The 71,805-nt window shown below is 44.7% G+C and overlaps 3 protein-coding genes across 4 annotated transcripts; 2 read left to right on the top strand and 1 right to left on the bottom strand.

Annotated features, from left to right (window-relative positions):
- The first annotated feature begins 251 nt into the window (after positions 1 to 251).
- LOC145360252 (C-X-C chemokine receptor type 3-like) lies at positions 252 to 13,725 on the top strand. 2 transcript variants are annotated; one of them, XM_080215334.1, is made up of 2 exons: positions 252 to 551; positions 8,174 to 13,725. In XM_080215334.1, exons 1-2 carry the CDS (start codon positions 525 to 527, stop codon positions 9,278 to 9,280), a joined length of 1,134 nt encoding a protein of 377 aa, XP_080071460.1. In that variant the 5' UTR covers positions 252 to 524; the 3' UTR covers positions 9,281 to 13,725. The 2 variants fall into 2 exon arrangements, with proteins under 2 accessions (XP_080071460.1, XP_080071461.1); XM_080215335.1 differs by lacking the exon at positions 252 to 551 and adding an exon at positions 1,918 to 2,855.
- Positions 13,726 to 22,722: 8,997 nt separating this feature from the next.
- Positions 22,723 to 32,910, top strand: LOC145360132 (leucine-rich repeat-containing protein 38-like). The gene is made up of 2 exons (XM_080215105.1): positions 22,723 to 23,473; positions 32,547 to 32,910. Exons 1-2 carry the CDS (start codon positions 22,783 to 22,785, stop codon positions 32,804 to 32,806), a joined length of 951 nt encoding a protein of 316 aa, XP_080071231.1. The 5' UTR covers positions 22,723 to 22,782; the 3' UTR covers positions 32,807 to 32,910.
- A 26,913-nt stretch (positions 32,911 to 59,823) lies between these two features.
- Positions 59,824 to 66,233, bottom strand: cfap107 (cilia and flagella associated protein 107). The gene is made up of 4 exons (XM_080215419.1): positions 66,093 to 66,233; positions 63,064 to 63,174; positions 61,035 to 61,209; positions 59,824 to 60,010 (listed from the first exon to the last, which is right to left on the bottom strand). The coding sequence occupies exons 1-4, from the start codon at positions 66,231 to 66,233 to the stop codon at positions 59,859 to 59,861; spliced, it is 579 nt and encodes a 192-aa protein (XP_080071545.1). The 3' UTR covers positions 59,824 to 59,858.
- Between the last annotated feature and the right edge of the window lie 5,572 nt (positions 66,234 to 71,805).

The raw sequence follows: 71,805 nt of genomic DNA on the forward strand, positions 1-71,805 counted from the left end.
GGGTAATGTTGTGGACAGCTTCCAAGAAGTCACCTCACTCCAGTGGCATCTTACAGACGGGGGTGCAAATGAGATTGCTGCACATGGACCCTGTTAGATTGTTTTAAGAAATTCTCCAATTGATTAATTTCAATAAGCCAGTCTAAAAATAAATTTTCCACCAAATTATCCAAAGCATTATATTACATACATGAAATACATATCTATATAAACAAAAATATCGCTCAGATAGTTTAACATTGTGACGACAATCTTTGAAAGGAAATGTATCAGGAAGATGGACTGAGTTACCGCAGTGATAGACAGCTGATCAGCTAAATGTGCACCTCAACCACATCCTACTTGCAGGAACGATTCATTCATCAGGTTTTTGTTATGCAAGTTTGGGCCACATTCGTTTCCTGTTTCCTTGGATGAGCAGTTTGTCGAACCTCTGCTGCTGGGGTGCAGAAAGAACAAGAATTTAGAAATAAAACCTAGTGTATACGTCAGCTAGTCATCGAAAAGCCAGTAGCTCACCAGCCATGGACCAAACTGAGTGGTTGTACACAGTAAGTTTTTCTGCTTGTCCTACCCAACTCTGTTGTTGAATTTGTTTAATTATTACTAGGTGATCTTATCTGCCTTCACCTACAGGCAATAGTGAGAAACGCTACTGCCAGTCTCTTCTGTTACCCATTAAGTCATTGCCCAACTGACATGGGAAGTACAAGGCTTGGATCAGTCAGGAATACAGTAAGAAGTCTCACAACACCAGGTTAAAGTCCAAAAGGTTTATTTGGTAGTAAACACCACTAGCTTTCGGAACGCTGTTCCTTCGTCAGGTGAGTGGAGAGTTCTGATCACAAACAGGGCATATAAAGGCACATACAGAATACTGATTAGAATGCGAGTCTCCTACTGTAAGGACTCGCATTCAGGCGTTTACTATCAAATAAACCTGTTGGACTTTAACTTGGTGTTGTGAGACTTCTGACAGCATTTACCCCAGTCCAATGCCGGCATCTCCACATCAGTCAGGAATGCCAGTCAAGATAGGAGCACAGAACTCAGATAAAGTTTGGGAGGCTGTGGGGGAGTGGTAGTTATTGGGGGGCTAATGGGATGGGGTAGATATTGGGCTATCATTATTGTTTCAGAACATGGTCAAGATTTATTCTGTGGGTGGGGAGGATTGGTGATAAAGTCTCCTGAATACTTCAGTTTTCTAATTTACAGGATGAGCATTGCTCCAGTTTAGTTTTTACTCTCTGGGGAAAGCTGATCAATGGCAGTCACTTTGACTTTTAGAGATGGTTTAAAATGAAGATCAGTTACCTGTGATGCAGCTCCCCTGATTCCCAGTTCCAATGATGAATTGAGGGGAATTTCACATCACATAACTTCATTGCAGTGTTAATGTAACTAATAAATACTAATAATTACTTGTGACTAATAAATAAACTTTAAACTTGAAAGGGTGAATAATTCAATGGCACAAATTATCCACAGTTTTCAATTTTATAATCTGTGGAGAATTCAGTGATAAATTTAGTTCACCTGGAATTGCAAACTGGTGACCAACTTGAGTTATTTGAATCAACAGGAATTAATACTAATGGTGTTTTCAGCTAAGGGTTCTTGACTGTCTACGCACACTTGGAACCTGAATACAGTCAAAGATGTGCGGATTAGGTGGAGTGGCCATGCTAAATTGCCCCTTACTGTCCCAAGAGATGCAGGTTAGAGGGATTGGCCATGGGAAATGGGGTTATGGGGATAGGGCAGGGGAGAAGGCCTGGGTAAGGTACTCTGTCAGAGAATCAGTGCAGACTTGAAGAGCCGAATGACCTCTTCCACACAGGAGGGATTCCATGGTTCTGTAATTCTATGAACCTCTCCACAACCCAGTTCCCTACTCTGATGGATTACCTCTTACGAAACCAGCTTTTGTTCCCCAAGTCTCTCTATCGTGTTACTTTCCATGATCTCACACTTCCTAGTCTTTCTGCTTTTTTTCAACGTAGCATCTACTCTTCTCTGCCCTGCAGATTTCCAGACCTCCCTATGGTGACCTAATCTATTCTCCTAGTGTGGAGCTTGTTGTACTCTTATCTTTCAGAACAATGCAGGGATGACACAAGTTTCTCAGTGTGCAAGCCTTCTGGGATTCGCTATTGTTCATCTGCAAGAGTTTTAAAATATCTCTGTGGTCACAAAATGTCTGCACCATTGCTCCAGCTTCTAGTAGCTTCTGTGTTTTTTTAAATTCATTTATGGGATGGAGGTCCCTGAGGGCATTTAAGAGTCAACTACATTGCTGTGGCTCTGGAGTCACACATAGGCCAGATCAGGTAAGAAAAATTTATTTCCCTCCCTAAAGGGCAGTGGTGAGCCAGATGTGTTTTTATGACAATCAACAGTTTCGTTGTCATCATTAGACTTTCAATTCTGCATTTTTATTGGATTCAAATTCCACCATCTGCCACGGTGGGATTTAAACGTGGGATTACCTAGGGTCACTGGATTACTAGCCCAGTAACAAGACCACCTTCATTGTTTTTGCGCTGAGCCCACACCCAGGTTTAACCAATTAAGCAATGAGAGCATCAATTGTGAACAATCTAATATAATTGAATACAGAACAATGGGAAGAATTTAACACCCCTGAGTTCAGAGCTGCTCCTTCTTGGATATCCCACTCCCTCAGTGATTTGCCATTGCTTTGGAAATTTGCCAACCATGCCACTTGACTTGTCACAGGCTCAAGGAAGAACTGCTTAGGTCCATCTGAGCGAATCGGGGATCAGAGACAACAAGAGGACAAAAGTCTTCTCTTTGCTAATTTTAGTCAAAAAATAAACGAAAATAGAATGGTAAAAATACCAAGATTGCAGACCATTTATCAGTGTAGAGTGCTGCTTTGCAAGGGCTTAGAGGATTAAATTATGAGAACATTATAAACAGAAAAAAATGGTTAGTATTCTCTTCACTACAAATGTTTTAAATGTGTAAAGGATTTGATAGGGTAGCTTCAGGGAAATTATTTGTTCTGTTGGAGGAATCTCAGAACAATGGGGAAAATCTTCAAACTAGAATTGAAGCCAATCAGGATCCAAATCAGGAAACATTTTGTCACATATTGAATAGTAAAAATCTTGAATGCTGCCTCATACCTCATGGGAGCAATTACAGAAGTCAAGCCTAAGACTGATAGATGAGGGTATGAGAAGGATATGGAGCAAAGATGCGTAAATGGAGTTGAGATACTGATCAAGCATGATCTAATTCTGTGGCTCTCAAACCATCTCACACATGGACCTGTTGAGTGGGTGAAGAAGGCCCCACAGAACACCTACAAATCCTTTTGTTGTGCATTCTTGTCTTTTGGCTCCCAGATGTTTGTAATAATCACACTTGCAGCTTGGAAGGTCCACCTGAATAGCTTTGAGAGCTATCAAATTGGGTCATGTCTAATCTGCATCTCATCTCCAACTTTTAGCATAAACAAAGCACTTTTAAGGGAAGAGTGAAACAGAGGGAGATCTGGGACATTGGGCAAGAGCAACACCAGTAGAGAACTGGCACAGTCATAATGGGCAGAAACTTCTGTTCTGCAAACATCTATGGTTTTATGGCTCCATAGAGGGAGAGGAATTGGCTTGTGTCATAACCATTTATTGATTGAGAATGAGTGTTGAGAATGGTGCATTTTGAGCATTGAAGCCTTTTGTCAAATCTTGCCATCTGTCTGTTTAATTTCCAAATGTCTTGGGCCCCTTGAAAATACAACTGAGAAGCTAATACCTGTTTTGGGATCCCACTGACAAACTTGGCTGCACTATACAGAAATAATTCCTCCAAAGCTCGTGTCCCTTCACCAAAACTGGATTTGTTTACATAATCAGCAACACTCAGAAAGGCACTTCCTTGTACAGAGTGTAAACCCAGAGTACCAGTAACCTTGACACTCCACATTATGTGCACATGCTGATCTTCCTGATGGGACAAGCCATTACTGCCTTAATCAGGGAGATGATATCCTAAGAGGTCCACATCGCGGGCTTTACACATACCAACTCCACTCAGTTTATCCAGTCTGTAGCGATTCTTGGAAGGACTGCTGGAGGGTGATGAGGAAAAAGTCAATAAGAACATACTATATATACACTGTTGAAGAGAGGGTGTGCAGAATGTGGAGCAAAATAGAAGGTCAAGGATAGGTGTGAGTCAGGAGAGGTTTGGCAGCAAAATCCTGGACTTCTGCTATCTGACCTTTATGCCACTATTAGAACCTACTTTAGTCTTTACAAACTATCCTTACCATGCCCTTTGTCTTCTGTCATCTTCATCTTTGTCAAATCTCTCCTGTGTCTTTCCACAGATGCTGCCAGACCTGCAATGTGTTTTGCAATATTTTTAATGTCAGATTTCCAGCGTGCACAGTATTGAAACACACAAAGTTTAGTTGTGCAGGGACAGGAGCGGCTCCAGCAACACTTCATTGTCAGGTAGCTGCCCATAGAATGAAAGAGCACAAAAGATATTTTGATAGATCCAATTCAGGTGGGAGCTATAAACTAAATGGCAGAACAATCAGGAGCATAGACACACAGAGAGATCTGGGAGTACAGGTCCACAGATCCTTAAAAGTGGCAGCACAGGTGGAGAAGGTGGTGAAGAAAGCATATGGCATGCTTGTCTTCATCGGATGAGACATCGAGTATAAAAGTTGGCAAATTATGTTACAGTTGTATAGAATGTTGGTTAGGCCACAATTGAATGCTGTGTCCAATTCTGGTCACCACACTACCAGAAAAACAAGGAGGCTTTGGAGAGAGCACAGAAAAGATTCAACTGGATGTTGCCTGGTTTAGAGGGTATTACCTATGAGGGGAGATGGAATAAACTGAGATTGTTTTCCCTGGAAAGGTGGAGGCTGAGGGGTGAACTGATAGAAGTTTATAAAATTATGAAAGATATAGATAGGGTGAACAGTTGGAAGACTTTTCCCAGGGCAGAAATTCAATCACAAGGGGGCACAAGTTCAGGATCGGGGGGAAAGGTGCAGGGGAAGTTTTTTACACAGAGGGTGGTGGGGGCCTGGAATGCACTGCTAAGTGAGGTGGTTGAGGCAGTTATGTTAGCCATATTTAAGACTTATCTTGATATACATATGAACAAATGGAGAATAGAGGGATAAAAGCTGTTGGCTAGATAGGTAAATGCGACCAGCACAGGTTTGGAGGGCTGAAGGGCCTTTCCTGTGCTGTACTGTTCTTTGTTCTTTGTAGATCCCTTGGCCCATTGTGCCTGTGTCAAGTAGATCAATTACAGTGGAAAAATAAATGGAACCAACCCTTAACCACTGACCATTAAATGGAAGAGTATGTTGTATACATTTGTGTAAAAAACATGATGATTAGCCAATTTTTAAATTCTGTGCTTACACCTGTATATATTTATCACTGAAACTCTCTGTCCCCTTTTACCACAACGAAGAGGTTGAGTCAATTTTGATGCTTTCTTCCCTTTTCGGTTTCTGAGTTTGCGTGAGGCCCAGAAGGTTTTATTTTTATTTTCTGTAGAAATCTGAGCGACAAACCAATTGTCTGGTAACCTTTTTCCTTTTTTTATTGAGCAACTTGGATTGAAGGATCTTGGGACGGTGTACCACCTCAGCAGTGAAGTAAGGGCAATCGCTGCTGACCCTGAAGAAAGCTGCACTGAGAGGTCTAGCAATCCCTGCAGCAAGAACTGTAACCTCACTTAACACTCCACAACACTAGGGAGGCGATAGCCAAGTGGTATTATCACCATAGTGTTAATCTAGAAAGTCAGTTAATGTCCTGGGGACCCAGGTTCAAATCCTACTATGGCAGATGGTGGAATTTGAATTCAATAAAAAATACCTGGAATCAAGAATCTACTGATGACTATGAAACCATTGTTAGAAAAACCTTTCTGGTTCACTAATGTCTTTAAGGGAGGAAATTTGCCATCTTTACCTGGCCTGGCCTACATGTGACTCCAGAGCCACAGCAATGTGGTTGATTCTCAAGTGCTCTCCAAAGGCAACCAGGGATGGGTAATAAATGCTGGCCAGCCAGTGATGCCCACGTCCCATGAATGAATTTTAAAAAATTTCATTGATTGTGTTACAGGGTTGTCACGATACTTTTTCTTGTTGCAGTTAAAACTATCAGTCCCCTGAAGTAGCCAGACAAAGTCACAGAATGGCTTAAGATGATTTATTAAAGATTATAGCAATAGGACTCCGATTTAAATCACCAAGGCCAGTCGGAGGACAGAATTCTGAAATGCACAAGCAAAGTTTCAAATTTGATTACAGATAATTAGCATATACCAATCAGGACATAGGAGTTATCTCTATCCACTCACAGTTATTGATTAAGGTTACATCATTTATAAAGTACAGATATTAAAATCAATCACAATCACTTTACACTTGCTTAATTATAATATTCCATCAGTGTGAGGTTTTTAATTGTATCAATAGGGTAGAACACAAATCAACTTCCCCTTTCCAACTGTATGGTTTAATGGTCTGTCCCAGCCTAAGACATGAACAATCCCACACTATGGTATCTTTCTCCCTTTCTTATCTGAAGGTCAGGTGTCTGGGACTACCTATTTACTACCCTGCAGTTAAACATTGCATGGGCCTATGTGGTTTGTCTTTTTTAACTCTTTCACTGGACACAGTTGTTAATATGGCCACTGTTCTCCTCTATAATTATGAGTATGGCTATTATGGATGGCACAGTGGCACAGTGGTTAACACTGTTGCCTCACGGCACCAGGAACCCAGGTTCGATTCCTGGCTTCGGTCACTGTGCGGAATCTGTACGTTTTCCCTGTGCCTGTGTGGGTTTCCTCCAGGTGCTCCAGTTTCCTTCCACAGTCCAAAAGACATGCTGGTTCGATGTATTGGCCATGCTAAATTCTCCCTCAGTGTACCCAAACAGGCGCCAGACCGTGGCAACTAGGGGATTTTCACAGTAACTTCATTGCAGTGTTAATGTAAGCCTATTTGTGATACTAATAAATAAACTTAAACTTAAAACTACTCCCCCTCAGATTGTAACATTCTTTAGTGGGGAGTTGCGGTGATTGCATCAAGCTGTCCACAAGCAGCCAATCACATTAAAGAACGCACACAGACAGACAGCCAGAAAATAAAAAACACTGTTAAAAAAAAATCACTTTTAACAAATGGCAAAGACCAAAATAAAGATTGGGACATATGCATGAAATTAAGCTACAGGAATATCATGAACAGACATTTTTAAAAGTTAAACATCTAGCTGAAAAAATCTAGTAATTAATCATAATGAAAACTTTTAACAACATTCCACAAATTTCAAATTACTCTTTCACTGCCAACTCAGTCATTCAGTCAATTTTCATTAAGAACCCACTAAACAAGGGTGACCTTTTAATGGGGTTTGTAAAAGTGATATCAGAATGGGAAAGGAAAGTTCTAGTCAATCAATTGATTTTGCTGATTGCTGGCTCTGGAGAGAATGGTGCACGCAGTGGGGAGGTACAAACATCCACAAGTGCAGCCTGTAGCAGAGCAGTGAGTGACAGAGAGCACAACTTCATGAATTCTGCATTCATCTGCACTTGTGCTAAATGCTGAAATGTGGTCAGAGTCAGAGAGGGAATGGCCTCAAACAGCCTGCAAACTCCCATCCCATGTGTGGGGATTTCAGGAGTGATTATTGATTGGACAGTAAACGCTATCAAATTGTAACAAAATGGAAAGATTCATTAAACATAAAATAAGATAGTAAACCAGGCATCAATTAACACTGCGTAACAGTTGAGATTTCTCATGCTGGTCATGGACAATGGAATGTAGAAAAATATGGACTGGATTCATCTTGTAATCTTTCACACTCTGACCTCTTCCTCAACACTTGTAGTCTCTTTTGACTTCTGTTCAGACACTTTGTCCTTCTAGGATCCTGTTTCCTGGAAATTGTTGAAAAGCAGAGTGAACATTTTATTGTGCAATTTAGTTTTCATTAAGTGTTAAATGTGTAACACTTCAAAAAAAAACTGATGTCACTATTTGCAAGCCAGTTTTGTATTCTTATTTTAGATTTCCAGCAATCAAAGGTCTTCCTTTAATTGTGATAAATAAACATTGTTTATTTCCTTTCAGGGATTCACCTTGGATGGCTCTGACCTTCAGGACATCTTTAATGCAAGCTTGAGTTGGGATTATTTCCCAAACGTCAGTTACAATTCCATCCATCTTGGCAATTCCTACGCTGACTGTAACACCCTCAAGGTTGAATCATTTAACAAGGCCTTCCTCCCCGTTTTCTACCTTGCCATCTTCTTTGTGGGATTGTTGGGAAATGGAATGGCTGTGATCGTTCTCTTGAGGAATAGGCTGACGTTGGCTGTTACTGACACCTATATCCTCTACTTGGCATTCACTGATATTCTCCTGGTGGTCAGCCTGCCCTTCTGGGCTGTGGAGACAGTCAAGGGCTGGGTCTTCGGCCCAATTGCTTGCAAAATGATTGGGGCAATGTTCAATATCAATTTTAACAGTGGCATCTACCTTCTGGGCTGCATCAGCTTTCAGCGTTACCTTTCCATTGTACACGCAGTCCAGATGCACAACAAACGCAGGTCTTTGTCTGTGCATATCAACTGCCTTGTTGTTTGGCTCTTCTGTTATCTTTTAGCCATCCCTGATTTCATATATTTGAGTGAGACATATTCCAATGGCTCTTGGCAATGCCACTATGGTTTTGATGCCAAGACTGCCAAGGCTTGGTCGGTGGGCTTTAGGTTTTTCTACCATGTCACCAGCTTCCTAGCACCGATGACTATAATGTTCTATTGTTACATCATGATCATAAAGACACTACACAGATCCCACAACATGCAAAGAAATAAGGAGCGGAGGGCCATGAAGGTCATTGTCATGATCGTCGCTGCCTTCTTCATCTGCTGGGTCCCTTACAACGTGGTCCTCTTCATTGACACTCTGCAGAGGTTGGGGGCCATAGCTAGGAACTGCTTCACCGAATCTCAGCTGGACATTGCCATCTCCATCACGTCCAATTTGGGCTATTTTCACTGCTGCCTCAACCCCTTCCTGTATGCTTTTGCTGGTGTGAAGTTTCGGAGAAACTTGCTGCAGCTCTTCAATGATATTGGCTGCATCAGTAGGAAGACAGTGAAGAAATACACCAAGTCTGGCAGCAGACCATCTATGGCAACAACATCAGAGTCAGGAGATACATTTCAGTAAACCTGGGTCCACTCTTCATAGTGAAGTATCAGCCATGGCTGGGTGGGTAGCACTATCACATTTGACTCAGAATTGAAGAGCAGGACCACTTAATCCAGATTCATATTCCAGGGCAATGCTTTAGTGTACTTTTACCAATCAGGTGAAGTCTTTATTTTGACCCCTTATTCTTAATCCACACTTCAAATGTGCCCTAAGCAGCCCAGGAATAGACTTGTGAGCAATTTTCCAGACCCGCCTGTCACAGGAAGCAGCACGGGGTGGATGGAAACTTTTTTTTATTCATTAATAATGCATGGACATCCCTCACTGACCAGCATTTATTGCTCATCCCTAGTTGACCTTGAGCTGAGTGGCTTGCTGGGCCATTTCAGAAGGCAGTTGAGAGTCAATCACATTGCTGTGGCTCTGGAGTTACATGTAAACCACATCAGGTAAGGACGGCAGATTTCCTTCCCTAAAGGCCATTAGTGAACCAGATGGGTTTTTCTGACAATTGGCAATGGTTTCATGGTCATCATTAGATTCTTCATTCCAGAATTTTTTTAAAAAATTGAATTCAAATTCCATCATCTGCCATGGTGGGATTTGAACCCAGTCCCCAAAACATTAGCTGAGTTGCTGGATTAATAGTCTAACGATAATAGTGCAAGACTATCACCTCTTCCTTTGACAGACTATAGAAAGGTCCACTGACCTCAGGCAGGAATTTCAGGGCAGGCAGAACTGTAAAATCCTAGTGATAAAGTAGCTCACAATATAAAACAAGGGTGGAAGAATTGAATCTAGGATTGTGTTATGAGATGTTTCTTACAGTTTAGGCTGGACAAAGTAAGGTCATTAAAATGAACACATGCAATCAGTACGGTACCTCAATTTTTATATATTAATTTTGAAACTAACAGGTTTAAAACAATGCTGCTGGCAATTTCCTGATAGGTATTTTCTATAGAGGCTTTAGAACAAAAACAGAGATTTCAAAATTTGGACCCCAAAAATACAATGTACATCCACCAGTGTTTTAACACCAGGGAGAAAAAAGCATTAATAAAAGGCCTAAAGTGATTTTATTAAATAAAAGGTCAGATAATGACACTTGAATATCTTTAATATTCAGCTTTAGAGTTTTGGTTTATTTATTAGTGTCACAAGTAGGCTTACATTAACACTGCATTGAAGTTACTGTAAAATTCCCCTGAGTCACCACACTCCAGTGCCTGTTTGGATACATTGAGGGAGAATTTAGCATAGCCTATGCACCCAACCTGCATGTCTTTCAGACTGTGGGAAGAAACTGGAGTACTGGAGGAAACCCAAGCAGACACGGGGAGAACATGCAGAGTCCACACAGACAGTGGCTCAAGCTGGGGATTGAACTCGGGTCTCTGGTGTTGTGAGACAGCAGTGAGACTAACCACTGTGCAAGTGGTTAACCACTGTGCATGTGGTGCCATCCAAGTAAGATTCTATTAGAACATTTTTGTAGTTAAAAGAAGAAGACATCTTTTGTCTCAGTCTATTCAGACTGCTGAAAAAGATATAGGCTGGGATTCTCCGGTCTCTCACCCATCACCACCACTACCAGCAAGAATGGAGAATTTGGGGCTTAACCAAATCTTCATTCACAGCAGCGAGACTGGAGAATCCCAGTGTGAGGGAGATTGGAGAATCCAGCCCATAACATTTTGGTCACTTCATTCCATCAAACCACTAATTGAGACAGTTATTTGAAGGAAAGATAGAGGGGAAACGTAAAAGAAGGAAGCAGAGGAGAAAATGCATAAGCAATTGACTCATGTGGAACGTGTAAAGACAAAACAGGACAGACAAGGGTGGAGATCAGTGACGGTCGAGCTTCTGGGAAGAAGCTGACATTAATGAATGAACAAAAGAGACTAAAGACCAAATCAGACAAAGGAAGACTCATCAGAGAATCAGACTGTGGGTGAAAGGAAAAAAAACTCAGTGTGCAGAGCGCTCACTCACATTCAGATCAGAGACAGAACTGGCAGTACATATTGGACCAGTTAGCTTCCTTCTTAATTTATAACCTTCACAAGGTGTGGATATCGCTGACTAAGTCAGCATTTATTGCCCATCCCTAATTGCCCTTGAGCAGGTGGTGCTGAGCCATCTCCTCTAACCGCTGCAGTCCATGTGGTGCAGGTACACCCACAGTGCTGTGAATTCGCTCGTACACATTCTGGAGTTATAGAGAAATGCAAAGCCAGTAACAACTTGCAGTAATAGAGCACCTTTGACATAGAAAAATGTCCCAGGGCGCTTAGCAGAAGCATAAGGCAGAAAACAGATGCTGGACCAGAGAAGGAGATATTCGGAAGGCTGACCAAAATCTTTGTCAAAGGGGTGGATTTTGAGGAGGATCTTAAAAAGATTGAGGAAAGAGGAAAAGTGAGAGATTTTGGGGAGAAGATTTTGCAGCATGGGCCTGGCCACTGATGGTGAGGCAAAGGGAGGGGGAGGGGAAGGAGGAAATGAAAGACTTCTGCATCAAAGGACTGGAAAAGGAATCATATAAAGACTTAGAATGGGATTTTCCAGCCTTCCCATAGCGTGTTTCCCAGCAGTGGAGGCTGCTCACCATTGGCCACCTGAGGGATCTTCCAGTCCTGCTGATGTCTATGGCATTTTGCATGGCTTGCCTGTCCCACCACTAGGGAATCTGCCACGGGGGAAGTGGGGGGGGGTTGCTTTTGGTGGGATCAGAAGATCCGACTGGCAGGAAAGGTTGGAAAACCCTGTTGTTACATTTATATAGCGCCTTCACAAGCTCAGGGTGTTCCAACGTGCTTTGCAGCTAATGAAGTTCTTTTGAAGTGTAGTCGCTGTTGTAATGTCGAAAATGCAGGACATCAATTTGCACACAGCAAACTCCCACAAACAACAATGTGATAATCACTAAATGTTGTTATTTGATGTTGGTCAGGACACTGGGGATAACTTCCATCTTTGTCAATAAGTGCCCTGGGATATTTGAGAAAGCAGATGGAAGCTCGGTAAAAGACAATTGCCTCAGTGTACACAAGGGAGTTCAGACTAAACGTTCACACTGAAGTCACTGGAGTGGGGCTTAAACCCGGAGCCTCCTGATGCAGATGCAAGAGTGCTGCCACTAAGCCATGGCTGACAATTGAGAGGAATCAGATAATAAAGCTTGTGGAAGTTAAAGAACTGGGGAGACGTGTGATTTTACCCTAGCGAATTCAATGTACTTGGCGAGGAATAAGAAACTCAATCATATAATGTAAAATTTTAAATATCTACTCAGAGTAAAGAAGAAGGAATAGAGGAAATTGTTATTGAATCAGGGATGACCTGAGACCATGGAGGATGGTATAACCAAGAGACCATAGTCATCCCATCTTGGAGCAACAAAGGATTCAAAGGATACATCAAAGTACAGATGATTGCTGGAGGTTATGTTTGGTTGCTATATTTTATATTTAAGTTGGGGTTGCTTTAAGAGGCAGTGTTTTGTTCTGGGAGTCAATTTGCCTGGGAAAACATGCAGCTCAACTGTTGAGAGCAAGATAATAAATAATTTTAGATAGGAATGTGTCACTTTCTTGAATTAATGGACCTTTTGTACATTTATGTTCTGGGATTTTAGATTAGCTATGCAGAGTCATGTGTGTTTTAATTAGGTTGATTGAGAGGATCAGAGTTATGTCATTAAAGGGAGGAACTAAGCTTGCAGAAAATGCCAGTTTTATTTTCATTTTAAAATACAAGCAATTGCTGCCTGGACCTGCTAGAAAAAACAGGTGTCTCTCTCTCTGTCTCTATCTCTCCAGAGATCTTCTGAAAGCTCCAAAACTGGTAACCTAAGTCACAAGCAAGGATGCCTGTGTTTTGCTAACTAATTATAATGAGGGGTTTATGTCAATGAGGGACATTTTGTTTGATTGTAAGTCATGGTGATAGGTTAGCAGTTAAGAATTGTATCTTGTCATATTTAAGTATTGCTCAATTGTTAAAAGTTAAGTTAATTCATTTGCTGTAATTAAATTGTGTGGTTAAAATGTTTTGATAAAAGCTCCCTGATTTGCCAGTTGAACCGCGCCTGGAGTGAAATATCCTAGCCTCACATTAATGCCAAAATAGAAAAATTGTTGGGGCCTAGTTTGGCTTCATAATATACTGTGGGGTTTCTGATTTGGTATCCTAACAAACCACAAAACATCACACATTGTGCAAACCTTCTTAGCGTAATTCTAATACTGAGCTGTATGCTATATTATATTATGTCTATTTCAAATAAGGATAATCCCCATCTGTAATACTAACTAATGACACATTATGTTGAACCCAACTAATGCTGCGCTGTTGTAATTCTGCAAACTAATTATGGTATTATTTGTAATAGAGATTCTGAAAAGCACATTACCTGTGGAGTAGATAAATAAAGCTTTGTTATTGATCTAATTGGCTGCTGTTCGTTTCTTGATCTCTGGTAAGCCAAGATATGATTTCAACCAATGGTGCGCTTTACTCAGACGGCTGGGAGGAAATATTTTTGGTTATTATATGGGTTGATTAGATGTGCAAATGTTTAGGATGGTGGGCGGATGGGGTAGCGGGTTATGAAACTGGGAGAGAAATTTGGTCAGACCAGACTACAAACACAAATGGCACAACTGGTGAACGTTTGACCCCTCGGTTTGCCCAGGTCTTATTCTGTTCAAATCAGTGTAATGAAATTCTGCCAGATAATCCACCGCACCATATTAGTGTGAAGAGAAAAATCTGCTGCTGTTAACTTTTGTCTTATTCTTAATAATTCATTTTTGCAATTTAGCACAGTCTCTTTTCTAGTTCTGAGGAGGTGCTGATTACCGGAGGTGCCATCTCTCCAATGAGATATCTCAGTTCCAGTGGTTAAAGATTGAGTGGCCCTATCTAAAAATGAGCTTGCAGTTTTTCTGATGTCTCACCAATAGTTCTCTCTGAACTAACATCATCAAACATGCAGATATATTTATCTCATTGCTGTGCAGAAACAGCAGCTAAGCTTTACTTCATCATTCATACACGCGTGTGATAAAACCACTGATAAAACTACCGTTCATTACCCATCCCAAATTGTCCGTTGAGCTGCCCTTTTGATCCATTGTCTGCAGTGCCAAAGGAGACCACTTGGTCCATCAAGTCTGCACTGACTCTCCAACAGAAATCCCACCTAGGCCCACCCCCACCCTATTCCCTAACACCACGCTTTTACCTCACTAATCCCCCTAACCTACACATCTTGAGACACTAAGGAACAACTTACCGTGGCCAGTCCACCTAACCTGCACATCTTTGGACTGCGGGAGGAAACTGGAGCATCGGAGGAAACCCACGCAGACACGGGGAGAACCTGCAAACTCCACACAGACACTGATCCAAGGCTGAAATTGAACCTGGGTCCCTGGTACTGTGAGGCAGTAGTGCTAATTACTGTACCACTGTGCAGCTCCATCTGATGCAGAGATTCCCATAGTGCTGCTAGATTGAGGATTCCAGTATTTTGACCCAGACTTGATGAAGAAACAATAATATATTTCCAAGTGTTCACATGTCTGCTACCTTTGTCTTCCTTGACAGCAGAGGTTGCAAGTTTGGCATTACTGGCACAGAAGTCTTGGTGAGTTACTGCAGAGCAGCTTGAGATGGCATGTACTGCAGACAGTGGTGCATCGGGGTGGAGGAAGTGAATGTTCAAGAAAGCTTGATGGGGCGCCAATCAATCTGTCCTGGATGCTGTCAAGTTACTTAAGTGTTTTTGGAACTGCACTCATCCAGACAAATGGAAAGTATTCCATCACACCCCTGACTTGTGCCTAGGTATATAACCACTCAATTTCAATTAGGTCATTGTGAAGTGCTTTGCATCATTTACATATGTGGCAACATCCTGTACAAAATGTAAATCAAGCTCTATCATTTTAATGAGAAGCATATTTATTGTGCTGCCAAATGTTCCTAAAAGGGCAAACTTGCTTCTCCTAATGTTCCTGAATAAAACATCTTTAACTATCAGGTTTCTAACTGAATGATTCCATATCACACTGAGTTCTTCATTAAATGTTCAATCTGCAACTTTTAACCCACTCCCTCTGAGATGAAGATGTCACAATGATAGTTATGAGAATGATCCCAGTCTGAGACTATACACTGAGCTCTGCCTTGTCTATTTTCAAGATGTCAGTTCTTCATTCCTCATTATTTTAAATGGATTGAAACCTCGGGTAAAATAGCAGGCCAATCAAGCACATTAGGCTTTCACTCTTTGATGCCACACATTATTTGAAAGCCACAGTGTTAGTGCTCATTGCCAAGGCCTTCTACAGACAGCCTTTGCTGTTGTCTCTGAGATGACACTTACTCAGCTCTGGGTCACATTGGACGTGATTATTTTGGTGATTTACTCCAAATGGCAGATATTTTTTACTCAACAGCAACTCCAATTGTCCATTCAACAATCCAGTTCCGATAAGAGAGAGGTACCGTTATTACAATGGAGCTTAAAAGAAGCCGCTTCCTTATTGGCATTTAGTGATGAGTTGTATTTTCTTGTTTCTTGTCAGTTCTAATGTTTAGCTGCTTCCATTTAATGACACAGTTTGGACCCTTACTGCAATGAGCCTGTTGTGTGCCCATGTACATGTATTTGCATCTATTTATTTAGTATTCTTTTCTTCCTCTCCACTCTTTCTGCCCTCTTTTCCTGAAGGAGTTATGTTATGTTCATGTCAGACACCCTCTGGTGCTTTGCGCAAAGATCTTGCACGGGATTTTCCTGCCACGCTCGCCCCAAAACCAGAAAATCCTGCCCGATGTCAATGGATCTTTGCATGGTCCGCTCCCTGCCTGCTACAATTCCTGTGGCAGGCGGAGTGGGAAAATTCCACCCCTTATCTTCAAATGTGAACATGGACAATGAGTATCAGATAACTAAGGTTAACAAATTGATGGGTAGATATTACATCCATGGTCAATGCTGACACGCACACGCAAATCTCAGAAGTGATTGTTGGTGCCAATAAGGAACAGGAACCATGGTAACTTTTCTCTCCCTCAGCCGAAAGTGGCTGAGGCACAGGCTGCCTAAGGTAGGTTCTGCTCAAAACTTGGAGCATGAAGACCTCCAGTCATAAACTGGGTTTACAGAATCACATGATCATGGCATTTCAGACATATCAATGCTATCCCATAACTCTTTACGTTATTGTTAATCAGAATCTATCAATTTCTACATGACTGAGTGACTGAGCTTCCCCATCTCTCTGTGGCAGAGAATTCCAAAGATTCACAACCCTCTGTGTAAAGAAATTTCTCCTCATCTCGGTCCTAAGTGACATTCCCCTTACTTTGAAATTGTGCCCCCTGATTCAAGACTTCCTAACCAAGAGAACCATCTTCTCCATTTCTAGCCTGTCTATTCCTTTAAGTATTTTGTAGGGTTCAATTAGATCGCCTTTCAGTCTTCAAAACTCTAGAGAATGCAGATCCTGTTTGCCCAATCTCTCTTCATAAGGCAGTCCCACCATCCCTGGAGCAAGTCTGGTGAACATTCGCTGCATTCCCTCTATGGCAATAATATCCTTTCTGAGATAAGGAGACCAAAACAATACTCCAGGTGCGGTCTAACCAAGCTTCTCTACAATTGAAGCAAGAATTTCTTACTCCCGTACTCAAATCCTCTTGCGATGAAGGCTAACATTCCATTAGTGTTCCTAATGGCTTCAGTGACTTATGGACAATGACACTCAGGTCCCTGGGACTTTATATTTTTAACTTGCTATTCTTCGGTTCCAGGTGTAACCAGGAGTAAGATTTTTTCAAATGGCTCCATTTAAACATCTCTCAGTTTGGGTAAAATGTATTTGTGAAGGGCAGAGCAGTGTAGAAAGCTTAAATCAAGCTCTGACATTCAGAACGATATTGGGTGACATTGCCCTTGAGGCCACCCTGTTTTCATCCTGGAGGAACAAGAACTCCTTTCATCTCGAGGTTTTACTGGTGATGGAAAATATTCAAATGAGTGCAAAGAATTCTTGTTCTCCCAGCTCATTTTGACATTGGATCATTGGACAAATTAATCCTGTGACCTCGTGATTTAATGTTCACCGAGAGACAAATGTAATAACCGCTCTAGCCGGTTAAGAAAAGAAAATCAATCCAATAAGACCGATGAGTGAATCAATCGCATTTGAGGAAAGCAGAGGGCAATGTATGGCCTTGCACGTGACGTTACTATCACACAGCCACATGGCAGCCGCCCAGAGGTCATTCAATAGGATTTCACGCCAAGAGGAGGACAATTCCCCAATTAATTATCCGGGCTCTGAATTCCTGCCTCACCTTTCAGCTTGAAAAATTAATCTCCATTCGCTTTGCAATCACCAGATTCAAACTGCAGAACGCTGTCAGTTTAAAGACAAAGCTGGAACAACACCCATGCTTTGGTTTTTATGGGGAGGTGGAGAGGGTATGGAGGCAGTTGTGGGGGGGATGGGTTCAGAATCAACTGATGAACCCGGCAGAGTGCACATCATAGAACTGAATCCCTACAGTGCAGAAGGGGGCCATTTGGCCCATCGAGCCTGCACCAACAACAATCCCATCCAGGCCCTCTCCCCATAACCCCATATATTTATCCCACTAATCTCTTTTATACTGAGGGGCAATTGAGCATAGCCAATCAACCTAACCCACACATCTTTAGGCCGTGGGAGGAAACCAGAGCTTCTGGAGGAAACCCACACAGACACGGGGAGAACGTGCAGACTCCACACAGTGACCTGAGGCCGGAATTGAACTTGAGTCCCTGGTGTGTGCTAACTGCTGAGCCACCGTGTCCTGCTGAATTTAATGGAAGGACTTTGTTATCTTTATTTCTTGAACCCGGAATTTGGCCAATTCGACAGGCTGGCAAATTGTCGGGCAGGAAAACCAATGGCAACAGACCAAAGTCTGAGGACCAACCCCCCCCTCCAGAGACGGTACCTGGTAGTCAAGATTGGGTCTTGTGGGGATGAAGGAATGGGGGGAAATGATATTGACTGCGATTGCAGAAGGTAGAGCTAAAAAAGAGAGCAAGCTAAAAGAAAGAGAGATAGTAATAAAGAGGCCACAATTGTCAGAGAGTCCAATAACTTCCTGGAATACTGGGAGGAACACTCTTGCTCCTCCAGACTCAACCAAGACTAAGGAGCTAGCAGCCGCTGCTTGCATTTCCCAAGTTCTGGGGCCCTAAATTTAAACCTGATTTCCCATTGCACTGATAATTAAGTGTTCTGTATCTACAAGCTGGGTCACTTACCCCACACCCTGTTGTAAAATGGCAACAGGCTTGAATATATAACAGGCCAAGATGCTCTTTGCATTTTCCAAGGTTTAAACCACCGGCACCTCCCACCAATCCTGGCGGATATTAATATTGAGGTTCTTCTGTATCAGGAGCTTTGTTACTGAAGTGTTTCTTTCTTTCAGGTTTCTGTTAAACATGTTGATACCTTAGAATCCATATAGCGCAGAAGAAGACCATCTGGCCCATCGAGTCTGCACAGTCCACAATCCCACCCAGGCCCTACTCCCTTATCCTCACATATTTACCCTGCTAATCCCCCTGACACTAAGGTCAATTTAATATGACCATCCAACCTAACTTGCACATCTTTGGACTATGGGAGGAAACCAGAGCACCTGGTGGAAACCCATGCAGACATGGGGAGAATGTGCAAACTCTACACAGTGACCCAAGGCCAGAATTGAACCTGGGTCCCTGGTGCCTTGAGGCAGCAGTGCTAACCAGTGTGCCACCGTACCGCCCCAGAGGACTGAATGTGAGGCCTTTAGAAAGTGAAAGGTGAAGACTACTGTTTAAAGCATCCTTGAGTGCTGAGAGAGGCAGATCGACTGGTTGGGAGGGTAACTGCACCTGGTATCGTACAACTGAACGACTTCAACTGAAAGATCTCATAGCCAACTTACTAATGTTCTCAGTTGTTTCTTAGTAGATAAAGGACATCTCGGTTGTGTCACAGCTCCTGGGCCTGACCAAGGTGCCCATCTACAGGTGCAGAATTAAAGTAGCCTGTGGCCCCTGGCTGCCCAATCTCTCTTTCATGGTTTGCCTGTTGCCCAGGCAGCAATGGAGGAGGAGCATGTGGTGTCCACTGGCACTGGTTTGGTTGAGGCCTTCTGTGACTAGTGGGGTCTGCAGGGATTAACGTGTACTGGCCATTGGTGATAACATTATTGATATGAGGTTCCCTTATCTTATGGTTTAATTCTTTCTTAATTGTTCTCCTCAAAAAAGGGAGCACTTTTGTTGTTTTGTCTGTTCTCCTAGATAGATTAAGAAAATTTTTTATATTCATTCATGGGATGAATAATGGTAGGAAGGATTATTACTTAAGTGGAGAAAAACTGCAGCAGGCAACGGTGCAGAGGGACCTCGGGGTCCTTGTGCATGAGTCGCAAAAACCCAGCTTGCAGGTGCAGCAGGTGGTCAGGAAGGCGAATGGGATGCTGGCCTTCATAGCGAGGGGGATTGAATGTAAAAGTAGGGAGGTCTTGCTGCGGCTATATAGGGCATTGGTGAGGCTGCAGCTGGAGTACTGTCTGCAGTTTTGGGCGCCGTACTTACGCAAGGATATTTTGGCCTTGGAGGGAGTGCAGAGGAGGTTTACTAGGCTGATGCCGGAGTTGAGGGGGTTGAGCTATGAGGAGAGGCTGAATAAACTAGGCTTGTACTCGTTAGAGTTTAGAAGAATGAGGGGAGATCTAATTGAGACGTATAAGATGATGAATGGGATGGATAGGATAGAGGTGGAGAGGCTCTTCCCGCTCAGAAAGGACAGTAGGACTAGGGGGCACAGCCTCAAGATAAAGGGGGGGGCGGTTTAGAATGGAGTTGAGGAAGAACTTCTTCACTCAAAGGGTGGTGAATCTCTGGAATTCTCTGCCTGTTGAAGTGGTGGAGGCTACCTCGCTAATATTTTTAAGACGCAGGTTGATGGGTTTTTGATAAGAGAGGGGATTAAGGGTTATGGGGAGAGGGCGGGAATGTGGAACTGAGCCACGACAGATCAGCCATGATCTTATTGAATGGCAGGGCAGGCTCGAAGGGCCAGATGGCCTACTCCTGCTCCTATTTCTTATGTTCTTACGTTCTTATGTAGTTGTTGCTGGCTAGGCCAACATTTTCTGCCCACCCCAGAGGGCACTTAAGAATCATCCACATTTCTGTGGCTCTGGAGTCATATGTAGGCCAGACTGGGTAAGGAGAGCAGATTTCCGTCCCTAAAGGACACTCGTGAACCAGATGGGGTTTTATGACAATCAAAGACAAAGAACAAAGAAAATTACAGCACTGGAACAGGCCCTTCAGCCCTCCAAGCCTGCACCGACCTTGTAGCCCAACTAAACTAAAACCCCCTACCCTTCCAGGACATATCCCTCTATTCCCAACCTATTTATGTATTTGTCCAGACACCTCTTAAAAGTCACTGTGGAATTTTGTGTGGCACATCCGTCCCACTGCTGGGGAACCTGCCACGGGGAGTTGTCTTTGACGAGACTGGAAGATCCCACTGGTGATAAAGGTCGGAAAACCCTGCCAGATAATTCCAATTCCTCTTTTGTAGAGCTCATAACTGACGAGGCAGAGCCAATTTCCCTTGATCCATTGGGAAGATCTTGTGAGTTTCTTATTAAGCTTAGTGTTTTAACCAATGCATTGTTAGGAATTGTGTTTACAGATGGGGAGGCAGTGGCATAGTGGTATCATCAATGGACTAGTAATCCAGAGACCCAGGGCACTGCACTGGGGATCTGGGTTCAAATCCCACCACAGTAAAAACCCATCTGGTTCAATAATGCCTTTTAGGGAAGGAAATTCACCATCCTTGTCTGGCCTACACATGACTCCAGACCCACTGAAATGTTGATTCTTAAATACCATCTGAAAAAGAAAGCCATTTAGTTGAAAACCATTCAACTCAATGGCAGCTAGGGATGGGTAATAAATGCTGGCCCAGCCAGTGATGCACACATCATGTGAATGAATAAAAAAAATTGGCATTGGGTAAATCATAAGAAGTTTGTAATTCTATCCTAGCTGTATGAAAAATAAACTTGCTGAAGGTAAAAAACCTAGGTGCTGTATTATTCCTCCATCTTGCTGACAGTGAACTGATTAAGCTCATGTATGAAGAATAGACATGTCAGCAATGTGATAAAAGCAAAATACTACAGATGCTGGAAATCTGAAATAAAAACAGAAGATACTTGGCCAGACTGGCAGCGTCTATAAGGAAACAACATTTAACATTTCAAATTTAATGAGTCATGTCCCACTTGGGATGTTTACTCTGTTCTCCCTTTACAGATACTGACAGACACTGCAGCAAGGTATCAGAAAGAGTGCCTAGTGGGAGACGCAAATTATAGTATGTGACCCTTCTCATGACTCCATGGCAGCAAAGTTCTTGGGTGATTCACTGTATAATGTAAAAACAATCACTATGCATGTGAAAATCTGCACCCTCTCCTCTCCTCCCCTATGCACTTTATGAACGGTACGCTTTGTCAGTATAGTGCGCAAGAAACAATATCCCAATATTTCACAGTATCCCAATAAATGTGACAATAATAAATCAAATCAAATTAAATCAAATCAAAATATTAAGAATGGTTCTGGAAATCATCAGTGATTAGCCTCAATAAAAAATAGATCATTGACCCTAATAAATCACTGATTAAACGTCAGTAATTTATTTAGTTATTTATTCGTAAGAAAAATAACAGCTTTCACTTTACCCAAGCCACCTTGAGCAGTTGAAGGCCTGTCTTACTGTTACATAAATGTATATTATTGCTTGTCTATGCGACATCAGTAAATCTTCCGCTAATAAAAGCTAGTTTCTGCAGATGCTGGAAACACAAACAGAAAATGCTGGACAATCTCAGCAGGTCTGACAGCATCTGTGGAGACATAAACAGATCTCAATGTTTCCAGTCTAGATGACCCTTCATCAAAAGCTTTGACAGTTTACTCTGTTGACATCCTTTCTCTTAGGCCAATATTTATCCCTCAACCAACAGCGCTGGAAGAGGTGACCTGATCATGCTGCTGCTTGTGGGATCTTGCTGCGCACACGTTGGTGGCGTTCCCACTACAACAGTAATTGTAAAGTGCTTGAGGAAGACGTGAAAACATAAAAAGGATGCTATATAAATGCAAATTGTGTTTGATGATGGTCATGATAGACAGACCACAATGCAGTAATGATGGTGGCTGTGAATAAAGTGGTTGCAGTCTGTAACCGTGGCTGCTGCTGTAAAGCTGGGAATTGGGATGTGCTTGTGCAGACTTTTCCCTGTGCAATGGGTTAGATTTACCGTTCCAGTTCTCCTGGCGGTGACTCCCCAGTCCCCTCCTCCCTGCTATCTGATCCAGGGCTCTGCTATTCGATCTGTTTAAAAACACCATGCCCAGCTGTACAGTGCCTGCATTCCCCCAGCATGTCTCTGCCGCCAGCCCTGCCACAGTTCCAGCCTCCTCTGCCATGCCCCCATGCCAGCCCCTCTGCCTCCTCCTCCTGCTCTTCTTGCCCCTGGCCCCCAGTTGCCCGGCAGGCTGTGCCTGCAAGGACAGCCACACCATAGACTGCAGGGGCTTGGGGCTGCCGGGGGTCCCCCCTGGGGCTTTCCCCCTCTTCATCAAGAAGATTCTGCTCAGCAATAACCGCATCCAGGAGATCCCCGGCGATTTCTTCATGTACTACGGTGACCTGGTGTACCTGGACCTCAGCAACAACTCCCTCTCCACCATCGCCAAAGGGATCTTCAGCACCACCAAGCTCATGTACTTGGACCTGCGGTACAACAACTTCTCGCAGCTGAGCCCCGGGGCGTTCAGCTCGGCTCACAGGCTCATTATGTTACGCCTGGGCAACAACCCCCGCCTGGAGCTGGTGGACGAGGCAGCTTTCCGCAGCCTGGACCTCCTGCAGGTGCTGGAGCTCAACGACAACGCCCTGGAGGCTCTGAGCGTCGCAGCCCTCAGCAGCCTGCCCTCCCTCCGCACCCTCAGGCTGGAGGGCAACCCCTGGCTCTGCAACTGCACCTTCGCCAACCTCTTCCTCTGGCTGAGGGACAACGCCGAGGTTCTTCCTGCAGGTTAGTGGTGTCTCCCCCTAGCCCCCACCCCCTGTGAATCATTGCCACAGGCTCAGCTTCTGAACTCTTTCAGCGCTGGAGAGGGCACAGTAACAAAAAGTAAGGTGAAGAGATTAATATTTAAGGCATTAGAGGTTCTGGTGCCAATCAGATTACTATATTAAACCATTGCAGGACAGTGGCACAGTGGGTTAGCACTGTTGGAATTAAACCTGGGTTTAATTCCAACCTCAGGTCACGGTCTTTGTGGAGTTTGTATGTTCTCCCCGTGTCTGCATGGGTTTCCTCCAGGTGCTCCGGTTTCCTCCCACAGTCTGAAAGACGTGCTGTTTAGTGCTAACTTCTCCCTCAGTGTACCCGAACTGGTGCTGGAGTGTGGCGACGAGGGGATTATCACAGTAACTTCATTGTAGTGTTAATGTAAGCCTACTTGTGACACTAATAAATAAATTTTAAAAAAGATTACTTTGATGAGATGAGATAAACGATTAGAAATTAAAACTTTCTGGGTTTGGATAATATTTGGGGGATTGGTGGCGAGGTAATGTCGCTGGATTATTAATCCAGAGGTCCAGGCTAACACTCTGCAGACATGGGTTCAAATCCCACCACATCAGCTGGTGGAATTTAAACTCAATTAATTAATCTGATATAGAACTGGTCTCAGTAATGGTGACTATGATAGCTATTTAGTTGCCATCAATCTTGCTGAAAACTATCAAGAAAGACCCATCTGGTCAATGATACCCTTTAGGGAAAGAAATCTGCCTTAACTGGTCTGGTTTACATGTGACTCCAGACCCATGGCAATGTCATTGACTCTTAACTGCCCTCTGAATCCTTAGCAAGCCATTCAGTTCAAGAGCAACTCGGGATGGGCAACAAGTTTTAAAATTTAAAGTGTATTTATTAGTGTCACAAGTAGGTTTACATTAACACTACAATGAAGTTACTGTGAAAATCCCCTAGTCACCACTCTCCAGTGCCTGTTTGGGTACACTGAGGGAGAATTTAGCATGGCCAATGCACCTAACCGGCACATCTTTTGGACTGCGGGAGGAAACCGAAGCACCTGGAGTTAATCCATGCAGACACGGGTAGAACCTGCTGACTCTGCAGCAACAGTGAGCCAAGTGCTGGCTTTACCAGCGACGCCCACATCCCATGAAAGAATATAAAGATCAGTAGGAGTTCCAGGATGATGTCCTAGTCTTAAAAATTTTACCTGTTCTTCCTTGCCTGACTGTCAGTGTACATGTATGTCAATACTGGCATTCTCTCCTCTCCCCATCATCTGTGCCACCACCCCACCACGCCACCGCACCCCCCCCCCCCCCCCCCGCACCCCCAGCAATCCAGGGGCACTGACTCAAGTTGGGGGACAGTACCAGTCTGCAGTTACCCACACAAGGAGGACAGTAGAATTGCCCTCAGCTGTACATGGTTACGGAGAAAGACATCAGCCAGAGTTCTTCAAGTCACGGAATTTTACCGTGCAGTAAGAGGACCTTTGGCCCATTGCGTCTGTAGTAGCCATCAACAGCCCAGTGTCATTCTGGAAAGCATCCCTGTGTTATGAGCAAGAACAGAATCAGATTATAGGCGGCACCATCCCTGGTCGAGCAGTTGGCTGACACTCAATGTTTGGCAAGAAACATGAAGAACAGGCATGTGGGTGAGATAGCAGAGAGTGGCTAGGGCCCCATAGAGCAGTGCCTACAGGAGAGGTTCGGAGAACATTGAATGGGGAATATTTTTGTTTTGAGTTGTTGTCAGACTGGATAAGAGATAATGGGACAGTGATGGTTAGCTGTTTGTAATGAAGCCCACCTCAGTGCTTTCCCTAACTGTCCATTCCTTCAACCTCCTCCTGACCTCCCCATTAATTACCCATTTAAGGGTCTAAATTGGCAGCAGGGCAGGATGGCCATTCCACTAGCCTTCCTGCCCCGAATCTAATAGCAGCACTGGCAGGAAGGTGATGGGGTCTCCCCCTGCAACCCTTCTCCCCCCACCCTGGATTAAATACTCCCAACACCAAACTCACCTCGGGGGAGACCACTCAATTCTGCTCCATGGTTTCCTTTGGATGTTCTGAAGTGGGATGATATCGGAGTGGGGAGAAATGCCACAATCGATGTTGTATAGATTGCAGTCTTCTTCTTGGTAATAGTTACCGATGTGGCAACATTAAAATAAAGTGAGGCAGTGAGAGGAGGTGAAATTGATCAGTGGCAGTATTGTAAAGCAGGCTGTTGGTGAGTTGGCCACCTGAATTTCCCTGCCCTTGAATTCCGTAGAAAGGAATGTCAGAGTGTACAACAGGAGGCAGCCAATTCGCATTCACCCTTTCACCCACTTGCAGCCCCTAAGAGTATTCGACCAAGGGAGTCATCACATCACAATCGCGTGACGTCCACATTTCTCCAGTAGGAATTATTGTTTGGGACAGTAACCCTGGGATGCTGAGGCCATTTGGAGCAATCCCACTGCTGGGACTAGTTAACCCAAACCAGGGCAAGGAGCAAGCTCTGACCTCTGTCTGGCTCAGTGACTGACTGTTTAAACCAGCTGTGGTGCCAGGCAGTGAGTAGTCTTTTACTCACCAGTTTGAAATACTCACACTGTACATAGCTTCTGGAGAGAAGAAAGACAACAGCTTAGAATAAAATAGAGAACGAGTGGACTGTGGTTTAATATTTCCAATAACAAAAGCACATTAACAACAGCAAGGGAACATTTATCTTGTCTAGACAACAGAGCTTAATGAATAATGAGACATTAGACCTACACATTTAGCAGAACAGTTAATGGATTGATACTTGGATGAGTGAAAATAGGGTCAATTAACTCGATAAGTGTGTCCACAAGGATGTACACGCTCTGGCAGGACACTCAATAAGAAGATAAACGACTTTATTTTTACTTTTTATGTTGACAAAGGTGAGATGGGTTAGCGCTGAGGACAGGAGGATTTCCAATTCCACATTTCCACTGTTCACATCAAACCAGTTTGCATTTATACAGCATATATAAGTTCATTTATTATTGTCACAAGTAGTGTTACTACAGTGGTTAACACTGCTGCCTCACAGGGCCAGGGACCCGTGTTCGATTCCCAGCTCGGTCACTGTCTGTGTAGCGTTTGCACATTCTCCCCATGTCTGCATGGGTTTCCTTCGGGTGCTCCGGTTTCCACCCACATTCTGAAAGATGTGCTGGTTAGCTGCATTGACCCGAACAGGCACTGGACTGTGGCAACTAGGGTAATTTCACAGTAGCTTCATTGCAGTGTTAATGTAAGCCGTACTTGTGACTAATAAATTAACTTTACATTAACACTGCAATGAAGTTACTGTGAAAATCTCCTAGTCACCACACTCTGGCGCCTGTTTGGGTACGCTGAGGGAGAATTTAGCATGGCCAATGCGCCTAACCAACATATTTTTCAGACTGTGGGAGGAAACTGGAGCACCGGGAGGAAACCCCCGCAGACATGGGCAGAATGTGCAGACTCCACACAGTGATCCAAGCCAGGAGTCGAACCTAGGTCCCTGTAAGGCAGCAGCGCTAACCACTGTGCCATCGTGTCACCCCATGATCCTGATCACTGCCCCACAGTAATTGGCAGAAACGTTAATTGCTTCCATCCCACCATGCAGTAGACAGCTGCTAGGCAATTGGATGGCTGACAGTTCTATAGTTCCCACTGGCATCATTCAGGAGTGGTGGCCACTGCTGGCAGCACAGGCAGTCCCATCCACTCTGAGGAGCCCAGGTAAACCTGGGTCAGGGGTCTCAATGAAAGCTGTGGGGGCTGGGTTCAAGAGGCCAGGAGGAGAGGTTAGAGCGAAGGGGGGGGAGGGGGGGGAGGAGGGTGCCCAGCTTGGCCATCAAGTTCCCTTGGCCCATTATACCTCCAATAGGCTGAGGGAACTTGCAAAGGAGGCCTGTTCCCTGTTGATCCAGCCCACGTAGCTAAAGCCATGCCATTATTATTAGTGTGCTTATGAAAGGGCATTATGGAATAGATCTCATGTCGGGGGGGGAGGGGGGTAAACATCGATGGTCAGGATAAGACCCTTAAGTGGCCATTAATTGGTCAGTTAAGGGCCTCAATAGGCTTGAGGGCAGACAGGGCTGTCCCGATGCCACCTTGTAAAACTTCAAACAGGTCTGGGGGAGTGGAGAGTTAGCGGGAAGGCCGGATTTTCCATGCTGTCCCGAACTGGAATCCGCCGCCGGTGGAGGGGAGTGTAAAAGAGTAATAGAAACCTGGGATTCTTTTCCCCAAAAAACTTTTTGAGGCTGAAGTTCAATTGAAAATGGAGGGATTTTTGTTTGATCCGGGTATAAAGGGAAACGAGACCAAAGCACACAAGATACAGGTCAACCATAGCCTAACGGAATGGTGGAGCAAGTTTGAGGGGCTGAATGGTCTCCTGCTGTACCTACATGAATGTAAACCCTTTAGTACTTTCTTTTCCCGGCTGTTCCTCAAGGTACTGACCGAGTTGTGTTGGTGTAGAATTGCCCGCTGGCCTGAGTGATCCCTTCTCTTGTGTGACACCCAAGTCGTGAGTGTTTTAGTTGTTTCACCATTCAGAGATATCAAATCCATGCCTCCTTCTCACCGCGTGTAATGCCCACTTACTGGCATATTCTAGTAGTTCTATTTTGGTCAGTAGCTGTCAGGAATGCCAACACCGACTCATTTTTCCATTCTCTCACACCCAACCCACAAACTCAGCATTGCCAAGGCGAACTCTATCAGTCTGTGCTAAAACAGGCATTGCAGCCAATCACTAAACAGTTCAAGCACTGCTGGATGAACGCAGCAGGTCTACAGCGAGAAATACCCACTGGTCTATAAGAAATGTGCCTTAATGTTGGCACCCAGTGATACCCCAGGCACTGCAGCAAGGAAACGACCTGGGGTTTAACCTGCCATGCCTGCGAAAAAGTGAATAAAACTTACGTATCCTTTAGCAGGACACCATTTTCTGCCATCTCACTTTAAATGAAATGGTGGCAAAGTGGTTAGCACTGCTGCCTCACAGCACCAGGGACCTGGGTTCGATTCCAGCCTCAGGTCACTATCTGTGTGGGATTTGCATGCTCTCCCCATGTCTCCCATGTCTGCGTGGGTTTCCCCGGGTGCTCCAGTTTCCTCCCACACTCCAAAGGTGTGCAGGGTAGGTGGATTGGCCATGCTAAATTGCCCCTTAGTTTCCCAAGATGTGTAGGATAAGGGAATAAGTGAGGTAAATATGTGGGGTTATGGGGATAAGGTCTGGTTAAAATGTTGTTGGAGAGTTGGTGCAGGCTTGATGGGCTGAATGGTCTCCTTCTGCACTGCAGAGATTCTATGATCCTATGTTAATGTAATGGTGCTGGCTGCTAACAGGTTAAACTGAGAAAATGGGGATATTCAGATATGGAGCAGGAGATATGGAACAAAAAAGCACAAAAGATAGTTTATTACCGTGAAAATCCCTTAGTAGTCACATTCCGGCACCTGTTCGGGTACACTAAGAGAGAATTTTGGCACGGTCAATGCATCTAGCCAGCATGTCTTTCAGACTGTGGGAGGAAACCGGAGCACCCAGAGGAAACCCACGCAGACATGGGGAGAATGTGCAAACTCCATTCAGACTGTGACCCAGCCTGGAACCAAACCTGGGTCCCTGGTGCTGTGAGGCAGCAGTGCTAACCACTGTGCCACCGTGGACTGGATTCTCTGGCCTCGCTCACCTCAAAACTGGAGAATCCCGCCCGAGGTCAATGGACAGTTGCATGGTCCTCCCCATGCCCGTGACAATCCACACGGCAGGAGAATTCCGGCCAGTGTTTCAAAATCTCTCTTTTCTAAATTTGATTAGATATGTTGTGGGGGGGGGTGGGATGGGGTTAGGGTGTGAAGGGTTCCTGAAGGTGCCTCGGAGCTCTAACAATTCTTAATCTGGGAGTAACCAGGGAGAGTTAATGAATGTATATTCATTAACGAGTCATTAAAACCAAGGCTTCCATTGACAGCTCACCAACAAAGATGTAAAAAAACAAGGTGACAGAGTTTGTTAATGAAAATACCTCTTTCCTGTCTCAGTGCTGCAGGTGTTCAGAGCACCTTATGTGTGGTGAACAATGCATCGGTTTATTTTTCCATTGAATGTGATTCTCCCAAACCCCGCACTTTGTGTTCATGTTGGAAAATATCAGAATTAGACTCAATTAACGATCAGTCAACACTTGTTGGCAGATCCGCTTTCACTGAATGAGATGCCTTTAACCCTTTCAAGTACAGGTGCCAAAAGGACAGAGGTTTTCCCAGTATGTGCATCACTTTTCCTGCTTATTTTCCTCAGCACCAGGGGCCCGGGTTTCATTCCCAGCTTGGGTCACTGTCTGTGTGGAGTCTGCACGTTCTCCCCATATCTGCATCGGTTTCCTCTGGGTGCTCCGGTTTCCTCCCACAGTCTGAAAGACGTGCTGGTTAGGTGCATTGGCTGTACTAAATTTTCCCTCAGTGTACCCGAACAGGCACCGAGTGTGGCGACTAGGGGATTTTCACAGTAACTTCATTGCAGTGTTAATGTAAGCCTACTTGTGACACTAATAAATAAACTTTGACAATCGCATTGTTCATATTCTCCATAAGCAACTGAAGCTTACATAAAAATAATTACCCAGAGACAAGGAATTTTGTGATCACTTTAATGATGATGCTATGAAATTGGCAGTGATGGGAGAGAGGTATCTGTGCAGAACAGAGTCCAGGGGCGGCACAGTGGAACAGTGGTTAGCACTGCTGTCTCACAGTGTCAGGGACCCGGGTTCAATTCAGACCTCGGGTCACTGTCTGTGTAGACTTTGCATAATTCTCCCCATGTCTGCATGGGTTTCCTCCGGGTGCTCCAGTTTCCTCCCACAGTCCATTGATGTGTGGGTTAGGTTGATTGGCCATGCTAAATTGACCGTAGTATCAGGATGATTAGCAGGGTAAATATGTGGGGTTACAGGAATAGGGCCTGGGTGGGATTGTGGTTGGTGCAGATGTAATGGGCCAAATGGCCTCCTTCTGCACTGTAGGAATTTGATGATTGGAGGCATACTCACTGTACCAGAATTGAGCTGCAGGAATCTTTGGAGAAATGCATGGGGCTGTAGGTGTCTACCCCAAACGATGCAGACTGGTCTGGGTGCTAATCACTAGTCAAATGTACAATTCCTATCAACCTCCATGTGGAAACCTGATCATCAATGTCTCATGATGAGGGTTGGTTAGATATTGAAAGTTACGAAGCATCCCTTAGCAGACAAAGGCAAAATACTGTGGATGCTGGAATCTGAAACAAAAAAACAGAAAAATGCTGAAAATCTCAGCAGGTCTGACAGTGGAGAGAGAATAGAGCCAAGGTTTCGAGTCTGGGTGATCCAATCAGAATTAGTCTCAATTAATGACCCACCCAGACTCGAAACGTTGGCTCTATTCTCTCTCCACAGATACTGTCAGACCTGCTGAGATTTTCCAGCATTTTCTGCTGTCGTATTCGTTAATATACCCTTCCCTGGGATGCTTTTGTACTTTCTTGGCCAAGTGCCTGTTTAACCAGGGAAACAGATACACCAACCAGAGAAACAGATACATTAACCAGGATAACAGATACATTAACCAGGATAACAGATACATTAACCAGGGAAAGAGATACATTAACCAGGATAACAGATACATTAACCAGGGAAACAGATACATTAACCAGGATAACAGATACATTAACCAGGAAAACAGATACACCAACCAGGGAAACAGATACATTAACCAGGGTAATGAGATACACCAACCAGGGTAACAGATACACCAACCAGAGAAACAGATACATTAACCAGGGTAATGAGATACACCAACCAGGGTAACAGATACACGAACCAGGGAAACAGATACATTAACCAGGGTAATGAGATACACCATCCAGGGTAACAGATACACCAACCAGAGAAACAGATACATTAACCAGGGTAATGAGATACACCAACCAGGGTAACAGATATATTAACCAGGGAAACAGATACATTAACCAGGGTAATGAGATACACCAACCAGAGAAACAGATACATTAACCAGGGAATCAGATACACCAACCAGGATAACAGATACACCAACCAGGGAAACAGATACATTAACCAGGGTAACCAGATACATAAGAACATAAGAACAAGAACTAGGAGCAGGAGTTGGCCATCTGGCCCTTTGAGCCTGCTCCATCATTCGATAAGATCATAGCTGATCTTTCTGTGGACTTACTGCCCACACACCATAACCCTTAATTCCATTATTGTTCAAAAATTTACCTATCCTTGCTTTTCAATTAGGTAGCCTCAACTGCTTCACTGCACAGGTAATTCCACAGATTCACAACCCTTTGAGTGAAGAATTTCCTCCTCAACTCAGTCCTAACTCTGCTCTCCCTTATTTTGAGGCCATGTCCTCTGGTTCCAGTTTCACATCTCTTTAACCTGTGATCAGTGCTCCTTCCACTCACATTGTTAGCCACTTTAAGACTTGAACAGCAGGTTAGGTGTAAAGATTCACATTCTAATCAGTAATCTATAAATTGTCTGTGCTTTATATGCTCTGTCTGAGGCCAGAACTCTTCATTCACCCGACGAAGAGGTAAACCTCGAAAGCTTGTGAGTTTACTATCAGATAAATCGGTTGGACTCAAACCTGGTGTTGTTAGACTTCTTATTGTGTTTACCCCAGTCCACCGCCGGCATCTCCACATCATGTCTAGTTTCATCTGCCAGTGGAAACAACTTCCCTGCTTCTATCTTATCTATTCCCTTCACAATCTTATACATTTCCATAAGATCTCCCCTCATTCTTCTGAATTCCAATGAGTATAGCCCCAGTCTGCACACAGTCTCCTCATAAGCCAACCCTCTCAACTCCAGGATCAATCTATCATCAACCAGGGTATGTCTTGAGAGACAAGGCATTGAGGGCAGCTTTTATGGGATTGAGTTGCTAACATGTTGCTTGATCAATAAAAACTTCTCTGTTCATTTCTTCAAGGCTTTGCTGCAATCCAGTGCTCCTTGCCCAGGGATATGAGGAAGATTACACTCAACGAGTTATCTGATGACAGCTTCACTGAGTGCGAGTTCTCACTGACTCTGACAGACTACCTGATTATTTTCTTTTCTGGGGTTTGTGTCTCCGTCACTGCCATTACAACGAGCTTCTTCCTGGCCAATATTGTCCAATGCTTCGAGAGACTGGGATTATTCAAGGAAGGTGATGATGATGATGATGATGATGAAGAGAATAATTGAAAGCAAGAAGCAGGCACCAAATAAACTTTCATTTTTTTCCTAGATTTTTCATTTGAAAAGAAGTGTTTTTACTTAAGCATAAAGTTGCACAGTATGATGTAATATATTAATGAGTAAGATATATGCATCTGTTGGTAAAAATGAAAATATTAAAAGATATTTTGTTTTTCTAATTGAGGTTGGCGAGGCTTCTTGAGGTTGTGTTGAATTTTCTTGTATGTAGGAACAGGAATAGGCTACTCACTCCAAAGATGTGTGGATTGGGTGGATTTGCCTTGCCAAATTACCCCTCAGTGTCAGGGAGATTCATTGGATAAATACCTGGGGTTTCAGGAATAGGTGTGGGATTGTTATCAATGCAGGCTTGATGCGCTGAACAGCCTCCTTCTGCACCATAAGGATTCTATAATTCTTCTATTCAGCCGTCCAAGACTCTTTTTCCAAAAGAGTAATACCGACCATTGTATAGGAAATAGGAATAGGAGCAGGAGTAGGCCATTCAGCCCTTCGCGCTTGCTCTGTCCTCCAATTAAATCATGGCTGACCTTCTAACCTCAACAGCATTTTCCTGCATTATCCTCACATCCTTTGATGTTATCACCATCTAAAAATGTATCGATATTTAGAAGATTAGAATGCAAGGGGCAGAAGTCATACTTCAGCCACACAAAACCCTGGTCAGACCACATCAGGGGTGCTGGGAGCAGTTCTACACATTACACCTTAGGAAGGACACATTGGCTGTGGAGAGATTGTAGCGTACATTGACCCAGGGTGACCCCTGGACTGCAGGGGTTAAAACGTCCTAGAACTTTAGAAGATTAAAGGATGATTTGATTTGATTTATTAGTGTCACATAAAGTTTATTTATTAGTGTCACATATAAGCTAATATTAACAGTGCAATTAAGTTACTGTGAAGTATTGTTTCTTGAGTGCAATACAAACAAAACATACCATTCGTAGAGTACATTGGGGAGAAGGAAAGAAGAGAGTGTAGAATGTAGTGTTACAGTCATAGCTCGGGTGTAGAGAAAGATCAACTTAATGTAAAACAGGTCCATTCAAAAGTCTGATGGCAGCAGGGAAGTTGTTCTTGAGTAGGTTGTTGTGTGACCTTAGACTTTTGTATCCTTTTCCCAACAGAAGAAGATGGAAGAGAGAATGTCCAGGATGCGTGGGTCAAAGCTTGCAAGAATTTAAGAATAGATAGGATGGACAAAGAGAAAAACTATTTTCACTGGTCAGAGGTTTTGGATAAGCCCCTTTAGCTTAGTCTATAAATTAGAGCCAGACTATTGAAAAATGAAATTATGAAACACTACTATGTACAAAAGGTGCTAGATGTTTGGAACTCTCCTCCATAAATGACAATTGATGTTAGATCAATTGTTAATTTTGAACCTGAGATAAATAGCTTTCTGTTAACCAAAGGAATGAAAGGATATGGGGCATGATAGGGTTATGAAGTTAGGATCCTATTGATGGGTGGAGCAAACTTGAGGGGCTGAATGGTCTCCTCCTATTCATACGGCCCCCTTTTTCCCTGTAATTAGATCAAAGCTGATTTGTATCTGAACTCTACTTCATGCCTGTGATCTAGGTAATCTTGGGGATGGTTGGTTAAAGCTGTTCCTTTAAATGTGGGCTTTTATACACCTTCTATGATATTTCTCACGGTGAAGCAGATGCTCACAAAGTGTACATGAGTTTATCATCGTTTGCAATGGGCAAAACATCCCGATACTTCCCTGACAAGGAAATCCCAAAGCTTTGTACCTAAAAAAGGCACCTTGCGTTCTTGTTGATGTTCATCTGTTGTGTCAGTGGCACAGCAGTTAGCACTGCTGCCTCAGAGCACCAGGGACCTGGGTTCGATTCCCGGTTTGGGTCACTGTCTGTGTAGAGTCTGCACATTTTCCCCATGTCTGTGAGGGTTTCCTCTGGGAGCTTCGGTTTCTTCCCACAATCTGAAAGACATGCTGGTTAAGGTGCATTAGCCTTGCTAAATTCTCCCTTAGTGTGCCAGAGTGTGGCAACCAGGGGATTTTCACAGTAACTTCATTGCAGTATTAATGTAAGCCTACTTGTGATGAATAAATAAACTTTAACTTTATCTCCACTGTTGGTCAGGCTGATGGTGGGTGGGCTATTGTTTCAGTCACCTGATGATATTGGCGTGTGGCTTGATCAATTTCCATGGTTGGATTTCACTTCAATAAAAGCGATGGGCTGCCAGCATAATCTAAATACGTTAGATGGAGAGACAAAAGGAACCAGACTCATTCTCCTCGGAGGAGGGAAGATTAAGGGATGATTTGATCAAAATGTGGAGGGTTTTGATAAAATAAATAAAGTGAAGCACTTTTCAGAGACAGAAGGCTCTGATACCAGAGACTTTAAGGCAATTGGCAAATGAGTCAGAGGTGACATGAGAAAGCGAGTGAATGGATACGAGAAAGTGAGCAGTGTGTTGCTGTGATCCGGAACGCACTATCTGGAAAGGCTAGTGGAAGCAGTTTCAATATAAACTCTGATAAACAAATTGCAGAAATATCTGACATGGAACCTTGTGTAAGGTAATGGGGAAACGGCAGGGGAATGTGACTAACTGATTGGCTCTTTCAAATATCCAGAACAGTCACAATGGGACGAATGGCCTCCCTCTGTGCTTAGCGATGCAATGATTCTCCATGTGTGCTGCTTATTGTCAGCTTGTCTTTTGGTGGGTAGAGGTTAAATCAGATAGTTTCAGTTTGGCCTCAGTGGTAATACTGTCACCTTTGATTCAGAAGGTTATAGGTTTCAGCTCCAATCTAAGCTAATCCGAGCTGCAGAGGTCAGATCCCATCAGCTTTCACTTTCCTTGTCTCCAGTGGAGGGGCAGTGGGTGAAAACAGCAGTGGCTCCTGCCCCATGAAGCTTTTTTTAAGTTTATCTATTAATGTCCCAAGTAGGCTTACATTAACACCGCAATGAATTTGCTGTGAAAATCCCCTAGTCCCCACACTCCTGTCCACCAAGGGAGAATTTCTTTCTTCAAACTAATACCTGGAATGGGCAGGTTGTCTTCGGACCAAAGGTGGGACAAGGGAGTGCTTTATCCGTTCAGAAAGGTAAGAGGTGACTTGATCGAAAATACAAGATCCCGAGGGGGTTTGTCAGGGTGGATGTGGAGAGAGTGTTTTCCCTTTGCGGGAGAATCCAGAATTAGGGGTCACTGTTTAAAAGTAAGGGGGCACCCATTTAGGACAGGGAAGAGGAGAATTCTTTTCTCTCAGAGGGTAGTGCGTCTTAAAAAGTGCTGGAAGCAAAGCCTTGGGATATTTTGAAGGCAGAGCTAGATAGATTATTAATTAACGGAGGGGTGAAAGGTTATCAGGGCTGAGGTTACAAACAGATCAGCTTTGATCTTACTAAGTGGCAGTGCAGACTCATCTGCTCAGCTGTTCATATGTTTATACATATGTTTGCATGTTCTTTAAGAGTAACATGGGCAGTGATTGATAGTTCTTATTATCTACCATTACTTCCTATATGCTATTTGTTTCCTTTCCTGCTCCTCTAAATCTTCAGTCGTAGCAGAGCATTCATGCCTGGAAGCTCCATTGAGACTCTACATTGATGACCATGGAGAAGATATTGGCAGCACTTTGGACTCGACCAGTAATCTTGCATGTAAGCAGGTAGCTCATTCCATCTATAAGAGGGAAGAGAATCAACTTAAATTCAAGTTCCCCAGTTGAACAACTCTAACTAGTTCCCCCAATCTGAAGATATTCAAACAGTGAATCTTCACTACTTCATTGGCTTAGCAAGAAATTTCTTGTTCCATTTTGAATAAGGACTATTTGAGGGTGGCACAGTGGTTAGCACTGTGTTGGCTCATGTGTTCATTATCCTTGCCTGTGCCAACATTTAATGGGTGGCTCAGTAGCACAGTGGTTAACACTGTTGCCCCACAGTGTCGTGATCTGGGTTCAATTCCAGCCTTGAGTAACTGTATAAAATTTGCAGGTTCTTCCCATGTCTGCATGGGTTTCCTCCGGGTGCTCCGGTTTTCTCCCACAGTCCAAAGATGTGCACGTTAGGTGGATTGGCCATGCTAAATATTTGGTTACAGGGATAGGGTGATAGGCTAGGATAGATGGGATTCTCTTTTGAGAGCTGGTGCAGACTTGATGGGCCAAATGACCTCTTTCTGCACTGTAGGGATTCTATGACTCTAAGAAGTATCATTATAATGTTCATTAATTATTAATAAAAGGCATCCAATGAAGGGCATCATTGCTTTAGCAACAAAGAGTATTATAACATCTCTACGACTGTATCATTTTGTGATATCATGAGCGTAGTAACAGCATATTTCAGAATATTTCATTTAGTATTCATTTCATTCAAATACTTAATTATTTCATTCTGACATCAATTGCTTAGCAGTAAGGGATCATAGCATCATACAGTGCAGAAGAGGCTCTTTGGCCCATTGAGTCTGAACCGACACACAAGAAACTACCTGAACTCCCATCTAATTCAATCTACCAGCGCTTGGTCCCCATAGCCCTGAGTGTTATGATGTGCCAAGTGCTCATCCAGGTACTTTTTAAAAGATGTGAGGCAACCTGCCTCCACTACTCTCCCGGTCAGTGAATTCCAGACCATCACCACCTTCTGGGACACTGCTGTTGTGACAATAATTGCTTTAAAGTTTATTTATTAGTGTCACAAGTCAGCTTACATGAACACTGCAACGAAGTTACTGTGAAAATCCCCTAGTCGCCACACTCCGGCGCCCGTTTGGGTACACTGAGGGAGAATTTAGCATGGCCAATGCACCTAACCAGCACGTCTTTTGGACTGTGCGAGGAAACTGGAGCACCTGGAGGAAACCCACACAGACATGGGGAGAATGTGCAGTCTACGCACAGACAGTGACCCGAGGCTGGAATTGAACCCTGGTCCCTGGTGCTGTGATGCAGCAGTGCTAAGAACTGTGCCACCATGCTGCCCTACTGCTTTACCTAGGAAGTATTCCATTATGACAGCAGCAGTGCTATGGGAACAGGAAATAGTTGGGTATTATGTTATTTAGTATCACAGGACACCTCAAGAGAGCATAGCAGACTGAAATGAGAATAGTCCAATTATTCGGTCGGATCCAGCATCAACACCACACATCTCATTTAGTCCACTTCTCCTCCCAGTTTCTTCCGTTGACGTATCCAATTTCATGGATTCAACTCATCCCCCTGTGCTTGCCAAGCAGCCACTTTCTATGTGTAAGCCTAGATGCTGGGTGTTGGCAGTCTGATTGTAGACAAGGCCGACATTCTCCAACCTCGCCCATGACTGGGATTCTCCAGTCCCGCTGCAGTGAATGGAGATTTGGTGGACCACAGTGTCGGGGTGGTTTGTGCAAAACCAGAGAATTCTGGCCAAGGTCTGGTGTTGTCATCATTCATTGTCAACACATTCCCAATTCCAGTGGCTATCAGGAATGTAAATGGGATATTTCATGAGTGTCTAAACAAGACCTCAGAGTGATATTTAATTGAAAAGCTTAAGTAACCTATTTGACATGTCGGCCTAGTTTATGACCAGCGTCTTCGAATGGGGAAGGGAGGGTTGAACCTGTAAAGTTAACGATAATGATACTACTGAGCATATGCGTAGGTCATGGTGAAGTCACGAACTAGGAGCAGGTGAGTGTGAAGTATCTCAGAGACTAACTCCAGCTGTATGTCAATCAAATTTAACATTCGGAAATAGTAAGCATGTGAATAAATGTATTTGAATAAAAGATCCTCGCCTCCTGCAAGATCTCTTCAGGAGTAAAGAAGCCAACAAGTTGCAAGATAGATCCACAGCAGCAGAGAACCAAATGCAAAATTAAAAGGGTATTCCCAACTCAGCCAACAAATATTTGTCACTTCTCCCAGCACCAGGTTAAAGTCCAACAGGTTTATTCGGAATCACGAGCTTTCAGAGTGTTGCTCCTTCATCAGGTGAGCAGTGCTCCGAAAGCTCATGATCCCACATAAACCTGTTGGATTTTATCCTGGTGTTGTGAGACTTCTTACTATGTCCACCCCAGTCCAACGCCAGCATCTCCACATCGTCACTTCAGAACACTGGCAAAGAACATAGGAACAGAAGTAGGCCATTCAGCCCCTCAAGTCTGTTCTGCCATTCAATAAGATTGTGGCTGATCTGTGTCCTAACTGCATGTATCTGCCCTGGGCCCTTATCCCTCAATACTCCTGCTCAATAACAATGTGTCTATTTCTGACTTAAAACAAACAATTGAACCAGCATCCACCACTGTTTGAAAAAGAAAATTCCAAACCTCCACTACTCTCTGCTTTAGACGTGTTTTCTAACATTTCTCCTGAATGGCTTGATTTGATTTGATTTGATTTGATTTATGATTGTCGCATGTATTAGTATACAGTGAAAAGTATTGTTTCTTGCGGATTATACAGGCAAAGCATACCGTTCATAGAGTAAATAGGAGAGCAGGAAAGGAGAGAGTGCAGAATGTAGTGTTACAGTCATAGCTAGAGTGTAGAGAAAGATCAACTTAATATTGTTAGAGAATTTGTAAGAGTTAAAGTAAAGTTTTAAAAGCAGAGCATGAGAGTAAAAGATAGAATTAGAGGGTATGGTGGGGACAGCTCACAAGACATCGCCACGCACTGGCACCCTACTTTTTAGAATATGGCCCCTGGTTCTAGAACTTATAACTTGTCCACCCTGTCCTTCCTTGTAAATATTTTGCAGACTTCCACTAGATCACCCCTAACCCTGCTGAAATAGAGAGAAAAAAGGCTGAATTTGTCTAATCTCTCCTCATAATTTAAGTCCAGCTCCCTCCAGGACCAAAACATCCTTCCTAAGGTTTGATGCCCGTACCTGTTCACAGTACTCTAAGTGAGGTCTAATGGACGGCACAGTGGATAGCACCGGTACCACACAGCACCAGGGAGCTGGGCTGAATTCCAGCCTCAGGTCACTGTCTGTGTGGAGTTCGCACATTTGTCCTGCATCTACATGGGTTTCCTCCGAGTGCTCCGGTTTCCTCCCACAGTCCAAAGATGTGTGGGTTTGGTGGATTGACTTTGCATAATTGCCCCTTAGTATCAGGGGAACGAGCAGGGTAAATACATGGGGTGGGATTGTTTTCAGTGCAGACACGATGGACCACATGGACTCCTTCTGCACTGTTGGGATTCTATGATTCTTATTACGGTTTTGTGCAACAGAGAAAGATGATCAGTAGGTGTCTGAAATCCTTCAATATGACAGAACGTTTACCGTGTGTTTGATGAGTGGTAGAAACAGACTCATTGTAATTTTCAAAGCGGAACAGGAACTTAAACTAAATTGTGCAGGGCTGTGAGGGAAGAGAGGGGCAAATTCAAGGGCTCAGTCAAAGAGCTAGCAACAGTGTGATGGGCCAAATGGTTGGCATCTGCGTTTTCTGATTTCTTTGTTTCCATCTAGGAAAATTGATCATGGATAAAGATAATATTTTCCATTCTGTATACCGAGGCAGTAAGTGAGAGGAGATGGCTGGGAATGTGATCTCACTGACATAACCCCATATAAATAATTCCACAGAACGGCAGGGAGTTGATTTACACCTGATTGCTCCTGAAATTCAAGAGAAGATCTGGGTGTAATTTCCTGTATGATCGAGGAATGCAGACTTTGCGTTGCTGGCTAGGCTCCTCATATGGTAATTCTAGCCGCACATTAATTCCTGTCTGAGGTCAGAGATATTAACTTGGTGATTAAATACTAGGGCGCAACATGCAAAGGAAATGTAGGTGAGGCAAGGGTCACTCAAATTGTCGGAAACAGAAACTGGAAGAGTGTGTATGTTGTGTGTAATTAGTCGCACTGGTACTTCACGCTGAGACAACATTGTGACCAGATACGTCGCAGGAAACCTGAAAGAAGAACAGTAAAGGCTGGAAACACTGTGTCAGTCTGACAGGATCTGTACTGACAGAACCAGAGTTCATGGTTCAGATCAGTGACTTGTCATCAGAACTGGAAGAACTCAAAGATTCAACACTTTCTAAGCAAAATTCAGAGGCAGGGAAAAGGAGAAAGGAAACAAAGGAAACACCTTTGGATAGAGGGCAGGAATGATTCATAGATGTTTACTGCAACAGGGAATGGGCTATAAAAATTGGGAAGTCCTTCTCCAACTGTAGACAGAGCATTGGTGCAACCAGACCTAGAGTATTGTGTGCAGTTTTGGTCTCCTTCCTCCAAGAGGAATATGCTTCCATTGGAGGGAGTTCAGGGGAAGTTCACTCGGCTGATTCCTGGGATGAAAGGGTTATCTTATGAGGAAAGGTTGATGAGTTTGAGTCTTTACTAATGGGCGACAGTGGTTAGCACTGCTGCCTCACAGCACCAGGGACTCAGGTTATAATGACTTCAATCAGGTGATTGAGGTTGGCCTATTGGAATATGAATTTCTTGATTAAAGAGTCCATTTACAGGTCCAGGCAGCATGTGATCGAGAGGGTCATCCAAACTGACTGTGTGCCCCTCTACCAAGGCTATATTCACAGCCGGGTGTCCCTGGAGAGGGAGCATGCAGTGTCCGAGGGCATCACTAATGCCTTCTGTGCCCGCACAAAGGGCCAAATGGCCTCCTTTTGCTCTGTAGGGATTCTGATTCTTATTTTTTGGAGTTTCAAAGAATGAGAAATGATTTTATTGAAACATAAAAGATTCTGACAGGATGAGAAGATGTTTCTTCCCCTGTGAGAATATGGAACTGGGGCAGGTACAAACCTACGCTGCCTGCAGTGGTTCAGGAAGGTGGAGATGAGGAGGAATTTCCTTCCTCAGAAAGTTGTTAGTCTATTAAATTCTCCAGCCCAGAGAGCAGTGGAGACTGGGTTGTTGAAAATATTCAAGATGGAGTTGGATTTTTGATCTATGTGGGAGCAAAGGGTGACGGGGCACAGGCAAAAAAGTGGAGTAAAGGCCACTTACTTATTGAATGCGGAGTGGGATGGATGGGCTGAATGACTTACTCCTGCTCTTATTTCTGATATCTTATAATAAAATGTTGGAAATGGAACACAAAAAAAAACAAAAGATTAGAACACAGGAGTTGTAAATGTGAACAGCAGGGTTATTATAAACACTGAGAAAATGATAGCAGTAATTATACCTTGTCACTGGGAAGTCATAGAACCCTACAGTGCAGAAGGAGGCCATTCAGCCCATCAAGTCTGCGCTGACCACAATCCCACCCAGGCCCTATCCCCATAACCCCACATATTTACCCTGCTAATCCCTTGACACTAGTGTCAATTTAGCATGGCCAATCCACCTAACCCGCACATCTTTGGAGCATGGGAGGAAACCGGAGCATCTTGAGGAGACCCACGCAGACACAGGAAGAACTTGCAGACTCCGCACGGACAGTGACTGGAGGCTGGAATTGAACCTGGGGCCCTGGTGCTGTGAGGCAGCAGTGCTAACCACTGTGCCACCATGCCGCCCCTAGGAGGAGAAATCAGGAGAAATGCAGGAAGGAGAGAACATGTCAATGAGAATCTTTTCACCCAGTAAAAACATGAGTGATCCCAGTGAAACGTGAGGACTTAAAGGTTAACATCTGTGGATTGAAACATAGCAACTCACCCACCCAACCTGCTCCTTCTGCAGCTTATTTTCAATCCACCCTTTCATGGGCTCTATCCTGCTGACTTAATGTTGTCCGGATAAGTAATATACAAATACCAACTAGTCCTCAAAGGGAATCAGATAAAACTCCTGATTATCCTTTTGTTCCTCCTCGCTGGAAGAATATTAAATAGTTTCATAATGCCAGGTTAAAATCCAATGGGTTTATTTGGTAGCATGAGCTTTCGGAGCACTGCTCCTTCATCAGGTGAGTGGGAGTTGGGTTCACAAACAGGACATGTATAGACACAAACTCAATTACAAGATAATGGTTGGAAGGCGAGTCTGTCTGCACCTGTAAAGACTTGATTACTTGTTAAGACTCGCATCCCAACCATTATCTTGCAATTGAGTTTGTGTCTATAAGTGCCCTATTTGTGGACACAACTCCTCACTCACCTGATGAAGGAGCAGTGCTCCGAAAGCTCGTGATTCCAAATAAACCTGTTAGATTTTAACCTTGTTTTGTGAGACTTCTTACTGTGCCCACCCCAGTCCAATGCCGGTAACTCCACATCATAGCTGAAATAATGAAATTGACATGTTAGAACTTATCAGCTCACCCAATACCAGAGACAACAGGTCAGATTCCAATCGATAGCTCACTCCTGGATACCCTTTATTCAGACTTATACATGGTTTATAAACCATGCCACCCTTTCAATTCGATTCCGACTTGTAATTCACCCCCATGTTTCTCTTGCTCCAGCTTCTCTGATTGGAGCCTGCAACTCACTCCCTCACATCCATTATTCTGTATTTAAATTGCCTCTTGATCTCAGACAGTGTGTCAGTAGTTAACCTCAAGACATTGTTAAGCCAGCCGGGGGTCTCTTACTAGCTGGCCAGCAGTCCTCTGTGCATGGGCCAAATCCAGTTAAGGACAAAACAGATGTTTTGTTTCCTGTGGTCCAATAGTTTGCCAATGCCTACTTTCTTGGCTCCAACATGAAGAATGACCATGTCTGTAAGCTATGTCCATGTTGGTAATGCCCAGCCCCATTAGCAAGTCCAAGAAAGAGGAAAATTGGTGCGTTAAACGAGGAATCCAGGTTGTAGGGTAATCACAGAATTGATGCAGTGCAGAAGGAGGTCATTCGGCCCATTGGATCTATACTGACACAGCATCTTACCCAGGCCAACCCCTCCTTGTCCTTTCCTCATTACCTATGGCTAATCCCCCTAACCTACACATCCTGGGACACTAAGTGGCAATTTAGCATGGCCAATCCACCTAAGCTGCACATCTTTGGAGTGTGGGAGAAAACCGGAGCACTCGGAGGAAAGCCACACAGACAGGAAGAAAAGATACAAGCTCCCATCAAGCTTGCATCAACAACAATCCCACCCAGGCCCTATCCCCATAACCCCACATATTTACCCTCTTAACTCCCTGACACTAAGGGTCAATTTAGCATGGCCAATCTTCCTAACCTAACTCAGTAACCCACAACTTTTGGACTGTGAAAGTAGAGTTAACGTTTATTCATTAGTGTCACAAGTAGGCTTACATTAACACTGCAATGAAGTTACTGTGAAAATCCCCTAGTCGCCACACTCCGGTGCTGTTCGGGTACAATAAGGGGCAATTCAGCACACTAACCAGCATGTCTTTTGGACTGTGGGAGGAAATGGGAGCACCAGGAGGAAACCCACGCAGACACCAGGAGAATGTGCAGACTCTGCACAGGCGGTGACCCAAGCCAGGAATCGAGCCCGGGTCCCTGGCACTGTGAGGCATCTGCACTAACCACCGTGCCACACATTAAAGGTTGGCATTAAAGGATAATGAACAAACTGCTGCACATTCCGGGAGTGAACAAGTTAATTTTTTTTAAATGGCGACGGCATCTGGAAATCTTTCCACAGCCTGTGCTGAGCTGGCGGGGAAAGCTGAGAGCAGTGCTGCGGCATGTATGAAGGACAGGATGACACAAGTACTCTCTGTGCCATTGACAGGCGTGTGATAAACCTTTTCATGTCAAAGCACGGAAAATTATTCCGTCCCTGAAAGCTGAGTGGATTTGAGGGCAGATTGACTTTCATCAGAGATCAGAAACACCAAGGGCAACGGAAGCTGCTCCGACACCATCGAGTCTGTCACTTGCCTGCTTTCCCCTAGCTAATGTCACCAAGTTAAAGGGATTCAGCCAACATCCAGTGAGCCCTGTCGAGAATGCCAGTAGTCACAGGTGCACTCCAGTGTTATTGCTACAAGCTTTGGTTGTTGCTAGGCACACATCTCTCCACGAGAGCTCGAGAAACCCTGTCAGATTGCTGCACTCAACATTTGAACAATGATATCAGGAGCAGATCTTCAACAACATCAGGGAGGGCAGAAGGGTGTAAAGGGGAGGAAACCTTTCAAAATTATGCCAGGAAGATTCCAGATTCAATTCCTAGCCTTGGTTCAAAGATGGCGGGTGACGGGGGCGGGGCGGAGGGAACAGGGGTGGGGTGGTGGTGGGCAGGAATGGGAGTTGGGAAGATGGTGGTGCATGTGGATGGATTTAGGAGAATTACAATCTTCGCAATCACAATCTTCTTAAGGGACAGCATGGTGGCACAGTGGTTAGCACTGCTGTCTCATAGCAGTGGGGACTGGGGACCCAGGTTCAATTCCAGCCTCAGGTCACTGTCTGTGTGGAGTTTGCACATTCTCCCTGTGTCTACGTGGGCTTCCTCTGGGTGCTCCGGGTTCCTCCCACAGCCCAAAAATGTGCAGGTTAGGTGGATTAGCCATAGTAAAATTGCACCTTAGTGTCCCAAATTGGATTTTCCATGGTAAATGTGTGGGATTGCAGGGATTGGGCAGAGGAAAAGGCTGGGTAAGGTACTTTGTCAGAGAGTCGGTGCACTCTCGATGGGCTGAACGGCTTCCTTCTGCTTTATAGGGATTCTATGACTACATTTCAAAATTACTTCACTAACTGTAAAGTCCTTTGGGGCATCCTACAGTCATGAAAGTTCTATCTGTTCTTGCTTGGGTAATGTTCAGCTGTGATGTACCTCACAGCTGGTCAGGTTCCAAAGATGACTGTGCAGGCTCACGCTTTGTCACCCTTTGGTGGGATATATCCTCTTATTCCAACAAAGGTAAAGCACTTCATGAAAAGCTGGAACAAATTTGGGAAATTGGGAAGATGAAAACAGAGTTGGAATGTTCCAGAGTGTGGTGGTACATTAGTATTCTCCTGGGAGGCACATAATGGAAATATTGCCCACAATTTGTTCTTCATTTTAAACTTGTAGAGTTTAGATGAATTATTTCCAAAAGGTTATAAACAAAAACAGCAAACACGATAGAGATTTGTGGAATCAAAAGGGGCATAGGTAAGGAGAATAGCCAAGGTCTCTCCCCAAGGATAGGGGAACCCAAAACTAGAGGACAGAAAGTTTCTTTATTTGTCTCAAGTAGACCACACTCTGGCGCCTGTTCAGGTACACTGAGGGAGAATTTAGCACGGCCAATGCACCGAACCAGCACGTCTTTCAGACTGTGGGAGGAAACCGGAGCACCCGGAGGAAACCCACGCAGACACGGATGGAAGGTGCAAACTCTATGCAGACAGTGGCCCAAGCCTAGAATTGAACCTGGCTCCCTGGCGCTATGAGGCAGCAGTGCTAACCACTGTGCCACCATGCTGCATAGGGTTAAGATCAGAGGGGAAAGATTTAAAAGGGACCTGAGGGACAATTCTTTCACACAGAGGGTGGTATGTATATGGAATGAGTGCCAGAAGAAGTGATAGAGGCAGGTACAATTACAACATTTAAAAGACATTTGGACACGTACACGGATGGGAAAGATTTAGAGGGATATGGGCCAAACGCAGGCAAATAGAATTAGTGCAATGTACGAAACTTGGTCAGCATGGATGAGTTGGGCCGAAGGGCCTCTTTATCTCTATGACTGCGAATTCACATGGCAGTTGTAAAAGAGAATAATTTGGGCAGCGGTGAAAATCAGAGTAGGGTTAGACCTACAAGAGATCAGCCCACCACAGAGCAGGTACAGACCCTGATTTCCCTGGTCACTATAGCTCACTGCTGCACTGGGTGATACAGAAGGACCATCGCCATCTCTTTCCAAAGGGTCCGCCGTTTATGTTTGATTTCTGACTGACGCAATGTAAATTAATCTGCCACAGATGGGGTTTCTTCAGTAAGTGAATCTGGTGTATACCTGTAGCTGGTTTGAAGACTGTCTTTCCACAGGTTTACACAGCCAGATGTAATATGCTGAAATATTCAGGACTGATTCAGACTGAGTCAAATACTTGACTGCTGAGAGTTGCTTTTCTTGATCATTATCCAGTGACATTTGCTACAGAACTTATCAATACAGATATCGCTAAGTTATCGATGACTGGAGGAGAACAAGATCCTGCGGAATGCATAAATTAGGTTCCTACACTATGGGCAGGAGGGAGGCAATAGTTAAAAGAAAGAGACAGCCCCTGATTATTCCTATAAATAGTAACACGGACCTTTTTCCAACAATAACTTGTTCATGTTAAAGTTACCCTAAAGAACCTCAAAGTTTGTGTTTAAGTTTATTTATTTGTCACAAGTAGTCTTTAGTAACACTGCGATGAAGTTACTGTGAATATCCCCTAGTTGCCACACTCTGGTGCCTGTTCGGGTACACTGAGTAGAATTTAACATGGTGAATGCACCTTACCAATATGTCTTTTGGACTGTGGGAGGAAACCAGAGCACCCGGAGGAAACCCACATGGAAACAGGGAGAGCGTGTGGACTCTGCACAGACAGTAACCCAAGGCCAGGATTGAATCCAGGTCCCTGGTGCTGTGAAGGTGCCACCCACGAGTTACCCACTGCAGAATATCCAACCTCTGATCTGCTCTTGTTGGTTCAACCAGTTAAGATTTCTGATGCTGGGTGTATGGTAAACCTGAACGTGGCATAGCATTCAGTGATGATAATGCCCATTATCTGTAACAGGGAAAAGTCTAACCATCTTCAATCAATGCCTTGCACTTGTGTGGCACCAATTTTCTTTCCATCTAGTATCCCAAACCTGACATTGTCTAGGTCTTAGTTTTGAGAAGTTTATAACAGGAAAAAAAGAGAGATGGTAAGATTTCATAAAAAGGTCCATGTGAAAGAACCCTGAAGACTGAGGGCTCAGTAATGACGGAGTGAGGGAACAGAGGAATCAGAGAGTACAATCCCTACAGTGCAGAAGGAGGCCATTCGGCCCATTGAGCCTGCGCTGACAATAATCCTACCCAGGGCCTGTCCCTGCAACACCACATATTTACCCTGTTAATCCCCCTGACAGTAAGGGACAATTTAGCATGGTCAATCCATCTAACCTGCATATCTTTGGAGTGGGGGAGGAAACCGGAGCACCTGGAGGAAACCCACGCAGACATGGGGAGAACGTGCAAACTCTGCACAGACAGTTGCCTGAGGCCTGAATTGAACCTGGGTCCCTGGCGCTGTGAGGGAGCAGTGCTAACTAACCACTGTGTCACCCCATGTACAGGAGTCTTCATAATTCTTATCCTGTTTGGATTTCCAGATTTGGAAAGTGCAGTGGCTTTAATAAATCATGAACGTGAATCCTGATTACTTTTTTCCTCCTGCTGTTTGATATCTATATCCTCCTCTCTCCATCTACACCCCTCCTCCACCCACCCCAGGGAAGGGGGGAAGTGAGGTGGATGAGGGCGGAGAGGAAGGGGTGTAGAAGGTGGGAGGGGTGAGCTCTACTCTGCTCTGTTACTTGCCTTTCCTTCTTTTCCATCACCTTCCTTGACCTTTGGCCTTGGTAAACACTTAATGACTTGTGGTTGCTTTCAACCCTTCCAAAGGCCTTTAAATTGCAATTGTCCATGGAAAGAGAGCAAAAACATGAAGAGAAACATGGAGACACAAAGCACCTTCATCACACCAAGATGGAGTTTTTTCAGTAAACTGTGTCTGCGTGGGTTTCCTCTGAGTGCTCCAGTTTCCTCCCACAGTCCAAAGATGTGTGGGTTAGGTAGATTGGCCACGCTAAATTGCCCCTATAGTGTCAGGGGGACTAGCTAGGGTAAATGCATGGGGTTATGGAGATAGGACCTGGGTGGGATTGTGGTCGGTGCAGACTCGATGGGCCAAATGGCCTCGTTCTGCCCTGTAGGATTCTATAATTCTGTAAATGCAGTCTGCACACTTTCAATGGCAAATTTAAGTATCTCTAGTTTAAAACTTTCACACTCACAATGAGAATCTGCTCGCATATCGAGTGACTCATTCACACAAAACATCCTGATCCATAATAGATCGAATAACCAGTACCGCTAACAGACCCAATGCAGGCGTGAATGACAGCCAATTGCTGTTTAGAATTCAAGAACAGAAAATGCTGGGAAAACTCAGCATCTCTGACATTGTCCATCCAGAGAAAAACAGAGTTAACATCTCGACTCATAGAGCAGAAAGGAGGCAAAATGTAGAAACTGCAACTAAAAAGGAGCAGCTTTAAGAACAAAAGGTTTGGTATGAGAGCAGAATATATATAAAAAGGTGGTTTAAAATGGAGGAGAATGGTTAAAATCTAAAGTTGCCAAACTCAACATTGAGTCCTGAGGGCTGTAATCTGCCTAATTGGAAGATAAGGTGCAGTTGCTTTGGCCGTGATAAATTGCCCCTCAGTGTCAGGGGGATTAGCGGGGTAAATACATGGGATTATGGGGATAGGGCCTGGGCGGGATTGTTGTTGGTGCAGACTGGGCTGGACGGCCTTCTTCTGCACTGTAGGATTCCATAAAGGTGCCTGCTCCTCCAGCTTGCTTTGGCCTTCACTGGAGTATTGCATTGGACATGTGGGCTTGAGAGCAAGATGCTGAGGTCAAATGGTAAGCAGCAGGAAGGTTGGGGTAATGCTTGCGTGCTGAGCAAAGCGGTCACTCAGTCTGTGCTTAGTCTCCGCAATGGAGAGGAGGCCACATAGGGAGCAGCGAATACAGTAGGCCAAATTGAAGGAAATGCAAGTGACACCCTGCTCCATTGAGTCATGGAGTCGTAGAGGTTTACAGCATGGAAACAAACCCTTTGGCCCAACTTGTCCGTGCCACCCTTACTTTTAAACCGCTAAGCTAGTCCCAAATGCCCACATTTGGCCCATATCCCTCTATACCCATCTTGTCCATGTGACTGTCTAAATGATTTCTAAAATACAAAATTGTACCCACCTATTACCTCTGGCAGTTTGTTCCAGCTACTTACCACCTTCTGTGTGAAAAAATTGCCCCTCTGGACACATTTATATCTCTCCCCTCTCACATTAAACCTATGTTGTCTAGTTTTAAACTCCCCTACCTTTGGGAAAAGATGTTCACTATCTAGCTGATCTGTGCCCCTCATTATTTCGTAGATCTCTATAAGAACACTCCTATGTCTCCAACGTGCCAGGAAAAGAAGTCCCAGTCTATTGAGTTTTTTGAAGGCGATAACCAAGAACGTAAATGAGGATAGTGCAGTTGATGTTGTCTACATGGACTTTAGCAAGACCTTTGACAAGGTACCGCATGTTAGGTTGTTGCATAAAGCTAAATTTCACAGGCTCCAGGATGAGGTATCTAAATGGATACAAAATTGGCTTCTTGACAGAAGCCAGAGGGTGGTTATAGAGAGTTGTTTTTCAAACTGAAGGCCTGTGACCAGCAGTGTGCTTCAGGGATCAATGCTTGGCCCACTGTTATTTGGCATTTATATTAATGATTTGGATGAGAATATACAGGGCATAGTTAGTAAGTTTGCAGATGACACCAAGATTGGTTGTATGATGAACAGTGAGGAATATTATCTCCAATTGCAGCGGGATCTTGATCAATTGGGCCATGGGCTGACAATTGACAGATGGAGTTTAAACAAATGCGAGATAATGCATTTTGGTAGATTGAACCAGGGCAGGACTTACTCAGTTCATGGTAGGGCATTGGGGAGAGTTTCAGAATAAAGAGATCCAGGGATACATGTTCATAGCTCCTTGAAAGTGGATTCATAGGTGGACAGAGTGGTGAAGAAGGCATTCGGCATGCTTGGTTTCATCAGTCAGAACATTGAATACAGGATTTGGGACATCTTGTTGAAGTTGTACAAGACATTGGTAAGGGCACACTTGGAATACTGTGTGCAATTCTGGTCACTCTATTATAGAAATGATATTATTAAACTAAAAAGAGTGCAGAAAAGATTTACTAGGATGTTACCGGGACTTGATGGATTGTATGATAAGGAATGGCTGAATAGACTGCGACTTTTTTCTCTGAGCACAGGAGGCTGAGGGGTGACCTTATAGAGGTCTATAAAATAATGAGGGGCATAGACAAAGTAGATAGTCAATATCTATTCCCAAAGGTAGGGGAGTCTAAAACTAGAGGGCATAGGTTTAAGTAAGAGGGGAGAGATACAGAAGTGCCCAGAGGGGCAACTTTTTCACACAGAGGGTGGTGAGTATCTGGAACAAGCTGCCAGAGGTAGTAATAGAGGCTGGTACAATTTTATCTTTTAAAAAGCATTTAGATAGTTACATGGGTAAGATGGGTATAGAAGGATATGGGCCAAATGCGGGCAATAAGGGTGGCATGGACAAGTTGGGCCGAAGGGCCTGTTTCCATGCTGTAACCCTCTATGACTGTATGGCTCTATCCAACCTCTCCTTACAAGTCAAACCACGCCCAACCACCCATCTCCTTCTCATTGTATCTTCACTTTCAATCACAGAAGGTCCACTCCTACCTCTTTACCTCCTCCCTCCTCACCATTCAAGGCCCCAAATACTCCTTTCGGGTTAAGCAGCATTTCAAGAAGATATTCCCCAAAGCTATGGGGAAGAGATCCAGGCAAACTGACATTATGAATCACATTCCTGGCCTGCATGGGTGGCTGAACCTCTGAACTGAAGGAATAACACAACCCAGTCCTCCCAGCAGAAACTTAGGAATGATGGTTGATGGATGAATGCACTTTTATCCACTCCGTTAACAGAAGCCATGACATAGAGATACCAGTGTTGGATTGAGGAGGGCATAGTAAGAAGTCCCACAACATCAGCTTAAAGTCCAACAGGTTTACTTGATATCGCGAGCTTTTGGAGAGTTCCTCCTTCATCAGGTGAGTGACTTTAACCTGATGTTGTGAGACTTTTTACTGTTTAATAGAAGCATTCAATGGGGGATTTTAAAGTAGCAGATGGAGGAATCCTGTACAAACACATTGGACAGGATCTTACAGCCTCACATCTCAAAACCATAAAATCCCATCTGAGGTCAATGGACCGTCCCATTGTCCACCCCCGCCTGCTCTGATTCCCCATGGTGGGCAGAATGGTACAATTCTGACCAATTAGTTAAAAGTAAAATACTGCAGATGCAGTAAATCTGAAATAAAACAGAAATTGCTGGAGAAGCTCAACAGGTCTGACAGCATCTGCAGAGAGAGAAACAGGGTTAATGTTTTGAGTCCATATGACTTGTTCAGAACTGAAGCGGGATAGAAATATGATGGATTATATAGTGGGGAGGTGGGAGTGCAGAATAGAAGGTTAAGGGTAGGTCGGAACTAAGAAGGTATTGTTAAAGGTGTCATGGCCACAAGACAAAGAGAGAGTTGATAGTGGCATTAAGGATTGAAGAGTGTTGCTAGTAGAACAATTAGCTCTGAGAAAGGGTCACCCAGACTCGAGATGTTGGCTCCATTCTCTCTCCACAGATGCTGTCAGACCTGCTGAGATTTTCCAGCATTCTCTAATTTTGTTTCAGTTTCCAGCATCTGCAGTATTTTGCTTTTATCTTATTAGTGTTCACTTTTTAATATCATCAACAATAATGTTGAGTGCCATTATGGGTGGCATAGTGGTTAGCACTGCTATCTCACAGCATCAGGGACCTGGGTTCGATTCCCAACTTGGTCACTTTCTATATGGAGTTTGCACCTTCTCCCCATGTCTGCGTGGGTTTCCTCCAGGTGCTCTGGTTTCCTCCCACAGTCCAAAAGATGTATGGGTTAGGTGGATTGGCTGTGATAAATTGCCCCTTAGTGTCAAGGGGCATTAGCAGAGTAAATATGTGGAGTTGCCCAAAAAGGGTCTGGATGGGATTGTGGTTGGTGCAGATTTAATGGGCTGAATGGTCTCCTTTGGCACTGTAGGATTCTATGATTTACGACATCTCACATTCCAAAAAAAGTCCCCTAGGCACTGTCATGTAGAGGCAATTTTCTCATCTGCGCTGACATAAAGCAGCTGCCAGTGTAGAGGGAAAATACAGTCGGTGGAGGAATGTTACACCTCGAGATCGTCCGATTAACCCTTGTGCGCATTGAGCACAGGCACGGAGTTAAACCCGGATATACTATCAACAACAAGAAAATCCCCGTGAAACAAACGTCAGCGAGACAAAACTGAATGGACTCGCCAGAAATTGAAAGGACTGGATAAGATCGAATCCATTCTGAATAGCAGCCCAAACCCTTTCCCTCGCTCTCTCTCTCTCTGTGGAAGCCCCACGTACTAACTTTCATTAAATAAATCTCCAGCCTCTTGTTAGCAAGCAGAGTTACTGGGTTACACGCAGCACTGACAGCCGTGAATTGTTCTGGATCATTCAGTATGACAGAGTGCTGAGTGGTCGGATCAGAGGTTTATTTATTATGAAGCCTGGCTGAATGCACCAGGTGTGTCTACTTAAAGAGATACCATCGCATGTTGAAAGGGGGAAAACAGCAATAAATCACCATGAAGAGTATGTGTGGACAACATCCTCCTTATAGCCAGTGTCCTAATCACCAACATTTAGTCTAATTGATTACATAACACAAGTTGCTGCTTACACCCTCTCCTACCCTTTGGTTATCAGTTTAAATTGTATTTGTTGGTCACAGTGAGTTTGAGACAGGGGAAACTTAGTCTAATTGGACATTGTCATCATTGGCTCACTGACACAGACTGGGCTGACAGTAAATCTGATGATCTGATGATCTAATGATTGAGGAGTTGGCACCAGCATTGCTGTGTCCTTTAGAATTCTAACATCAATCAAGTAATGGCTTTATGCAAATGAAGTGGAAAGTTTGCTCTCCAGCCATTTTCCAAAGCTCACATTCCCATCTGGTGCCTTGCTTAAAGAGCCATTTTCAGGAATGCGCTCAGAATTAATGTGGGGGGGTGGTGAGGAGAGGAGCAGGGGGAGCATAGGAGGAGCACTGGGGGCATAGGGGACACAGGAGTGTGGGGGGCATGAGGGAAGTGTGGGAGAGGCACAGAGGCACAGGTGGGACGGGGGCACGGGGGGTTGGGATGGTGTTTAAGTTTTAAGTTTATTTATGATGCAAATAGACTTACATTAACACTGCAATGAAGTTACTGTGAAAATCCCTTGGTCATCACACTCCAGTGCCTGTTCAGGTACACTGAGGGAAAATTTGGCACAGCCAATGTACCTAACCAGCATGTCTTTTGGACTTTGGGAGGAAACCAGAGCACCCGGAGGAAACCCACACAGACATGGGGAGAATGTGCAGACTCTGTACAGACAGTGCCCCAAGCCAGGGATTGAACACTGGTCCCTGGTGCTGTGAGGCAGCAGTGCTGACCACCTTGCTACCCCATGGGTGTTGGAAGTGAAGAAACTGTCCACTTGCAGTGGACGAAGTTGCAAAAATAAAAACCCTTCCACGCCCGCTGGGCACCGCAGGAGCTGGGGTGTGTTATAGACCCTGACAATCATGTTTTGATTTGATGTGTCTTAAGTTTCCTTTGTACTTTGTTTTTTGTTCAGGCTGTTCCCCTTCTTTTTGGGGAGCTGCCCCTTTTACTTTGTCCTAATTTAATTTGAGTTTGTTTATTTGCTTTGACCTTAAAAGAGGAGAAATCGGTAGGGGATTTTCACAGTAACTTCATTGCAATGTTAACGTAAGCCTACTTGTGACACTGATAAATAAACTGTAATCTTTCTTTTTTTGTTTTCCCCCCCTGAAGGTTTGATACCTTCTAGCTATATTTCTGTGGGAATCTTCAACCCTCCAGCATTTGCCATGTCTAATTCTAGTTACTGACCATCACTGAGCTCATTGCTACCTTTGAGTTAGGACTTGGCAAACCCATTTTTCCAGGGGGCAGCGGGGGGGTGTTGGGGATGCATAACTGAATAGGCATCAGGACTGAGGACCCTGGTTAACTTTCTTTATTTTGGATCAGTGACAATGAAGCTAATGGTTGTATCTCTGCTACTTAGCTATAAGCCGTAGGCTAGAGATTGAATTGGGAATCTTGATGGTCTACGCTGTTCAATGTAATTACTCCCTAAGCCTTCTCTGGAGCTCCTTGCTTAATTTTCTCTGGCTTTCCCTCTCACTGATTTTCTTTTTCCATTTTTTATATGCCCCATTTTCATTTTATTTTCTGTGTTCTCTGTTGCTCTCATGCTTTGTCACCCACTCCCAGTGTGAGCTGTTTCTAAAAATGTGCTAGGGAGATAGGAGGGAAACTGCTGAGGCTAAAGGCCAATAAGTTCCCTGGACCCGATGGGATGCGCTGCAGGATATGCGCGCCGCAGTAGCAACATGGGCTGCCTCACAGTGCCAGGATTCCAGGTTTGATTTCCAGCTTAGGTGACTGCCTATGCGGAGTCTCCCTGCGTCTGCTTGGGTTTCCTCTGGGTCTCTGGTTTCCTCCCACAGTCTGAAAGATGTGCTGGTCAGTTACATTGGCCGTGCTAAATTCTCTCCCAGTGTACTCGAACAGACGCAGCAATGTGACGGCTAGGGGATTTTCACAGTAACTTCATTGCAGTCATAATATAAGCCTATTTGGGACACTAACAAATAAACATTAAGACTTTGAAGGAAGTAGGTACAGAGATAGTGGATGAACTGGTAATAATCTTCCAAGATTCCTTAAATTCTGGAAAAATCCCAGATGATTGGAAAACTTCCAGCATAACACCCTTATTCCAAAAGGGTGGGAGACAAAAAATAGGTAACTATAAGCCAGTTAGTTTAACTTCTGTAATTTAGTAAATATTAGAGTCCATTATAAAGGATGTAAGAGCAGTAAATTTAGAATTGCAGAAATAAGTAGAGTCAGCTTGGCTTCAGGCAAGGGAAATCATGGCTGACAAATTTATTAAAGTTCTTTGAGGTGGTAATGAGCCAGGTAGATAAAGGGGAACCAGTGGAGGTAATGTACTTGGATTTCCAAAAAGCATTCAATAAGGCACCACACAAAAAGCTACTTAATAATACTGCCCATGGTGTTGGGGGTAGTATGGATGAAGCATGAAGAGAGAGTTGGGATGAGAGGGACATTTTCAGAATGGCAACCTGTAACCTGTAGTGGAGGGCCACAGGGATCAGTACTGGGGCCACAATCACTTACAATCTATATCAATGACTTGGACAGGGGAAGTGAATATATTGTTGCCAGGTTTGTGGATGATATAAGAATAAATGGGAAGGCAAGTGTTGAGGATGACATAAAGATATTACAGAGGGATATAGATGGGTGAGTGAGTGGGCAAAAGCTTGGCAGATGGAATATAATATAGAAGAATGTGGCATCATGTGCTTTGATAGGAAGAATAAAGGAGCTGAATATTATTTAAATGGGGAAAGACTGCAGAAAGCTGCAGCACAGAGGGAAATAGGGGGTCCTCGTGCATGGATCACAAAAAGCTAGCATGCAAGTTCAGCAAGTCATAGGGAAGGCAAATGGAATGTTAGCTATATAAAAATAGGGAACTTTTGCTAAAACCATACAATGCACTAGTTGGACCACACCTGGAATACTGTGAACAGTTTTGATTCGTTTATCTAAAGGTACACTGGCATTGGAAGCAGTCCAGATAAGGTTCACTTGGTTGATCCCAGATATGGAGGGATTTTCTTATGAGGAGAAGTTGAGTAGGTTGGGTCAGTACTCATTGGAGTTTAGAAGAATGAGAGGTGACCTTATTGAGGCAGAAAAGATTCTCAAGGATGGACGCTGAAAGGCTGTTTCCCCTTGTAGGGGAGTCTAGGACAAGAGGGCATAATCTCAGAATAATGTATCACTTGTTTAAGGCAGAGATGAGGAGGGATTTCTTCCCTCAGAGGGAAGTGGATCTGTGGAATTCTTTACTGCAGAGGGTTTTAGAAGCTGGGTCGTTAAGCATGTTCAAAGCAGAGATAAACAGATTTTTAACCAGTAAGGGAATCCAGGGTTACGAGGACAAAGCGGGAAAGTGGAGTCAAGGATTATGTCAGAATGGCAGAGCAGACTTGATGGGCTGAATGGCCTCCTTCTGCTCTTATATCTTATGGTCTCATTGTGCTTTCTGAGTTACAGAGTGTATTTCTCACACAACTTCAGGTTTTCCTTTATCACAGCCTGTTCTCCTCTATCCGAGTCTCATTGGCAAGTTCGAACTCTATTAAACTTTAATCTCTCTCTCCCTCTGGATGTAACTTAATTTAAAACACCTGCGTCACTTACACTTACGTCTTGATAGAAATCTTGGTTGGAAAGGCTGGCTATTTAATATTTGGAACCTAAGTCACAGCCAAGCTCAGACAGATAAGATGGAGCTGTTTTGCCTCTCTCGTTGACAACAGTTGAGTTTGGATTCCAGTAAGTAAAGACACTGATCATTAAAAAGTGAAGACACTTAGAACTCAAGCCATTAAAAATGAATAGGTGTAGGCCCAGCTCCCTCCGATGGTCACATGTGTAATTACGCTTCAGTACAATTACAGCAGCCTTGCGATGTTAGGAATGATTAATGCACACTTCTCAGATATCTCTTTCTATTGTTTAAATGGGGGGGGCACCAGCCCATTTCTTGCAACATGGATTAACACCTCTGTTCAAATAAGTCATTTCACACACAGATCTGTGTAGCTTGCAAGTGATTATCTTAAACATCCCTCCTACCCTTCAAAGGTCAGTGTTCCACAGGAACAATACTTCACTGCCTGGCAGGTTACCTAGTCTAGTTCCATCAACTGGTGGAGATCGTTCACAATAATGGCGCGACTCAGTTGGTAATAGCTGTCTCAGTTTCAGGACTGTCAGTTCAAGTCCAACACCAGAATTTGAGCAAGATTTGAGAGGGGGTAGGCAATGGCCTAATGGTATTATCGCCAGACTATTAATCCAGAAACTCAGCTAATGATGTGGAGGCCCAGGTTCGAATCCCGCCACAGCAGATGGTGGAATTTGAATTCAATATCTAGAATTAAGAATCTACTGATGACCATGAAACCATTATCAACTGTCGGAAAAATTTATCTGTCTCACTAATGTCCCTTTAGGGAAGGAAATCTGCCATCCTTACCTGGTCTGGCCTACATGTGGCCCCAGAGCAATGTGTGGTTGACTTGCTAACTGCCCTCCAAGGGCAAGTAGGGATCAGCAATAAATGCTGTAAGAAGTCTCACAACACCAGGTTAAAGTGGAATATTTCTATCAAATAAACCTGTTGGACTTTAACCTGCTGTTGTGAGACTTCTTACTGCGTTTACCCCAGTCCAACACCGGCATCTCCACGTCAATAAATGCTCACAGCCCAAATCCCACAAATGAATAGAAAAAGAGTCATATTGTCTGACTCCCCGGGGCAGTGCTGCCCTGTTCTAGGTGATGACAGTCAGAGGAGCTGTTAAACTGGCCCCCACCTCCATCTCCATACTCCAATACTATTTGAAGAAACGTTTCCGCAGTCTCCTGGAGAACACTTCTCCATCAACTGACTCCAAACTATAAAAGGTTATAATATAATAATAGCTACTGACCCAGTGCGTAATGAGTTATGTCACAGCATCACTCACTGAAGGGTGAGGACTGCAAAGTCTTCGACAGTAGCTTCACCGACGTACTTCTTACTTAAACTTTGTGAATATTTAGTCCATAAATAAATTTGTTCTCAACAAAAGGCCACTGCCTCCAGCAAGATCTCTTGAATAAGATCGAATCCCGATATAAAACCATGATAACAAGTGCAGGAAACTGGGATTAGCGCACCTTTAGTGGTAGTTACTGTTGTTGCAGACTCGATGGGCCAAAGGGCCTTTTCTGCACTATATGGCTGAAATTTTACCAGCCCGTCCTCCATGTGAATCGGAGCGGGTGAGGGGCAGGGCATGGGCAGGTCCATTAACCTCGGGCAGGATTTTACAGTTTCGGGACGAGCAAAGCCATAAAGTCCCTCCCTATAACAGACAAGCTACCGAAAGGAACAGAATACCTGGTTATTGGTGGATAGAGAAATAGAGTTAACATGTGTCTTCTTTAGTCTGTAGACGCTGCCAGACCTGTTGCAGACTTCCAGCACTTTCTGTTTTAATTTCAAATTTCTAGCATCTGCAGTATTTTGCTTTTATCTTACCTGGTTATTGATGTTTGTGGGATCTCTTGCTGAGTAACTGTTTCTTTTCCTATAAATACATTTCCAAGCAAGTTACTGCTTGGCAACAAATCCAAGACACCTAATAAGTCACTGCATCTAAGTTTCTTTTATTCATTTGTGGGACGTGGACATCGCTGGCTGAGCCAGCATTTATTGCCCATCCCTAGTTGCTCTTTTCAGAGGGCAGTTGAGCGTCAAGCCCATTGCTGTGGGTCTGGAATCACATGTTGCCAGACTAGGTAAGGACGGCAGATTTCGTTCCCTAAAGGACATTAATGAACCAGATGGGACTTTACAACAATCAAAAAGGATTTCATGGTCGGCTGGTAGATTCTTAATTCCAGATTTTATTTTTACTGAATTCAAATTCCACCACCTGCTGTGATGGGATTCAAACCCGGTCCCCAGAACATTAGCTGAGTTTCTGGATTAATAATCTAGCGATAATACCACCAGGCCATCACCTCCCCTTAGTGTAAGGCCTCTAAGTATAAGGCTTTCTTTAATACATGGTAAACTTACTGGTTAATTCATTACCAGAATATATCAACTCCTCCAGGTAAGTGTGGAGCAAATTTGGGAATGGTTCCATCAGATTGGAAGTTAACTGAGAAAAATAACAATGTTTTCGCGCCCGCTCCCACGTACAGCAATTGAAACACAAAGAGGCACAGCACAGGTAAGCACCAATTTATTACTGAGTTATTTCATAAGATGTATTCTGCTAAAATCGATGTTAATGAACTACTTTCCACAAGTTCATTAGGTCAATATCAGATGTACCTACTGCAGCGTTCCTAACGTACCCCAAGCCAGTGAAAGCTGGGCACGTTATTACAGCCCAATTTTTGCTTAACAAGACCATGTTAGGTCTTGGTCTTTGTTAAGGAAAACTGGAGCTATTGTTGTCAATGCTGTGACACGGGGCAGTGTGGCGTTATCGTTGGCTAGGTAGGGGCTCTCGTGGAATAAGAGATTTAGGACCATAGGAGCGAGTGTAGATTGTGTCATACAATCCAGGCTGATTCTGCTGTTGTTTCTTCAGCTTAGCTAACTTGTCCTCCAAGAGGCCAAAATTTGTAGGAGGAGCTGAAAGGAAACAGATATAAGAGACATCACTGAGTCACAACAACAGTAGCGTGCATATATCTAACACCTTTAACGTAGCAAAGCAATCTAAGGAGATCTCTCTAACAAAAATTGACACTGAGTGGCATAAAACAAGGATTGGTCAGAGAGATAAGTTTTAAGGAGCATCTTTAAGTTGGAAGGTGGACAAGAAAGTTAATTGAGGGAATTCCAGGACTTAGAGCATTGCTGCCAATGGTGGATGAAGCCTCGTGGCGTTGGACTAGTGGTATTATCGCTGGATTATTAATCCAAAAACTCAGTTGATGTTCTGGGGACCCGGGTTCGAATCCATCCACAGCAGGTGGTGAAATTCCAATTCAATAAAAAAGATCTGGAATTAAGAATCCACTGATGACCATGAAACCATTGTCGATTGTTGAAAAACCCATCTAGTTCACTAATGTCTTTTAAGCAAGGAAATCTGTTGTCCTTACCTGGCCAAGCCTAGATCTGACTCCAGAGCTACAGCAAAATGGTTGATTCCAACCTGACCTCTCAAATGGCCCAGCAAGCCATTCAGTTCAAAGGCAACGAGGGATGGGCAATAAATGTTGGCCAGCCAGAGACAAATGAATAAAAAAAATTGGGAATGTGCAAGGTGCCAGGCCAGATGGTCCCAGGTGTGATCCCTACTTGGCTGGCCTCAGCTGCAATAGTAAGATGGGACTTTAACAGCTTCAGACCGAGAAGAGAAAAATCACCCTGGATTTCTTACATATCGTTGTCTGTTTGAAAACCCACGCGTGAATGGCAAATGAGTGCAGGACTGCTCACGGCAACCTCTCATCACCTTCGCTACCACCACCACCATGGAAGAATAAGCTGCCAATGCTCCTAACTGAGGATCACTCATTTGGACAAGAGGGCAGAGAATCGCTGGCACCTGGCAAACCACACCCTGGCAAGAGTTACTTTCTTCATTCAAGAAAGAAGGCACAAGAAGGGGGAGAAGATTGGCGTAAGTATGCATTGTAATACATACCTATTAGTGGATAGTCTGAACTTTCTGGGCTCCAGGTTAACTTTCTTTTATTCCATTTGCGAAGTGGAGGCAAACATGGATTTGGGCGTCTATTGATATGTTCATCGTACTGAGTAACATAGTACCAGGAGCGTGGAATGTTATGATGAGGGAATAATACTGATCGAGGTATTCCCTAAAAAAAAAGGCAACTTATTAAGAGATTTTTTTTTCTGCATCAAGCACTAAGGAAACATTAATTATACAAGGGCTCCTAATTTACAATTAGATCAAATTCTGCCTTTGGTAAGTTATGATTTCAGAGTTTTTTGGCTACAATTGCGAGGGATGTGTTATGATTTCATTCACTTACAATTCCGACAGTTCCATTGTTTCATCTGTAACTTAAGTGGCCTTAATCCCCAGCCCACTGGGAGGTTTACACTGTGCCAATCCGAACACATGCCAACCACTGCCAGCCCATTGCAATATTCTTCAAAATTGGTCCATTTGCCGTGCAGAGCAGTTCATACCTAGAGAATCACCTAAAATCAGTTTAGCTCTGCTGGGAGGGGCGCAGAGTTCTGGTTCATGATCGCTGCTTCAGCAAGGTGCCAGAACATAAGAACTAGAAGCAGGAGTCGGCCATCTGACCCCTCGAGCCTGCTTTGCCATTCCATAATATCATGGCTGATCTTTTTGTGGACTCAGTTCCACTTACCTGCCTGCTCATCATAATCCTTAATTCCTTTACTATTCAAAAATCTATTTATTCTTGCCTTAAAAACATTCAATGAGGTAGCCTCAACAGCTTCACTGGGCAGGGACTTCCACAGATTCACAACCCTATGGGTGGAAAAGTTCCTCCTCAACTCATTCCTAAATCTGCTGCCCTTTATTTTGAGGCTGTGCTCCCTAGCTCCTGCTAGTGGAAACAGCGTCCCTGTTTCCATCTTATCTATTTGCTTCATAATCTTATATGTTTCTATAAGATCTCCCCTCATTCATTCTTCTGAAGGAGCAGTGTTGTGAATTAAGCTCATGCCATACAAGTTTTTCAGCTCATTCCCAGCTTGCAATTTCTACCTTGCAAACTGCCTCGCTAGGCCTGAATGGTATATTGGCTAACTGCAACTGTGGTGTGGCAATTAATGCTGTTACAGGAAAGTCCCAACTTTTCATTGTGAAACTGATAGATCACACTACACAAATGTGTATGCTTTACAGGGGTGAAATAGAAACTGGTGAAAATAGTACAAAAATTCAAAGAGTTGGCAATTCTTGACATGAAGAATAGAGCACTGGAGTGGGTGGGGCACTCGCTACTAGAGTGCTAAGATCACATCTCAGTCTAAATGGGGGAGACTGCAAGGTGCAGTAGAGGGTGCCCCCTGTGTAGGTGCAACGTACAAACAGGTCCTGCAAGGTGACCCATCAGCTCACTCCATTTGAGGTTGAGACAACACCAATGAGAAGCCAGGACAAATTAAAACTAGTGTTCCTGCCTCTTACTGTATAGTGTGCAGTTGTGTGTGTGTGTGTGTGTGTGTGTGTGTGTGTGTGTGGGTGGGTGGGTGGGTGTGGGGGGAGGGGTGGAGTAACAGGAGATCTACTGATGCCCTTGCAAATGCACCCCAGGAACCCACAGAGAGGGTGAGGATTTGCAGGGTACCCCCACCCACTACTGGCATCTCCTTTGGTCGGGGAACCTGCAGTCAAAGTGAAATCACAGGGCATCTGTTAACACTCTGTGAGATGTAAGGAGTGATTTCCCAAGTACATCTCACTCATCAGATGCTCAAATCAGGAAGGAGAGGATATTATGGGCCTCTGTCATTGGCTTTGGGACATGTGCATGAACCCCTATCCCCTGTCTGCCCACCCCTGCCAACCCCACCCCTGCCAACCCCACCCCTGCCAACCCCATCCGTTCACAGTGGCAGAAATCGTTCCAGAATCTGTCTGATTACTGGGGTTCAGAAAGGGCTTTGTCGCAATACCAATCAGCATTCCCACTTTGGGGGCCCCCTTGCTGCACTCTTCATCTCACCTGGTGTTTTTTTAGTATCTCAACATTTTCCCTGACGTCCGGCATGGTAAATGGATAGGGCTTGTAATCAGCTCGGTAAGTGGTGGTCCCAAAGCAAGTCCCCTTGATAAACTGCATGGAACAAAGATAAGAAATGCTGCAGTGAGAACTTACACTGGGAATGAAGCAGCCGCTTAATTAGCACCCTGTCCAACGCTGTAACTATTCACTACCCCCCACCACCAGTGCCACCATGGCTATAGCATGTCTACAAGATGCACTGCAGTAATTTGCCAAGGCTCCTTCATCACCCAGCACACAGGCTGGAATTTTATCACCTCACCAGCCACAGGAATCAGAGTAACCGAGGGGTGGACAATGGGAAAGTCCATTGACTTCGGGTGAGCTTTTACGGTTTCAGGACATGTGAGGCCGTAAAGTCCTGCCCACAATCTTTAGCACCCAGAAGGAAATGGACAATAGGAACACCATCACCTGCAAGCTCCTCTCCAAGCCACTCTAACTTAGAAATACATTCCTGTGCCTTCATGTCGCTGGGTCAAGGTTTTGGAACTCCCTCTTTTGAACCTAAAGCAACATGGGGAAAATCGGTTGAGTGCTCAGGCCCTGGAATGCACTGCCTGAGAGAGTGGTGCAGGCAGAATCAGTCAAGGCATTCAATAGGGGAAAGATTGGGGGGAATTAACTCAGCTGCTCTTACAAGGAACCAGCATCGACTCAATGGATCCATTCCTGCCCTTTGCTCAACTGAAAGACTCGAGTGAATCGACCTCTGCCAGACTCTCAGACAGTGCAATCCAAGGCTTAACCACTCATTCTATAAAGGTGCTTTTGCCCATGTCCACTTTGGACCTTCTTTCCAATACTTTTAAGTCATTGTTCTCCAACTCTCAGTCCTTCCACCAATTGGTGCAATATCTGCAGATCTCCTTTGTCTGGGACCCTCATAATTTTGGACACTTTGATCAAACCTCTTAACTCTCTTCCTCTCTAATGAGGAAGCTTCTCCAACCCATTCACAGCGCTGATGTCCCTCAGCCCTGGAACCATTTTTGTGAATCTTTTCTGCACCCTCTCTGATGCATTCACATCCTTCTAAAGTGCAACACCCAGAACTAGACCCGATTCTCCCGCTGAGACCAACCCAGTGTTTAATACAGGATTATATATCTCCATCAGTTACGTATAAAAAACTCTCTCACTGCAGAATAGCTTCCACAACAATTTGCTGCCCTTCCAAAAAACAAAGTCAAAAGAACAAAATGATTTTGGATCTGTGGATGGGATTTTCCAGCCACACTCGTTCCCAAAACCAGAAAATCCAGTCTGAGGTCAATGGATCTTTGCACGCTGCCTCAGTATTTGCCTATCCTCTCCTTCCTTGGCTTAGCTGCTGACACAATAACAGAGGGGTCTCTCCCCAGAGCCACACATATGGCAATATCCTTCTTTCTTCTCTCCCTTCCTCCCTCCTCCTCCTTTTTTCCCTCTCACCCTTCTCTCCTTCTCTCCCTCCCTCCTGCTTCTTTCATCCCATCTCCTGTTCACCCTCCCTCCCTCCTTCTCTCCCCTTTCTCCTTCTCTCCCTCTCCTCCCTCCTTCTTTCATAAGAACATAAGAACATAAGAAACAGGAGCAGGAGTAGGCCATCTAGCCCTTTGAGCCTGCCCCGCCATTCAATAAGATCATGGCTGATCTGAAGTGGATCAGTTCCACTTTCCCGCTTTCTCCCCATAACCCTTAATTCCCCAGTCTATCAGAAACCTATCTACCCATGACTTAAATATATTTAGCGAGGCAGCCTCCACCACTTCAACAGGCAGAGAATTCCAGAGACTCACCACCCTTTGAGTGAAGAAGTTCCTCCTCAACTCCGATCTAAACCGCACCCCCCCATCTTGAGCCTGTGCCCTCGAGTCCTGCTATCCTTTCTCCTCTACCCTATCCATCCCCTTCATTATCTTATACGTCTCTATAAGATCCCCCCTCAGCCTTCTAAACTCCCCTTTCCTCCATCCTTCCTTCCCTCCTTCTATCCCCCTTCCCTCCCTTCTCCTTCTCTCCCTCCCTCTCTTCCTCCCTCCTCCTTCTTTCCAAAGAACAAAGAACAAAAACAGCCCGGGAAACAGGCCCTTCGACCCAACGAGCCCGCGCCGTCATTTTAATACTACCAGTACCCCTCTCCACCCATGACCCTTATCTATTGTTTTTATGGCCATCCACATTGAGGGAAACTAATTTAGGGACAATCAGCCTAATAGCACATCTTTGGGGTGTGGGGGGAAACCGGAGCACCCGGAGAAAACCCACGCAAGCATGGGGAGAATGCACAAACTCCCACAGACACTGGCCCAAATCCATGTGTCTGCACAGCAAACAGTGATAGTCACTGAGCTGTCGTGTTGCCCAGTATCTGGTCCAGTTTAAGCACACACTAACGACATGAAGCACTAGGCCAATCTCGAACATTCAAGAGCAGCCCAAGTACGACCCATCGCGCGTATGCCCCTCGTTGGACAACAAGGCGGACCAACTCAAACCTGTGAATTAAAAGAGAAAAAAAACATTATTATCAAACCATATCCTTTTACATTACCAGGGACGTCCCAATGCTAATGAACCTTATTTAAAACAATCTCCTATATCCTCCCATCTCCAACCCACTCATGTGCCTGCCTAAGTTACTCTTTAACAACTCCAGCATGCCTGCCTCCACCACCTTACTTGGCAGAGCATTCCATACCCCCACTACCCTCTGTGTGAAAAACCTCCCTCTAATATCCGTGTTATACCTCTCCCCCGCTCCCTGCCACTTCCTTGTCTCCCTCCCTCCTTCTCTCCCTCCCTCCCCTCCCTCCTCCTTCTCTCCATCCCTCCTCCTTCTCTCCCTCCCTCCCTCCTCCTTCTTTCCCTCCCACTTCCTTCTCTCCCCCCCTCCCTCCTTCTCTCCCTCCCTCCTCCTTCTCTCCCTCCCACTTCCTTCCCTCCCTCCCTCCTTCTCTCCCTTCCCTGTGGCTCCTCTCCCTCACCTTCTCCCTTTCCTCCACCCAGTTGCCCACCAGCACTCGGTTTTGGTAGCGCTGTTGCAGCTTCCAGCTGGGCAATGTTCCCAAGGGGTCGGGGGTAAATCGATCGACAACGGGACGGGGTAGAGGGCAAATCGATGCCATGTGCGTGCCGGGCGCACGTGTGTCAATGTCAGTGTGTCAATTTCAGCCGCTTTGTTTACCGTTCCCATGGCGACCGCCTTCAGCAACACTCCACTCAGCGAACCCCAGCACTGGCTTCACCTTCTCCCTCTCATCTCACCTATTTCTGTAACTCTGCAATGTCCCACATGATTCCTGATCGCATTTCAATTTACCATCTAGGATCAGTCCCCTACAGCCTCCAGTGGACAATGGACAGAATGGCCGCAGGTTTGGGGGGAGTTTCTTTGCATACTCGATGATTAAGCACATGAGCAGGTAAGTGTGACCAGGCAGCGGATTTATTTACAAAATAACTAGGTGTTGGCATGGGAGGATGGGTCTGTGTTGGCACTGCTGCCTCACAGCACCAGGGACCCCAGTTCCATTCACAACTTGGGTCACTGCCTGTGTGGAGTCTGCACGTCCTCCCCGTGTCTGCGTGGGTTTCCTCCGGGTGCTCCAGTTTCCTCCCACAGTCTGAAAGTCGTGCTGGTTAGGTGCATTGGCCGTGCTAAATTCTCCCTCAGTGTACCCAAACAGGTGTCGGAATGTGGCGACCAGAGGATTTTCACAGTAACTTCATTGCAGTGTTAATGTAAGCCTTACTTGTGACACTAATAAATAAGCTTAAAAAAAAGGAAGAGTTCAATGGGCAGAAAGGTCTTCTTTATCCCAGACTAGATTGTGATGTACACAAAATGATTGAGGCCATTGGGCTCTGAGTAAATTCATCAGCTTTCCACAGTGTAGAAATATTGGGGGCAATTCTCCCAAAAATGCTGAACTATCGAAAATAACTGTTCTAGATCACGACTGTTTTCTCAGCGCAGATTCAGACCTGAATCTCCACACTCTGTGCACTGCAGAGGTCCCGTTCGTGAATCTCATTAAAAACCCAGGGGAGTGGGGCCTATTCGCGCCGGAGTTTGACAGTTGTGGAACTCTGCGCGTGCGCAGCGGCCCCCATCTGTCAGTCTCCCCGTTTGCTGGCCAGCCCAGGACCCCCGCAGTGCTACCACTCCAGCACCCCCTATGGCCCAATCGCAGCCCCCACAACAATTCCCAGGCCAGCCTTGACATCCTCCTATCCCGGAGCACCCCGATATCCAACCGTCCCCCGCCCCCCCCAGCAGTGGTGACCCCCCACCCTCCTCACCTCAGCAGAGCCCCTCTGACCGCTCCCAGACCACCCCCCAGCCTGCCCCGATCGCTGGCTCCCCCTCCGGCCCAGACGGAATCCCCATGCAGGGTGGCAGCAGGACCCCCTCACTGATCGCTCGTAGACCCTGCGCCCAATAAGCCCCAACCCCTTGGCACTGCCCGATGCTCGGTGGGCAGTCCCAAGGTGCCCCCTGGGCATGGGCACTTTAGGCTGACACTGCCAGGGTGCCCATACCCAGGGTGTACCTTTCCCCCTCGCTGCCTGACCCTCTCTGACCCTGATAGAGTCTCCCACTAGTTCCCCGAACGTGGGGAGCTGCTCTAAACCCCGCCGGAATGAAGTTCTCCTGGCGGGGTGGGAGAGGCTATCGGGCCCAATGCGGAACTTGCTGGGCCCAATAATCACATGTAAACTTCATCTAAAACACATTAAAAACAGGTTCAAATGACTTAACTCTCTTCCCGCCAGTTTCCAGCGCAGTCTCGACTGGGACTGTTCTCCAGCTCTGGGAGACACACATGCACCAGGAACAAATGTGCTAATACCGCGAAATGGCCAACATGTGATTCTCCCGACTGGATCCACCAGAAAATTTGCAGGTCGCAATGGGAGAATCCATTTATAATCTGCTGTTAACTTGCCTGGAGTTAGCCCTGTAACTATTCACAATGATCTTTTCCATGATCACATCACTGGCACATTCAGTCAGATTGATGATGCCTTGACACATAAGAAGTTGAGAGCAGTTTGATGAGGGGAAGGTAATGATTGTGATTCATGGCTGTGGGCCTTTGACAGTTTAAAAACTGACAACTAGGCACAAATCAGAACAAAAAACATTTCAGCTTTCAAGAAGCCAAGTAGATTAAGATTGCCCTGGGAAAGCATCTAAGTTATCAGTCCAACCTTTTCTGAGTGTCAGCTTGAGTTCAGTTGATGGGTTTTTTAAAAAATCTTTACTCCATTCTTGAAGTTACAAAGCCAATCATAGAAAACCTGCAGTACAGAAAGAGACCCTTCGGCCCATCAAGTCTACCCTACCCCCAATCCATACATATTTTATCCATTAATCCTCTCTAACCTATGCATCTACAGTTGATTTAACATAGCCAATCAACCTAACCTACACATCTTTGGACTGTGGGAGGAAACCCAAGCACCTGGAGGAAACCCACACAGTCACAAGGAGAATGTGCGAACTCCACACAGACAGTGACCCAAGCCGGGAATCGAACCCAGGTCCCTGGAGCTGTGAAGTAGCAGTGCTAACCACTGTGCTACCGTGCCGCCAAATGCACAGAGTAGACCGGGCAGACCCAAATCCATCTCTTTGCTTGCTCCAAAATCTTGGGGTGGCACAGTGGTTAGCACTGCTGCCTCATGGTGGTAGGGACCTGGGTTCGATTCCCGGGTCACTGCTTGTATGGAGGCTGCACGTTCTCCCTGTACCTGTGTGGGTTTCCTCCAGGTGCTCTGGTTTCCTCCCACTGTCCCAAAGACGTGTGTGTGTGTGTGTGTGTGTGTGATAGAGCTTATACAGTGTGTGCATTGTGATTAAGGGAGCAAATGGGTGGAGAGGAGGAGGTGGAGTCCAGGTTCAAATTAGAGGCATTGAGGAGGTCATCAATGCTGAGACTGAGAACGAACATTCAAAGAGTTAGCAGAGGAAGGTGAGGGGATGGTCAACAATGAGAGTCTTAAAGGCGAGCTTGAGAAATATGATATATCTGAACGTGGAGCATGTGGCTGAAGAGTATAAGGATCATCTAAGATGAAGACTGAGGATTAGCCACACCATGTGGGACATAGGCGGCACAGTGGTTAGCAATGCTGCCTCACAGCGCCAGGGACCCAGGTTCAATTCTGGCTTCGAATGATTGTCTGTGTGGAGTTTGCACATTCTCCCAGTGTCTGCGTGGGTTTCTCCAGGTGCTCTGGTTTCCTCCCACTGTCCAAAAGACGTGTTGGTTAGGTGCATTGGCCATGCTAAATTCTCCCTCAGTGTACCCAAACAGGCATTGGAGTGTGGTGACTAGGGGATTTTCACAGTAACTTCATTGCAGTGTTAATGTAAATCTACTTGTAACAATAATAAATAAACTTTAAAAAGAATTCAAACTGATCCAATTCTTGGTCCCCGCAAGAGAGATATCCAAACTGACCAGAGCAAGCATTGCACCCCATCTTGGGCTTGATCTGACCCTACGGATGGAATTTTACCGGGCACGACTGCCCGAGGTTCATACAATCCTGCTCGAGGCTAACCAAGGATGCCATTCTCCGAGCCTTGCCCGGCCCCAGAATCAGAGTGGGTGTGCCGGTAAATTTCCGGCCTTGGGGTGGAATTTTCCCATCCTGCCTGCCATGGGAATCGTAGCGGGCAGGGGTGGACCATCCTAAGGTCTGTTGGCCTCGGGCGGGAATTTTTGACTTTGAGGCGAGTGCAGCAGGAAAATCCCGCCCTTGATCTGAGCCAAAAGACCAAGTAGCTGATAGTCTCACCTCCCTGATTGTATATTCAAGCCACACTCCCAGAAACTGATAGTCCAGTATGGAGAGTGCTGTACTGTCGGAGGTTCTGTCTTTTGGATTAGACTGTTTTGCTCACTTAGATTACTGTGAAAGATCCATGGCACTATTTCGAAGAAGGGCAGGGGAGTTATCCCACGTGTCTTGGTCAATGTGTATCCGTCAATCAACACCACACAAAAACACTTACCTGTTCATTATCACATCGCTCCTTTTGGGAACTCACTATACACACATTGGCTGCCACACAACCCACTGTTCGAACATTAACTCAACAATAGAATTTAATTGGCAGTAAAGTGTTTTGTGATGTGATAGGTTTGTGAAAGTCCTTCTCTTACATCTTTGTTTTATAGTTAAAATCTGATTTCTTCCATTCAATTAGTTAGTGTGTCTCATTTTCTCAGATACAATCCACACACCTTCCTTCCCACAGTCCCCATCCCCACCCAGACTGTGCCCCATCCAGGGGGTATGTGCTGACACATTGGCCTGTCTCTGACGGTGCCACTATGGATCTTTTTTATTCATTTACAGGATTTGGGCATCGTTGGCCAGGCCAGCATTTATTGCACATCCTTACTTGCCTTTGTGAAGGGGGGCTTGAACCGCTGCAGTCCATGTGGTGTAGGTACACCCACAGTGCTATTAGGAAGGGAGTTCCAAGATTTTGACGCAGTGACAGTGAAGGAACACTGAGATATTTCCAAGTCAGGATGTTGAGCCATTTGGGGGGAAACCTCCAGTTAGTGGCGTTCTGCAGCCCTTGTCTTTTTCGACGGTAGTGGTCGTGGGTTTGGAAAGTGCTGCCTAACGAACCTTGATGAGTTTCTGCAGTGCATTCTATAGATGGTACTCACTGCTGCAACTGTTCATTGGTGGTGGAAGGAGTGAATGTTTATGAAAGGGATAGCAATCAAGCAGGCTGCTTTATCCTAGGGGAGTGTCAAGATTCTTGAGCGTTGCTGGAGCTGCACTCATCCAGGTAAGTGGGGAGTATTCCATCCCTCTCCTGACTTGGGTCTTGTAGATTATGGATTGCCTTTAGGGAGTCAGGAGGTGAGTTAATCACCACAGGGTTCCTAGCCTCTGACCTGCTCTTGTAGCCACAGTATTTATATGGTTAGTCCAGTTCATTTTCTGGTCAATGGTAACCCACAGGATGTTGATAGTGGGGGATTCAGCCATGTAATACCATTGAACGTCATGGGCAGATGGTTAGATCTCTTGTTCGAGATGGTCATTGCTTGGCACTTGTAAGGTGCGAATGTTTCTTGCCATTTGTCCGCCCAAGCCTGCATTTTGTTCAGTCCTGCTGCATTTGGACATGGACAAGCCAGCCCTGAACCCCGAGTTGTAATACATTACCTGTCCGAATTACGCCTAATGTTTGGAGTGTTGCAAAATCGCGCAGAGAATTTGGACAATTCTGCCCTGCCATCTGAACCTTGTGACGTCACACTCACTGGAAACCCCAGACCAAATATGGAGTGGATATTCAAATAAGGAAATAATGACAGAGCCATATCTCCATTTCCTGTCATAATTTAGAATCAAAGAATCCCTACAGTGCAGAAGGAGGCCACTTGGCCCATCAAGTCTGCACTAACTCTCTGACAGAGCACCTTACCCAGCCCCTGTTCCCTGCCCTATCCCTTTAACCCCATGCATTTATTACACCCCCACCCCTACCCGCTCATCCCCCTAACCTACATATCTTGGGACACAAAGGGACAATTTGGCATGGCCAATCCACCTAACCTGGACATCACCCACCCAGCAGATTGTGTAGACACCATACTTCTGTCTGATTGATGGCAATTGTACCCTTTGAGTTGATCCAGATCTCACAGAGATTCT

The sequence above is a fragment of the Carcharhinus amblyrhynchos genome, chromosome 30, assembly GCF_965287045.1.
Source record: "Carcharhinus amblyrhynchos chromosome 30, sCarAmb.v2.hapA, whole genome shotgun sequence".
Classification (NCBI taxonomy): domain Eukaryota; kingdom Metazoa; phylum Chordata; class Chondrichthyes; order Carcharhiniformes; family Carcharhinidae; genus Carcharhinus; species Carcharhinus amblyrhynchos.

Bases quoted from the DNA above. Each gene is read 5' to 3' on its own strand.
- LOC145360252 (XM_080215334.1), top strand. From the start codon at position 525: ATGGACCAAACTGAGTGGTTGTACACA. The intron at 552-8,173 runs GTAAGTTTTTCT...ATTTCCTTTCAG, and splicing joins AAACTGAGTGGTTGTACACA to GGATTCACCTTGGATGGCTC.
- LOC145360132 (XM_080215105.1), top strand. From the start codon at position 22,783: ATGCCCAGCTGTACAGTGCCTGCATTCCCCCAGCATGTCTCTGCCGCC. The intron at 23,474-32,546 runs GTTAGTGGTGTC...CATTTCTTCAAG, and splicing joins CGCCGAGGTTCTTCCTGCAG to GCTTTGCTGCAATCCAGTGC.
- cfap107 (XM_080215419.1), bottom strand. From the start codon at position 66,233: ATGGCATCGATTTGCCCTCTACCCCGTCCCGTTGTCGATCGATTTACC. The intron at 63,175-66,092 runs GTGAGGGAGAGG...TGTTCCATGCAG, and splicing joins GGGTGGAGGAAAGGGAGAAG to TTTATCAAGGGGACTTGCTT. The intron at 60,011-61,034 runs GTATGTATTACA...GTTTCCTTTCAG, and splicing joins TTCAGACTATCCACTAATAG to CTCCTCCTACAAATTTTGGC.